We start from the raw sequence: 72,089 nt of genomic DNA on the forward strand, positions 1-72,089 counted from the left end.
AAAATATTACGACGGAGTGTTGTCCGAGTGATTTCGAAATTGTTTTTCGAGTAGGATAGGATTAAGGAAATTATGGGTTATAGCTATGGAGGTGATTGAGTATGGTTCATGGGTATGCTCGTGAGGTCAATATAGTGTTTATCATTTCCGTTGCGTCTACGTACCTTTCCTGCAATATTGAATCTCAATATTGATACGTGAGTACTCATAATTTAACTTTTACATACTAATAGTGTATCCCTGACTAGTGCTCGAGTATTTAGGATTATGCATGCTTGTACTTTTGATATTGCCCTTAGACAAGTTAGGTTGAATCTTGAATTAGTTACAATTGCGGTTGAGATAAGGTATAAGATATGCATGTCCTTGGAAAGCTAGCGAAAAATTAAGAACTTTTCCTTTAGATATCGAATGGTTTCGATGAACGGATTAGAAGTTATAATCAATTGAATTTTCGATATTTTTATTAAAAATGATTATTATTATCGTCGTTTTTATCGTCGTTCTATTTTTATCTTATTATTATCATTATTATTATCTTTATCAATAAAAGGGATTTATCATTAAAAATTGTTTTTTTTATTACTATCGTTATTACCGTTAAAGTTATAATTAGTATTATTATTATTATTATCCAATTATCATTATTATTATTATTATTATTATTATTATTATTATTAGTATTATTATTATTATTATCATTATTAATATATATATATATATATATATATATCATTATTTAAAAATGGTTATTGTTATTGTTATTATTATTATTACTATATTATCATTAAGATAATTATTAGTATTATCGTTAATAATATTATAGTAACTATCATTATTAATATTAGTGTAATTAAAACAAATAATTGTAACACCTAAATATTTTGATTACTATTATTATCATTATTATGAACACGATATAAAAGACGATTAAAAGCTATTAAACGAAACGATTAGGAAATAATGAGTAAGAGTATCATGATGAAATTAAAATATTATAAGATATTAATTTAGATAAAATTATCGTTCTTATTATTTTTATCATTACTATTATTATTAAAAGTATCGTTAGTATTAAAACTATCATTTTAACAAAAATTATCATTTTAATAGAAATGTCATTGTTACTATAAAATATCATTATTATTATTATTTTAAATAGAATTATTATTTTAAAGATAATATTAAAAATTATCGTAAATATTAAAGTTATCATAATTAGAATTATCGTTTTATCAGAATGTCATCTTAGTAATTATAAATATTGACATTTTTATAATAATAATTATTATTACAAAATAATACAACTTTTACTTACTATCATTATAGATATTATTTTATAAAATAAATATGTGATACAAACATATTTTACTACGTGTAATAACTTACTTTAATAATACCTATCATATTATCTTTATGATATTAAATGAACCCTATAAATTTTATTACTTAATATATATAAAAGTATATTTGATTATATAAATTTAATATAAAATTTTATTTATTAATAAATAAATTATATTATTTACTCTAATAAATCTTTTTAAAATATTTAAAAATATAAAACGACGATATTTAAACTATATATTAATCATGTATAGATTTTTAGAAATTATTTTGAGTCAAATTTACTTTTGTTGACTTTTGCATATTAGTCTCGAGCATTAGGATTGTGGTACACTATGACTTGACCTAATTTGTTAGACAAATATTGACCAACATATAAATATATATAATTAATTTAGGTTCGTGAATCCGAGGCCAACCTTGCACTTGTTCAATGACGTTATATGTATTTTTACTACGAAATACAGTATGGTGAGTTTCATTTGCCTTTTTACCCTTTATATTTTTGGGCTGAGAATACATGCGCAACTTTTATAAATGTTTTACGAAATAGACACAAGTACGTGAAACTACATTCTATGGTTGAATTATCGAAATCGAATATGCTCCTTTTTATTAAGTCTGGTAATCTAAGAATTAGGGAACAGACACCCTAAATGACGCGAATCCTAAAGATAGATCTATTGGGCCTAACAAACCCCATCCAAAGTACCGGATGCTTTATTACTTCGAAATTTATATCATGTCCGAAGGAGGATCCCGGAATGATAGGGGATATTCTTATATGTATCTAGTTAATGTCGGTTACCAGGTGTTCACCATATGAATGATTATTTTTGTCTCTATGCATGGGACGTATATTTATGAGAACTGAAAATGAAATTCTTGTGGTCTATTAAAATGATGGAAATAAATGATTATGATAAACTAATGAACTCACCAACCTTTTGGTTGACACTTTAAAGCATGTTTATTCTCAGGTGTTAAAGAAATCTTCCGCTGTGCATTTGCTCATTTTAAAGATATTACTTGGAGTCTTTCATAGCATATTTTGAAGAACGTTGCATTCGAGTCATTGAGTTCATCAAAGATTATTATTAAATCAATTTATAGTTGGATAGTGGATATTATGAAATGGTATGCATGCCTGTCAATTTTCGATGTAAAGAAAGTTTGTCTTTTAAAAACGAATGCAATGTTTGTAAAATGTATCATATAGAGGTCAAATACCTCGCAATGTAATCAACTATTGTGAATCGTTTATAATGTATATGAACGGGTCCTTTCACAAACTTCAACCGAAATCCAAACATTCCTTACAATCCAAATGCCCACCACAATAACCAACAAGGTCATAACAATCAACAAGCATCTAACAATACTTATAAACAGTAAAGACCTGGTTTTTATAATAAGCCACCACAAACCGATGAGAAAAAGCTAAATCTGGAAGAAATGATGTTAAAGCTAGTTGGATCTCAAACGTAGTTTGTTACATCTCAGAAATAAACTAATGAACAAAATCATTTAGAAATCAACAAGCTTCTATCCAAAATTTGGAACAAGAAGTGAGTAACCTAGCAAAGCAAGGTTGATTGGTGAAAGAAAACCGGGAAGTTTACCTAGCGACACAAATGCTACCCCTCAAAATGAAGCATCTAAAGCAATCACCACAAGAAGTGGCATGACACTTAAGCCACCTGATGTGCTCGTCAAACCTGATTACTCTATTCCTCTTTCAATGCACCACAACCTGAGCAAGATAATGAAAATAGACCGGTAGTTGAAAAAGTTAACCAACAACTCACTGAAAGTCAAGAGAGTACAGTGAAGGTAAAACATTACGTTAAACCATACCAACCACCGATTCCATACCCAAGAAAGATGATGAAAGAAAGACTCGAAGCCGAACAGACCAAATTTTGGACATGTTTAAACAAATAAACGTCAATTTTCCTTTCATTGATGTGATTTCAGGAATGTCAAGATATGCAAAAAATTTTAAAGACCTGATCACAAATAGAAGAAAAATGGAAGAACTCTCAGCCGTAACGATGAATAATAGATGTTCAGTAATTTTATTGAACAAGATACCAGAAAAATTTTCTGATCCTGGAAGTTTTACAATTCCATGTTTTATGGGTACTCTTAGTTCTATGCGAGCATTGGAAGACTTAGGTGCTAGTATTAATTTAATGCCTTATTTATTGTATTTTAAACTAGACCTTGGAGAATTAAAACCAACACGAATGAGCATACAACTAGTCGATCGATTAATAAAATATCCTAGAGGGATAATGGAGAACATGCTAGTTAAAGTTGGTACTTTAGTGTTCCCAGTAGATTTTGTTATTTTGGACAGGGAAGAAGATTCTCGAGTTCCTCTCATATTAGGAAGACCATTCTTAAACACGAATAAGGCAATAATAGATGTGTTTGCTAAGAACATTAAGCATAGAGGACGAGAGTGTGACTTTTTCTGTTGATAAAGCCATGAAACAACCACAATCTGCAGATGATACATGATATTGTGTTCAAACAATAGATACACATCTAAAGTTGTTGCAAGAAATTCCAGAATTACAAGGAATGGGAGAATGCCCTTTAGGAGAAGGGACCGATACGGTTGATGAAGTCAAAATGTTAGCTACACTCATGGCTAATGGATACTAACCAACAAGTGAAAAACTTAAGGAGCTAAAGGAAGATGACAGATACAAATCTTCGATTGAAGAACTACCAACATTGGAGTAATAGTCACTTCCAAACTATTTGGAATACGCATATTTACATGGTAAATCTCAATTACTTGTAATCAACTCGTCTTCTCTCACGAAAAATGAAAAATCTCAACTTATTTCCTTGCTAAAAGCCTATAAACCGGCTATTAAATGGAAGATCCATGATATCAAAGGTATAAGTCCTTCGTATTGCACACCCAAAATTCGCATGGAAGATAATTATAAACCATGTGTGCCACGTCAACGAAGAATAAAGATTAACATGCAAGATGTTGTTAAGAAAGAGATAATTAAACTGCTTGATGCAGGTTTAATTTATCCCATCTCTGATAGTCCATGGGTAAGCCCGGTGTAATGCGTGCCTAAAAAGGGTGGAATCAACGTGATCATAAATGAAAACGATGAGCTTATTCCTACTCGGACAGTAACGAGGAGGCGCGTTTGTATTGATTATAGAAAATTAAATGACACCACCAGAAAAGATCACTTTCCCTTACCTTTTATCGATCAAATGTTGGAAAGGTTAGCCGGAAATAGTCACTATTGTTTTCTTTACGGTTTCTCCGGATATTTTCAAATCTCAATCGTACCTGAGGACCAAGAGAAAACCACCTTCACGTGCCCCTATGGAACTTTTGCGTATAAACGCATGTTATTCGGACTTTGCAATGCCCCTGCAACCTTTCAAAGGTGCATGTTGGCGATTTTACACGACATGATAGAAGAATGTATGGAAGTATTCATGGATAACTTTTCAGTCTTCGGTGACACTTTAGATACATGTCTTATAAATCTTGAACGAATGCTTATTAGATGCGAGAAATCAAATCTAGTACTTAACTGGGAGAAATATCATTTCATGGTTAAAGAAGGCATCGTTCTAGGTCATAAAATCTCAAGTGAAGGAATTGAAGTGGATAAAGCTAAAGTTAAGTAATTGCTAAACTTCCACATCTTACTAATGTCAAAAGGTTTTAGTTGGGTTACTCAACATGTGCCGAGGTGAAATTCTTAGAATGAGATATTCTAAGTTTGATACTCTTTATGGCGGGGGATGATTAATTTGTTAAGAATTATGATTATATGTGATGACAATGATTGTCGATTTATACAATGTCCGATATGGATGCATCATTATCCCTTGGAGTTAGAGATAATGTCGACGTCATGAAGATGAGGATGTTCAAGTCATCGTCAAGGAAGCTTGAAGTCGAAGATATTGAGATTTAGGGAATATGAGTTAAGGGGGATTTGTTAGACATTAATTCTGATTTTCCAAAATGTGGAAGGTTCTAAATTTTGAACTTGGAGAGCAAGGACACCTTGGCGGTCAAGTTGTGTTTTGTGGCCATGTTGTGCTTGATGGCTGTAACAACCCGTCAAAATCCATTAACGGCGATGTTAAGTCTGCTCCCAGTGCATGGCTTGACTTCTATGTAATAGCAAAGTTGTACAGCGGAAGCAATTAATACCTGAGATAAAACATACAAAACGAGTCAACAATAATGTTGAGTGAATCTACAGGTTTAAGCAAACAATACAGTATGTTTAAGAAATGATTTTCAGAATAACGTTTATCAGCATAAGACCACCAAGGTTTAATATCAAAAGTTTGCAGACAACAAATGTCAAGTTTTAAACTGTTTGTAAACAACGATGTCAAGTTTCAACTGTGTATGACATCAAAAATGTTTTGTTTCTCCTGCTTGCAAAAAAAAATAAAAATTTAAGTAACCAAATGTAACGTATGAGACCACGAAGGTTTCATATCAAAAGTTCGTAGACAGCACCGTGTCCTGTTTCAAGTGTTTGTAGACAATACCATGTCAAGTTTCAAATGTTTGTAAACCACATGTTTAAGTAACATAAAGCAGAGTCTGGAAAATAGTATTCAGAGTAATAATTCTTTGTTTTAGACAACAAGATTTTCTGCGTACAACCCAAGTGTTGTAAAAAGTATGTACATCTTATGAGCACTTGAATACAAAGCTTAACACCACGAATAATATAACACTACGCGATATCCTTTACCCCATCTAAGTATACACTTGCCTTAGTGTACGTTATACGAAATAATAAGCACCACAGTATGTAGGGTGACGCTATCAAACCTAACGGATCCGTCCCTATAGATGTGTAGAGCTCGATGAGAGGGTCATGAATATATAAACGATCAAGCAAACGAGCAAGAAATCGAAGGTGTTCTTGATCCTTGAAGATTTTGACAATGGTGGGAGAGTTTGGGGCTGAGGGACGTCGTGGATGGGAGCGAGCATAAAGAATTTCTTTTGTGGTTTCACAAAGTGAGGGTTTAATTAGGTTTAAGTATGGATTAATTATACATATGGCCCAAATATTAAATCCATGAATTCCCACTTAGGGGTTTGGCCAATTGGATTATAGGGAGGGAGGGATTCCATGGACTCTTTTGGCTAGCTAGATTAATTCATAATCTCGTTCCTATAAATCGTTACCCGAAAACGCGAACCGAATCGCTAAACGTTAATTCTTTCGGATTCTTAAATTGAACTAATTTCTCTTAATTAATAAAAGATTTATAATTTTCATAAAATATATAGCATAATTATTTTACATAATAATTATTTAATTCTTTGCTAAGTGTCGTTAACCGAAATCAAGAACCGGAACATTAACCGAGCGTTTAACGAATTCTTCGCGCTTTTAATTTACAATGATTCTAATAAATCAAAAGTTTTTTTAAAACTTAATAATTATATGAAATAATTATTAAAAATAAATTATCATTCGTTTCGTTGTCTTAAAGACGTTTTCCCGATTTTCATTAACCGTACATTTTTCTTGCGTTTCTTAGGTACTTCCAAATCGAAGCATGTTTTTCCTTGAATATGTAACACATTAATCTATTATATTCTCAAATGTTTATAAAAAAATTTTGGCGTAGAAATTCATAGAATTTAACTAACGGTCATTAAGGTTTTAACGGAAAACATCGAGTTGTTACAGTGGCTAAGTTAAACTTGGTGACCAAGTTGAAGTTGGCTATATAAAGGAGGTTAATCCTTAATTCCGACTTGCACCAAAAAATCAATACACTCTAAGATTTTGAGTCTTGTTTTCTACTCTTGTCTAAGAGTAGTGTATAGTCAAATCTTTAGAGAGAGTGGTCGGTTTAAAGAGAGTGTTCAGTCAATGTCATTGTAACAGTTTGTGATATAGTGAAAATTATCTCTTTTGAAGCCCGTGGTTTTTTCCGGTTTTGAAGTTTCCACGTGAATTCTTGTGTTTTTAAATTCTCTACTGTTTGTCATCGGGCCCGGGTGGTAACTAAGTGAAGCCGTTTTTCCCAACATTTTTATCAACACCTAAGCTTTTATTGTCATCGCCGAAATTTTTATTGCCATCACCAAACTCACGAACCACATGCACATCCACCTCCTCGACAAAATCGTTGTCCAGACAATTAATTTGATCTGAAACCACTTCTTGTAGCGCAACTTAATAAGATTCGAATTGCTTCACATACACCTCGAAAGGAGGACAGGAAACTTCCGACAGAAGTCCCACATCAGCAACATCACCATTAGGCCCATCATCATAAAGCACTGCTCGATTCAATGACAAGATCCATTCTAATGAAAAAAGTCCTCATTGAAACCGATCAATACAAGAAAGACCGGTCACTTTGTTCACCCATACAGGGCCGGACTTTGGGCGGGGCTGAAGGTGCAACCGCACCCGGGCATCATAATCCAAAGGGCATCATATTGTTAGTCCAGTTTCATATTGACTAGGTTCATTAAGCCCAACATTTTTGCCCATATAAATAATACATTTTAGCCCAACATGTTTCATGTAGAAATAAACAATTTGATGAGATTCCAAATACCGAAAGAGAACAACAATTGGCTAAATAAAAGTTTAAAACTAATTACTTTCTTGTTTTAGTTGATATGGCTCTTTCACAATTAAAGACTAGATTTGAACAAATGAAACAATTGGAAACTATTTTTGGTTTTATGTTTGATGCATCAAAGTTATATTATTTAGATGATGACCTCTTGAAAAAAAGTTGTTTGAATCTTGAAACTGCTTTCAAATATGAAAAAGATTCGGATATTGATGGAGATGACTTGTTTAGGGAGTTACAATCTTTGCAGAAAATATTGCTGAAAGTACCATATGAGGGAGCAAGGCCGTGGACGTCACTTGAAATTATGGAGTTTACAAAGAAGATGGATATTTTTCCAAATGTTTTACTTGCATACAAGATTTTGCTAACTGTCCCGGTCACCGTAGCATATGCAGAACGGAGTTTTTCAAAGTTGAAATTGTTGAAGAATTATTTACGAAGTACAATGACTCAAGAACGGTTAAACGGGTTAGCAATTATAAGTATTGAAAATAGATTTCTATCAAATGTAGATTATAATAAATTGATTGAAGTTTTTTAAACAAAAAATGCACGTAGACATCATTTTAGGTGATTTGTAGTTCCAAACATGTGTATTTGAATTGTATTTATTAAATAAAAATCGGCGTGGGGATGAGCCGCCTATCTTGAGTAGGTTCCAAACCCCTAAATATTTGTGTTGTGTTATTAATATATTTTGAGGGGGGCGGGGGGCATATTTTTGAGATGTTCGCCCTGGGCATCCAAATTCTCAGGACCGGCCCTGCATCCATACTTGTGTCTTTAAACTGTCATCCTCGGCTACTAACAGAACGTCCAACAGTTCGTGGATGTGTTTAACCGAAGTGGACTCAACAAAAGCGAAGAGTGACCATTGTGTTAATAATGATAACTAGCGTGTGCAATATATAGTTGACTACACACCCTCGGGCCGTATATAATCCAAACATAGTGTCTTCGAGATATTTTTTAAGTGTGCAACCGGGCACAAAATTTCAGAGACTTATATAATAGCATGTATATACCGTGACAAAATATGATTAAGAAAAATATTTTATATTGTAATTAAATATTAAGTTAAATAGTATATAATACATGGACTTAAAAAGTTTAGTTTATAATGTTTTGGCCCGACTACTAGATAATCCTTTTAAACAATTTTACCACAAAACTCTATTTGCAAATCCCTAACAGAGTCTCGTTGTACCGAAATAGAGACTTGATTTAAATGACCGCGTACAACATCACATTTTACACCCGATGAAGGTAAAGCTCAACTATGAAGTACATATTACAATAATACGTAGATGACTTTACCCCCATCTTTTTGCTTGCTATGAGCGTTACTGCTACTTAGAACGGTCTTTCTTTTGCCGGTTTCCGAAGGCTCTTAAAACCGACAGAATGACCTCCATTAAAAACTTTAACGTCTCATAACAGAGACTTCAAAATTAATTAGACGAAAGAGACTTCTAAATTCATGGGACGAATCTGTTAAGTAAGTGAAGTCGAGTTAAATTCGAATTGAATTCTGATCTGGAGAATTCTCGCGATGAGTTGTGGACTTATGGTCGCGAAACGTTGATCAAAGAAACAGGTTGCTGAGAAGGAAGGCTCGCGACCGCAAGTCTTTGGGTCGCGATCGCGAAAATGATACAGTGGCCAGGAATTGTTTTTCGAATAGGATTCCTCGTTTGGTTTCAATTCATTTTTTTTTTTTTTTTTTGCACTATTAATAGACCTCATATAACATGTAACATATACCTACGAATTTTAATAAAGAAATCTCTTTGGTTGGTCGTGGATCAAACCAATAGCAATATTTTATATAACCAAGTTATATTCTCGTGCTATTTATGTTCTTGCATTCGTTCTTCGTGTTTACTTAGTTTGATTCGTTTATTGTCAGTGGATTGAAAACCTTGTTTTATCAAGCCTTGTTAGGGCTCACTCATCGTTTCTAACAAACGGTATCAGAGTGTAGGGTAACATATCCATGTCGTAGTTCTCAATCATTTCGTGGAATCGGGCTTTTGTTGGTTGTTGACCAACGGAAAGAAATGATCTTCGACACACAAGGAAGGACGCGGTGGGAAGGAAGGAGCCCCAGTTCCACAAAATGATTGAGAACTACGGCTGCTCAGTGAGAAGAAGCATCAAATGATTCGGTGTCATTGCGGTTAGCGGTTCATCCGGAACTACTAAGCTTACTTTTGAAGGAATTCGAAATTTGATTCACATTGAAGGAATTAGAGAAAAGATTCATGTGAGAATTCGGTTTTGGGTTCAGTTTTGAGTGTTAGTTGAGGGAGGCTAGATCATGATCTCAAATTGCGAAGTCGAGTTAAATTTGAATTGAATTATGATATAGAGAAGTCTCGCGACTGCGAGTTGTGGAGTTATGGTCACGAAAGGTTGATCAAAGAAATGGTTTACTGAAATGAAAGTCTCGCGACCGCAAGTCTTAGGGTCACGATCGCGAAAATGGTACAGCGTGCAGGTTTTGTTTTTCGACTAAGATTCCTCATTTTGTTCTAAATCTTTTTTCTTTTTTGCACTATAAATAGAACTCATGTAACTTGTAACATATACCAACGAAGTTTAATAAAGAATTCTCTTTGGTTGGCCGTCGATTATACCAATAGCAATATTGGATATAAATGCATTATATTCTCGTGTTATTTTACGTTCTTGCATTTGTTCTTCGTGTTTACTTAGTTTGATCCGTTTATTTTTTTATTTTTATTGTTTGATAAAGGGTTACTCCGGTAAATATTATTGAAAATAATAAAAGAATTGATATAATTAAGTTTAATCTTGCAAGTCTTGTTACCATATTGTATAATTGTTCAAGGTTTCACTCATTATACCCAATGACTATTTGTGTGATAACTCGAACAATGAAATATATTACAAGCATAATTAGCATGCATGTTATGTTTCTGCCCAACGGTGATATGTAATATGCATTAATGCAGAGTGTAGTCAAAGATGTCCAATTAATCTATTATCAACTAAACCAACGTGAGGTTGATAATTGGGCATGCCATCTTATATGCCTATTATTTTGGTATTCATAATAGGTTTAATGTTTACTAATATGCTTGACTTTACATATTTATATCCCATTAATGTTTATTACCTTTATTTAAGCATACATTTAATTGTCAATCTATTTTAGCATCTACCTCAACTTCTAATACGGGTTACTTATTCGGAATTGAACCGTTAACTGGTACTAATTTTTCAACATGGAGAGATCAAGTGAAACTTACTCTCGGAGTTATGGATCTCGATCATGCACTTCGTACTGATCCTCCCGCTGCACTTACTGATGCTAGTACACCAGATCAGAAACATGCATATGAAAGTGGGATCGATCTAATCGTATGCCTCTTATGATTATTAAGAGCTCCATATCAGTTACTATTCGAGGAGACATTCCTGACTCTAAAACTGCAAAGGAATACTTAAACTCCATTGATGAACAATTTAAAGGGACTTAAAAGCCCATGTAAGTACTTTGATCCTCAAAATGTTGACTACCAAGTATTATGGGGTTAGTGGTGTACGTGAGCATATTATGATGATGAGTGATATGGCGAACAAACTGAAAGGCATGGACATGGAAATCAGTGAAGGGTTTTTAGTTCATTTCATTATGACATCTCTCCCTATGTTGTTTGGTCCGTTCAAGATCAATTATAATACACAAAAGGAGAAATGGACAATGAGCAAATTGATTATGTGTGTGCAAGAAGAAGAACGCCTTAAAGTAGAAAAACTCGATGTTGCTCACATTGCTACTACAACTCTAAAAAGAGAAAGGGCTCATGGAAGGGCAAAGGTTCAAGTGGAGATAATCGTACTCCAAATAAAGTCCGAAAAACATGTGAAAGTACTAGCTCATTCCAAGGCGGTCTAAAATGCAAAGTTTGGCGTAAGAATGAGCGTATTCAAAGGGACTGTCCGAAATTCAAGGAATGGTTAGCAAAGAAATGTATATTTGAATCTTTTATGATTAATGAAAATTTTAATATTAATTTCCCTATTAATTCATGGTGAATTGACTCTGGATCCATGGTACACATTGCTAATTCTTTATAAGGATTTCGTACAATCCGTAGATTGGAAAGAAACCAATAAACGATTAAAGTCAGAAAAATGCAATCGATTTAAATGTTGAATCTGTGGGAACCCTTTCATTAGCTTTGGAAGGTGGATTTTCTTTAAATCTTCATGGAACTATTTATGCACCGAGCATGACTTTATATTTACGTTTGAATACAATAAAGTGTATATTAGTTTAAATTCCCGTGTTGTTGGAATTGGTTGCCTTGAGGGAAACTTCTTTAAGTTACATTTAGATAATAATTTTTGGAATCTCTATTATCATATAACGTTAATGATAATGAAATTCAAAATAGGAGAAAACGACATCTAGAAACTTCATCAATGTTATGGCATCAACGTTTAGGCCATATTTCACGAGACAGGAATTCAGCGGTTGGTGGCCTGCCTCCTTTAGGGAAGGTCAGGAGTTCGACCCCCGTTGGCTACATATTAACCCACAATTTCATTCCTGCCATGAAGTTCCACCCATGACACATTTCCCACATCGCGTTGGTGGGTAAAGGGGAGGGGGTTTTAGCTTCCATGCCCCATATAGGATTGGTGCGGGTTTTCTCCTGGGCACACAGTTGGGGGGCGGGTATAACTGTGTACGAGATGAACGCGTGGGTGGTTAAGTCCCCATGAGTGATCCTAACAACTGTCCAAAAAAAAGGATGACTAGACTCGTGAAAGATGAAGTTTTACCTCATCTTGATTTCTCTGACTTTGAAAATGTGTAGAATGCAAAAGGGAAAAATGACTAAAGGAAATAAGAAATGTGCCACAAGAAGTACTGGATTATTATAACTAGTACATACTGACATATGTGAATATTTTCCTTTGGGCATTGGTGGTCATAAATCTTTCATTACCTTCATTGACGATTACTCGCGTTACATGTACCTGTTCTTAATTAATGAAAAATCCGAATCACTTGAAATGTTCAAAACGTTTAAAGCGAAAATTGAAAATCAGCTTGAATGGAAAATTAAAGTAATGAGATCGGATAGGGGAGGTGAATATTATGGTAGACATACAGATATTAGTCAAGCTCTCGGGTCTTTCTTTCACTTTGCAAAGGTCATGGGATTATTCACCAATATACCCTGTTAGGTACCCCTCAGTAAAATGGTGTAGCTGAGAGGAAAAATTGCACTCTTATGGACATGGTTCGAAGTATGATAGAAAATTCAAACCTTCCCGATTCTTTGGACTGCGGCATTGAAAACGGTTAATCACATCCTAAATAGAGTTCCTTCAAAGTCTGTCCCAAAAACACCATATGAAATTTAAACAGGAAGGAAACCTAGCTTACGATATCTACGAGTTTGGGGATGCCCAGCCGAAGCAAAGATATACAATCCTCAATCACGAAAACTGGACTTAAAAACCATTAGTTGCTTCTTCATTGGGTACCCAGAACGATCAAAGGGTTACCAATTTATTGCCTGTCTCACAGTACCAGAATTTTCTTGACACACCATGCTGAGCTTCTTGAGAATGCTAACAACAGTGGGAGCGGTTCATTTGAAGAATTGAGCTTTAAGAGGCTCGAGATGAGACACCAATATTTTATGTGGCCATCCCGATTAATATGCCACTTGACACCTCGAATGATCACTTAACTTCTCATGATCATCCTAATAATATCAAGGAAAATGAACCTAATCTCGTGACTAATGTTAAACCACAAGAAAATCAATGGTCATTGTGTAAGTCACAATGACAGAGGCAGCCCACGAATTTTGGCGATTACTATACTTATTTGAATGAGGAAGAATTTGACTTAGGGAAAATCAATGACCCTGATTCATATGAAGAAGCCATTACTAGTGACCAATCAGGTCATTAGAGGGAAGCAATGAATGATGAGTTGAACTCAATGAGCAAAAATGACGTTTGGGAACTTGCTGAACTACCAAAGGGTGCAAAACCCATTGGATGCAAGTGGTCTTTAATACTAAACTTGACCTAAATGGAAATGTTGAGCATTACAAAGCTTGTTTGGTTGCGAAAGGATATACTCAAAAAAGGGGCATTGATTACAAGGAAACATTTTCTCCTGTATCGAGAAAAGACCCCTAAGGATAGTAATGGCCTTAGTAGCTCATTTTGATTTGGAGTTACACTAAATGGATGTCAAAACGGCATTTCTTAATGGATATTTACATGAAGATATGTTCATGGATCAATCCGATGGTTTTATATCTGAAGGTCGAGAACACTTAGTTTATAAACTCAAGAAATCTATTTATGGGCTTAAGCAAGCTTCTCGTCAGTGGTACTTAAAATTTGATGAAGTAATGAAGAAACACAACTTCATCAAAAATCATGAGTGGGAGCAACTTTATTATACTTGTGCTTTATGTTGATGATATCCTTTTGGAAATTAATAATGTTGATTTGTTGCATGAGTCAAAGTGTTTTCTTTCTAGAAACTTTGATATGAAAGATCTTGGTGAAGCCTCTTATGTTATAGGAATTGAAATACACCGAGATCGAGCCAATGGGACATTAGAATTATCTCAAAAGGCATATATTGAACGTGTATTGAATCGGTTCAATATTCAACATTGCTCCCCAACGGTCGCTCTTATGGTTTAGGGTGATGCTTTCGGATCTCATCAATGTTCAAAAACTGAGGTTGAAATTGAAGAAATGAAGCGAATTCCTTATGCTTTCGTAGCAAGAAGCTTGACATATGCTCAAGTTTGTAGTCGACCAGATAACGCATATATATGTGGCATGTTAGGCAGATTTCAATCTAATCCTAGCCTACATCATTGGAAATATGCTAAGAAAATATTACGGTATCTTCAAGGAACGAAGGAGTACAAGTTAACCTACACTAGATCCCAAAACCTTGAAGTCATTGGATACTCGGACTCCGACTTTGCGAAATGCAAAGACACTAGTAGGTCGACTATGGGATATATTTTCATGTTATCAGGTGGGCCTATTTCGTGGAACAGTCAGAAGCAAGTGCTAACGACGACCTCAACAATGATGGCTGAGTATGCCGCGGTTTATAATGCGATATGTCAAGCAATGTTATTGAAAAATTTTGGTCACTGGACTCAAAATTGTTAATTCCATCTCAAGGCCATTGAAGATTAATAGCGCAGGTGTGATCTTCTAGAACAGTAACAGTTGACTGTAGCTAGTTTATACCTCGATACAAAGTACTTATTCATACGTGAAAGAGTAGAGGAACAACGTATATGTATCAAGCACATTAGAACTCATGAAATGCTTGCAGATCCGCTAACTAAAGGTCTACCGCTCAATGTATTTTGAAGTCACGTGACTAAGATGGGTTTTCATCGAGACCTTACATGATGTTGTAGTTACTATACTATTTCATGATAACGTTTTATTGTTAATGAAAGCGCTTTAAGACAATATCCTTCACTATAATGTCTTGTTTGTCTATATTTACTTCAAATGTGTACACTTAACTCTCATTATAGACAAACTAATGTTGTGTACCACATTATGTTCTTGTCATTTGGCTTAATAAGATCATACATTTTATATTGGTACCATTAGTATAACTGATGGGGGTCACATGTCAAACGCGACACGTAAGGTTGTATCTTTTTGCTTTGGTGCTATATGAAATTATGATTAACATGGGCAATCTAATTTTAAGTTTATCTGCAAATGGTAATTCGGCCAAGTGGGAGAATGTTAGACCCGTATTATTATTATTATTATGGCCTTTATCACCATTTGTCATATTACACCCCTCAAGTTTGCCAAGATGACATAATGTACCCCTAACTAATATTACAGTTATTTGATGGAAATAACTGTAACAGTATAAAAATATTTGGGTTGTGGTTTCCTGTATTCTATCATTCACGTATCACATATTTCTCTCTGGAACACCAAGAACAAGTGAAATAAGAAATCCATCCATCAGATTATTGATAGTACTTCAGGAATTGATTAGCCTTAATGGCTTCACCTTCAAACTCTAATCCCAAATCGATTCTTCCATCAAGTATGTTTTAGTTTAATGTTCATGTTATTAATTTGTGATTAAATGATTGAACCTGTGTATGATGATAAATTAATTAACAATACACACAATAGATTTTTGGCCTAGTTTATTACATTTCAAGTCTATACAAATTGTTGGATAAAGGTTTACTAGATTATATTTTAAAATTTAAAACGCTAAAAAAATTAACCATTATTGGAAATCAATAAGAATGAGTTTTGATTATTTCCCATGTGAAAGATCGAGAACAGCATAATAAGCAACAAGCACCGGCATGGATATAATAGTGCCAAAGATAACCCTGAAACAATACAATCAAACTTAATTAAAAAAGGAAAACAAAAACATAAATTGGATCAAAAGTCATGAAGCTGATTTTAGTAGCTTTAAACATATACCGTTCTAAATCATAAAAATTGTGGTAAAAGGTGTTCTACATATAGTAGTTAATGGAAATTAAAGTACACAACTTACGCAGTGCTAAGCACATTTGCATGGAGTCCATATTCCTTTGCGTATACGAAAGACGCAATGGCTTGTGGTAGAGCAGCCTGATCCATTACCAATTCGAATAGTTGAAACAAATTGTTCAGTATCGCAAACTTTAAGCAACATCAACCATTAAATTTGATCAATGGATTTTAGTGCATCATCTATAATCTATATGAATATCAAATTACTTTTAAAGGCATAGACTGAAATGCATGAGTATAGCAGTGTTACGATCCCACATCGCCCAAGTATGGGATTGGGTGATGGCTTATAAGTCAAGGTGTTCCCTCCTCCTTCAAGATAGCTTTTGGGAGTGAGTTCTACACTTGGGCTTATAGCTAGTCCGAGCTCACCCCCGGTTCGTCCCCAGGTGAGAATTCGGGTCTTCCTCGGTTCGTCCCCGGGTCTTCCTCGGTTCGTCCCCAGAAGATCATGACAATTGGTATCAGAGCTAACCCGCCTTTCGGGACCCGACACCTCGGAGTGGTGGCCTATGGAGTGGTGGCTTGGACCCGAAGAGAGGGTGTTCCCTCCTCCTTCAAGCTAGCTTTTGGGAGTGAGTTCTACACTTGGGCTTATGACTAGTCCGAGCTCACCCCCGGTTCGTCCCCAGGTGAGAATTCGGGTCTTCCCCGGTTCGTCCCGAGAAGACCATGACAAGCAGTAGTTGAGTAGATTTAGTCTAATGTAAAATGCTAAGTGTTGTATTTATATTACTTAAAGGGATAATGACAAGATGTCTTTTGATCAGTTGTCCTCACTTTTTTGTTTAAAAAAACATAAATAAAACAATTAGGGAATACTTAATCAAATAAATCAAGCCCCAATACAACAAATTGAGGAAACCTAAAGGAACGTCGGAGCTCTACCATTGAACACTAAAAACCTGTTGAGGTATGTAGACGTTGAGAAAAGAACACAGGAAAAAGAAACGAGGATCAAGTGCTACCAGAATTCTCAAGTCTGGAATGTGAATCTCAAGTTTGAGATGGCTTACAAAACGTGAGATTGTAAGCTGAAACTCGAACATTGTCTTGACCAACAAGTTTTAAGATTTTGTTTACTTATTGCATTTACTCTTATAAATTGTAACCCTAGCCTCCTCTTTATGGTGTACACGACATTATTAGCGAAAAATCATTGAATTGTGCCCGTGGACTAAAATCTTCTCCGTGTTTGGAGTGGGAGATAACCACGTTAAATATTTGTGCCGTTTATCGTATATTGTTGTTTTATGTTTTATGTTATTCGTTTGTCGTTCGTGGGTATTGTGATTGGTGCAATCACATATTCACATGTCATGTTCTATGTTTGTTGTTTAATGTTATCTGTATCCAGAGTTGATTACACCAGGATTTGGGTGATGGTTCTGGAAGGTTATGATGTAATCGGGACCCTGATTGCATTATGATGGTGATTGTTCGTGAAGGGTTAAGGAGATAGATTCGGATCGATGGGTTTGTTGTGAAGAGATTTTTCTGGCGATCCAGGTGTCGGATATGTGTTCTCGTTCTTTGTGATCCCGTGCGAAAGAATGATCAAGCTAAATTCAAATGTTCATGCGCAGCTGGAGGGAAAAATTCATAGCGGGTTCGTTAACCGTCAGATCGATTTGAATATTGGATTGTAGATAAAAGACACATAGTTCTACATGTGGAAAAAATTTGGCAATGATCGGACCATTTTGGATTTTCATAAACAAACTTTCGAAGTTACTGCAGTTTCAGGATGAACTTTTCGGGTTTGATGACGCGAGTGCGATATGGTGTAGTCTCAAAAACTTCGGGCGATACATGCTGTATTTTTTGGGGGATATTGGTTTGTTACGGGAGCTCAAGAGGGTGGTTTCCTTCAGGTTTGGGCAAGTTGGGTAATGACAGGAATACATCCGGGTCAAAATCTACAGGGAGTTATTGGGGAAGTTTGATACTGTTATTGGGGAAGTTTGATACTTGCAGTTTGAAACGGGATGACCAAGGGTGGTTGGTCGGATATTCCAGGGTATTTGGAATATGCAGGCGGGTTTGAGCTTCTCTCACTAAGAATAGTGGTTGTCAAAGGATGTCGGATAGAACGCGTTTGACGGGTGATCGGGTTTTGGGTGATGATTGGTTCAACAAACGAGTGGTTTTCTTCGAAGGTGACTAATTAGGATCTTTAGGTGATTGATGGAGTGGATAATCTTTTAAGTCCCGAAAATTGAGCTTTCAATATATTATTGAGGGTGTCAGGAACTCAGCGTGAGTTTGGTCACTAATAGAAGCATCAGGCTAGTAGGAGTTGAACAACCAGTGGGAGTTGTGGAGTTGGTTGTACGAGTGATAATTCAATTTTTGCAGGGTTAGTGCGTCAATTCCAGTTAGTAGAGACTCGAGTACTTGTTTTACTCTTCAATGGCAAAGATATTTGCAACTGACCGGGCGATACGAGATGACTCAAGCTAGCAATGGAGATTGAATTATTACTTAGTTGTTTGAGTGTCGAAAGTCTTCTTTTTCAAGATGTGGAAGAGCGGCGTATCTCAGATGGCTATCTGGCGGTGTTCAAAAGAAGTTCTATAATCAGGTGATCTAATTGTTGTGGGTGTTCAAACATTGTTTACATTTTAGGCAGCTTTGATTTCCGAATTTGTCTAGTGTCTTGAAGAACTCTTTATTGAAAGTCTGCCAGCTCGATGTGGTTGGAGTGTGCATGTCCCTAATGCTCTTGGCAGTATACATGGTGTTCATTAATGATGTTGGAAAGGTGATCGGTGTAGGGTTTGTTCAAAGTCTCCAAATGAGAGATTGTTGATGTATGTAGACGTTGAACAAAGAACGAAGGAAAAAGAAACGAGAATCAAGTGCTGCCAGAAATCTGAAATCTGGAATGTGGATCTGAAGTTTGAGATGGCTCACGAAATGTGAGATTGTAAGCCGAAACTCGAAAATTGTTTTGGCCAGCAAGTTCTACGATTTTTTATTTCTTATTGCATTTATTCCTATAAACTATAACCCTGACCTCGTGTATATGGTGTGCACGAAATTAATAGTGAAAAATCTTTGATTTGCGTCCGTAGACTACTCTTCTATGTGTTTGGAGTTAGGATATAACCACGTTAATTCCTTGCGGCATTTATCGTCTATTTATCATTTTAAGCTTTATGTTATTCGTTTGTTGTTCGTGGGTTTTGTAATTGGTGTAATCACATGTCTTGTTTGGGTCCTACAAATCCTAATAAACCTACAACGAGAGCTCACTAAACATAACAAACAAACCAACACATCATAAGAAAGTCGATTAGCACCAAACACAAACAAAAACCACGTCAAAATAGGGTAACCAATCAAAAAGTGAATGCAAGATTGAGAACCATCTCCGAGACAAAGCATGTTAAAAATACAAGGCAACCAACCCAATGAAAACTCAATTGATATCTTTCACGAATTCCGTAAAGTTCTTCATTTTCTCACTTTGACTGGTCTTTATTAGTTGTTAAAGACTTAATGGTTTGCGATGAAATTTAATTGATGAAAATTATAACTAATGGATTATAGATTCTTTTTAAATTTGCGTGTTCAGTAAACACTTAATCAAAAAGTATAAGGACTTATAAAAGTATAAGGATATATAATGTACATGAGCAATTAATATACTTCAGTCGTAGACTAATTGTTCACATTTTCATTTTTATTTGTCATAAAATATATGATCATTTCCAAAATAAGATAATTAAGTTCACATTTTTATCCTTAATTTACATTTACATCTTTTATAAAACCTTTGACCCCTTTTCCGATTTATTAGTGTTGTCTCCCTTGTGTTCCCTCTCTTTGTGAAGACATATCCCCTTTATTCCACTGTTTATGTTCAATATAAGAAATTTCTGATGACGACCCTTGAAACTATCAGTCTCGTTAACATGCATAAATATATTGTACATGGTGATTAATATTGACTTTTTGCTGATGATTATTTAAAAACACAATATATTTATGCTGTTTAACAACAAAGACAGACCCAATGGTTGTCCTTGTCATTAAAAAATCTCCAATTAAAAATGTAAAAGTAATATTTTACTCTTTAAAAGAGCTCGTACTATACTTAAAATTGTATGTGAATTAATGTTGGAACACTCTCAGCAGTGATGTTATCACTTATTACCTCCCCATTCATTTGTGATGGTTATGACTCGTTGGTAGTGCAATGTCAGTCATTTGCCATTCATTTGTGATGGTGTTTCGTCATCTCGATCGTGCCTTTTAAGCATATGCCATCGTGAGGATCAGATTAGTAAAACTGGGTTGTACCCTCAGCTTTCCAGTAAAAAAATTGGTATAATTAATTGATATAACGTATCTCAATTTTTTGAAGATGTGTGTGATGGTTGGGAATAAATCTGTTATTCATTTGTGATGAGAGAAAATGATGACATGACACTGATGTGGGGGTGTATAGAAGGGCGTTATTCATTTGTGATGGTTGGGAGTGGCGTTAAAGCATTTATTTTAGACATAACATCAAAGATAGTCCCTCTCACTGACGGGTGTTAGTTATTTCCGTTAAATCCAATCATGTGCCAAACATTTAACGGTATTTTCGTCATTTTACCTTTCCCCTTCACCAACTTCATCTTCATCCCACAACCAATTCTTCCCTAAATTAAAAAGTATAAACCCTGATTGAAAAAAGTACAGGGATTATTGTTGGTGCATAATCCCAAGTTCTATTTTGTAATAAGTTCTATTCGTATTGTATTTTCTATTTCAGTCGTGTAAGGACTACGTCATTAATACATTGTGTTTGGATTGTTTAATATAATGACGTGAAATGGTTCGAGCAGTTTGGTTGGCTGCTCAGACCATCGACCGATGGTAGAGACCATCGGTCGAGGGACTATCACCATCGGCCGTAGGTCAGAGACCACCGGCCGATGGTCACTGTGATTATATATAAATACGGGTTTTGGGTTTCATTGTTAGGTTACACACCCAATACCCTCTAGCCGTCGTAATTCTCTGTGATTACAGTCCCAGACCAAACCTCAACCGAATACAAACATCTAGGCGTTGATTATATCAACATATTGTTGGTTAGATTGATCCCGAAAGTGAAACTCGTATTCGATTCACCCTAGTTATTGTTTTCCGCATTTAACCTAGGTTTTACGTTTGATCTAAGATCCAAAGAACGTCTACAATTATTAATGATTTTTGTGACAAATCACATGGACTGTCTTTATCTTAAAATAGAGGAAGTTATAAACGTTTTCAATTTTGGGTCAGCCCATTTTTTTCTTTTTTAGGAAGTCACTATTAAAGCATTTATTTGATATGCCTTGTGGCCCTTTCCTTGTGTAGTTTTATAATTTTCTTGTTAATATGAATATCGTCAGTAACTTCTTTTGCTACATGATGACAAACCAGTAAGCTTACTTGAATGATGGCAACATGAAGAGCATCCGATCGTAAACCGATAGCTAGAGCGCCAACAGCCAAAGTCGCTGGAGACGCCACAAACCTCAATAACATCCCATATAACGTTAACTTCACACCACACTCAATCATCTTCTCTTGCAACGCCATGAATAAACCTGTACATTGATGCCTGGTTTTTAATATCAAATTAAAATTCCATAAAATTGGTGAAAGCAAAACTAAACAGAGAAAATAAACATATCAACAATTGGACATAAATTTTTGTGTGCATCTCCTTTTCTCACACATGTGGTGATAAAAAGGTTCTTACCCATACAAAACATGGCAATACCCGCACCACCTTTTGACATGATCTGTATCGATCCTTCAATGATCTGTGGCATCCTCAAGTTCCACCTAAGTAGATAACATAACATAAAGATTAATGTACACCCAACACGGATTTTTCACGAATATATACATATATTGTCCGCTCTTGTACTAAGTCATAACCTCTTGGTTATAAAAGCACCTCGATAGCATTAGACCTATGGCGCTTTGGTTATTTATAAAATTAAAATAAGGACACATATATGCTGCTAGCAGAATCCAAGTTAGGTGCTGCTAACAAAAATTTTTTACACTGACATTCACATTTTGAGTTTTTATACTATTGAATGCATACATAATCACTTTCTCTCTTTTATGGGTCCATATGCACATATGCTAATAGCAACACCTCTCATTCTCCTACAGTCCTACTCTGCTATTATGTGCTATCATGGCAAGAAGAGTTACAGGCACATGAAACAAATAAATTATCCTTCCTCTGTCTCAATATTGTAAGATATTAGTGGACCCAAACAACAATTACCAATCTTTATATTGTGATTCTGCAAACAATAAACGAATGTAACAAACGTACGTATTTACATGGTTATATCCAATCAGGATGATTGGTTTAATCCACATTCAACCAGAGAGTATTCATTATTAATTTTCGTGCTTTTTGGTTACAGATATATTATGTGGTTACAATTTATAGAAGAACCAAAATAAGGAAACAAAATCGTTTGACTTGTACCTCAAGCCAGACCTAGCGATCTGCAAGGACCCCCTCATGATCCGCGAGCTCACTTCCATGCGTGAACCACAACATCCAAACGTCTTCAAATCCAAGACACATGCTCGACACACACTCTTGTGTTTCAAACATTGTCTTCGCGTGTGGGTCATACCCTCGCGATCCGCTAACAAAGGGTCGCAATCCACGAACAAAGGGTCACGATCCGCCGTTTCTTGATCAAATTCTTCACACTCCTTAAATTATAACTATCCATGTTACTATTTTAAAGTACATCTACTTTGTAGTTTGGTTAATAAGAAAAGATTTAATTAGGTAGAGATAAAAGTTGTATGGTAAAAATTGTTGTAGATGAATTTTCTGAAACTGCGCTCAGTTAAAGTGGACACTTTGAGTGAGACAAATAGATCAATCTATACATATTATAAAGCATGTTGATGCATATTTTGTATGGTCGTTGCTGGGCGAATAACGTTTATTCTTAAATTGTATACCTAGATGTATTACACGCGTGGACTGATCTGTTACAGGAGCATATGTGACTGTTGGGCCGACTGTTGGGCCGTTCATATTGATAGGCCCATTAGGGTAACCTAAGTCTAGTTAGTCTATATATATATATATATATATATATATATATATATATATATATATATCACATGCGTTTAGGGTTAAGAGAGTAGAACCCTAATTGGGGTCAGGCTAGAACCCTAATTTGGAAGAGCCGTTTTGGCGATTCCCGTGCATAGGGGAGGTCATGCTCGATCTCCCCTGGCCAACCGATATTTCTTCGTTTAAATCAATTGTAAGTGTAACGTTTATATGTATAATATTGATTTATGTTTGATTCATCGTGTTTATCTCTTCCGTCTTTGATTTTGCTCGAATATGGTTGTTAATGATCCTTACTCGGACTAACAAAGCACGTGCATTTATGCTGACGTGTCATCTCCTAGTTAATTCTGCCACATGTCATTCTATCGTTTCTTCCCATATGTTAATTGATTTTCTCAAATAAGGAAAGTATTCATATTCTAAATTAAATATATTTAATTGAGTACTAAATATCACAATATTATTATTGACACGTATAAACATAAAAAAAAAATAGACTTTAAGTATATCAAACGAATAAACTTTCAATAAAATTTAGATATATAACTTAAATTAAATAAATAATCAAATATCTATTTTAGATACAATATATGATATTTAAAAATATATCAAACTTTTTTATATTTGTGGACACATATTTAAACGGACGGGCTCATAAACGTATCACTATATGTTCAAGAAACTGTTCGAGAGAACTACTGATTGTTGTATTATAATTGTATTCAATATTAACGTTTACTATACTAATGTTTTAATAATAATTCTTCTATACTCATGTTCCAATAATATATGATCTTTTAATTGTAATTGTATTATTATTTTTTTTTCGAACGGCCAAAATTTTATTAAAAAACTAGCAAGGAGCTAGAGAAAAGAACAAATATAAATGAGAAAAACAAAAAACCAAAAAAAAACAAAACGAAAAAGCAAATTACAACGAATGCAAAGTATTCATATTTCTTTTCATTGTAATTGTATTATACATTTTATCGATATCAATACTAACATTATCGGAACTAATTTATACAATTACCGTGCAACACACGGGCTCATAAAACTAGTAGTATCTTATAAAGGATGAGATCTATTAATTAGACCATGTGCCTAATTATAGTCGATACTTTTACTATATGTGCCTAGTAAAATAATAATATGGTAAGATACACAATAGTTATCAGGCACGTTATTGTCGTGTAGGATTAAATTCAATCGGAATCTTTGAACATATTTTGAGCTCTCATGTCATATGCTGCAAAACAAATTTTTTTGACACTAACATTCATATTTGAAGATAGCATACCTATTTGCAATGAGTGCCCATATAAGTCCAAGAACACATGCATATGCATTCGGGTTCTTAGCAACTTTCACCCCAACAATCTTCATTAACATCAATACAGAAGGTCTTCTACGTAAATCCCCCTCATCATTGCGCTCGAGATCCAACTCTTCCTTCGCACGTCCAAACTCTAGCATAAACAATAACAACATATTCCATAGCAATGATTGTAAAATTGACGATTGGATGACGAGATTCTCTCCCAACGTCCCATACATGGATCGCATAAGTGGGACCCCTACAACGAGAGAGTTATTCAAGCTACATAAAGAGTAGCTTGTGACTGACCATGAATAATTGCCTTTAATACTACAATTTGCCCATAAGGTTATTGCTACAAGGATAATGATTTTTGAGATAATATCGGCTGCTATGAATAGACGATTCATTTTGTAAGGGTTGATGCGGGTTGTGAAGTCGAATGTGTAAAGAGGCATGATGAAGTAGCAATTAAGACGGTTTATGGCGTCACAATGATCAGGCTTGAAAATGTGCCACCATTTCACCGAGCCGTAGCCTAAAGTAAGTGCTACGTAGAGTGGACACATTGCGGATACGACATTGTAAATGTCTACCCATCCTATCATTTTATATGATGTATATAAGTGAATCGTTTGTGTTTCGTACCTTAGATAAAACTAAGTGTGCTTTTGGGGGTTTAAAACATGATCAATGGATCACGTGAAGTGCATTATCAATGAGGAGGGTTTCTTTATGGATCGCGGATTACGTGAAGTGCTGATATAACGCTAATTAGAACAATTCAAATTCCACAAATTAACCACTGGTTAAAGATTATGAAACTTGTTGTCTAAAAATGGATTGATCCTATAATTTGAGTCGATAAAAATCACATCAATTTAATCTTATTTCTAATTAAGGGAGAATAAGGCTAATTAATTTTGTTGAAAACACGTCAGATTTCGATTGGAAAAGGTAGTTGGCAATGTTAATTTGAAGATGGAAACATACCTTAAACATGGGCACATGGCTATATTGGAACCACTATAAAGGATCTTTTAAAATAGGTATGCAGGTCCGACTATTTCACGTACGTATAATATCAAATTTTAGATTTAAAATGATTTTTGTTAAAATCCATTTAGAGGGTATGGATTTTATAGTGAACTAGATTTAAGAGCCCATGCGTTGCACGGGGACTCTTCCGCAAACAATCTTGAATCTTAAAATGATATATATCAAACCATTCAGGCTTGCCTGAGTGGCCACCGAGTTGCCCAATGAAACACACCACCCGAGTTCAATCATTGGCTATGCCAAATTGTTCAAAAAGGGAGTGTGACAAGAGGGTGCGCATAATGCGTAATTCACCCGGTACCAGGGTCTCGCGCTCGGGGGCTTGATTACCCGAGGTTTTATCTTCTATGGGGGAGCCAATGTGCTCGTTCATAGGAGGGTTTCCTTGCTTACCAAAAAAAAAAAATTGATATATATCAAATAACGATATGATAATGTCGAAAACCATATTAAATGTAATTACCGCTCCCATATAGAAAATAACTTATTATTATTCTACTTAAAGTATGTTAAAGTATCAAAATAGGTGACCAAAACAGTTAATACCATATAAACTTAAAATGACACTATCTGAAAGAGATGTTGTTGACCAATTAAAAACAAGCCGGTAAGCGGAAAAAGTTTTCATGTTTGACCGTTTTACATTTTTCTCTAGTCAAGATAGGATCGAACCTAGATCTAATTTTTTTTTTTTTTTTTTTTTTTGTCAGCAGTTGGTTGGGATCACCTATGAAGGACTTAACCACTCACGCGATCATCTTCCGCAGTTGCTATACTCGTCCCCCAACTGCGTGTCCAATGAGGAAACCCACACCAATCCCATGCGGGGCATGGACGGTAAAACCCCCTCCCCTTTATCCTTCAACGCGATGTGAGAAAAGTGTCATGAATGGTACTTCATGACAGGAATGAAATTGTGAGTTAATATGTAGCCAGCGGGGTCGAACTCTTATGATGATTTGAAAACAAACATGTTTTGTTAATCAAAATCCTCTAATGTGGGATTATTATTCTTTAATATTAATGTTAACAATTAACAATATAAATAGAAATAAACAAATATGAAAATGATAATCGTAGTCCTAAGAGCTACATTTATACATACCAAATATAAATTAAACTAGCCTTTAAGAGCCCGTGCGTTGCACGACGACTCTTAATCAAAGAAATTAAAAACGTAAAATGTTAGCTAATAAACACGAATCACGGATATAACTAACTACCTGTATTGAACCACTTACCACGGATCCCCACCACCAAACTCGAAAAGTTCATTATCTTACTTTGAAACTGCGGCATAACATCGTTCAGTATTCATAGGATTAAGGGATTTTGCAAAATTCGTGATGGCGAGTAACAGCCAACTGATGATGACAACCTTGATCCTCCATCATATCCACTGATTAAAACTATCAAGTCATCAGGTAAACCATCTTCAACAATTTATCTTTCTTTTGTATCTTCCAATTCTTCAGGCCCCACCGATATTGGTACCTCATCCACGCTACGTGTGCCTTTTAAGTAGTTGATTTCGGTAACTACTTCAGCCTGAAACGTCATTAAAGTGATACCAGAAACAATGATACCATGAGACAGAAGATACTGCACTATGAAGTTACTGATATTATCAGAACATTTCCACTTTGTACATGTCAAGAATCTTGTCCATTTACAAAGCAAATACTTTAACTTCCAATTTTTGCAATAGAAAGCAGTGTTGCAGAACTCGGAATTACTCGGGGAGTTCTTGGTCAAACTTGGACAAAATCACTGAAAACATGTCAAATTCAGCCAAAACTCGAAATTACTCTGACAATTGGTCAAAATCAATCAAATTTAAACTTGGTCAACATCCGAGTACTCCCTGAGTACTCCTAAAAATTCCTGACCTAGTACTCCCCGAGTAGTGATTTATGCAACCTTGATAAAAAGGAATACCAAATTCTTCTCCAAAGAAGTGATCTTCTGTTTCAGTTGATGAATCGTGTAATTTTCCACAGTTGAAGACGCCATCAATTCTTTAACTTTTTTAATAAACCACAAGTGAAAACAAAATTTTAATACATTAATACCAGAAATAGAAGGAAAAAAAACATAAATAAAAAACTTGCATGATTTATCAGAACTGACTTCCTTCTTCTCCATGATTAAAAATGTAAGCTTTCACCCAAAAAAAAAAAAAAAAAAAAAAAAAAAACAGCTTTCAAAAGCAAATAGTTGAAGCACACCGCTAATAAAATTGCAAGAAAGTGATATACAAACTGACAATGTTATGTATAAAAGTATATGTCATGTTGCTTCACTAAAAATTAACCTTTCTACAGTTCTAAAATATGACCCATTTCTTGTAACCCATTTTGACACCACTAAACGGGTAGGGGTATCTTGGATCTTACCAATTCTGACCAAACTAATTAGCTAATCAAAACCTTAGTATTTTGACAACTCATTGAGGCCCAAACCTGGAAACTAAATTAAGGTGAACTAACTTGTAAAGTAATATGTAAAGTTGGAGTCCCTGTCACAACTTTGAGTCTTTGGCTGTATTGTGAAAGTTTCCAGCCTACAATCTAGAAGCTCACCTTCTAGATGTTCAAAGTAGCCTTCTTTGAACACCATGTAGAAGAAGCAAAGATGAACACGATGACGGCCGTCCACCATCTCCGTTCACACCCTTCCACCGCCATAGAATTTTTACTATAAATAGAGGTGCAAACCTCAATTGTAAATCATCCCAAATTATTCAGAGAAGTGTAATCACAACCTAGAGAGTGTGTGTGAGTTTAAGAGTTTTTTTTTTTGTAAGAGTTTTGTAATACTCTGAAAATCTATTCTTGTGAGTAATAGAGTTGTTTTTCTCTCAAATTTATATCTCCCAACGTCCAGGCGATCCCCTCTTCCTAACAAGTGGTATCAAGAGCTTGGTTAGAGACGTTGGTTGAGTTTTTGGGTCTTCTGAAGTTTTCTCAAAATTCAATTTTGAGTGTACCATTGGATTCGTCTCGTCGAACCGAGTCCAACGCAAAAAACGGCGACTTAAACGGAGTTATAACGAGCCCAGAAAACGCGGTCAAAGTTTGGTCAACTCGCCGGAATCTCGCCGGAGAAGACGCCGATGCCGGAATTTCCGCCGGAGAAGACGATCACTGTAGCAATTCACTGTAGCAGATGGTGGCACTGTAGCAAGTCACTGTAGCGGTACTGTAGCGGTACTGTAGCAATTCTGAAATTTTACAATTTGGTCCCTGAAATTTTCAGAATTTCATTTTTTGGTCCCTGAAGTTTATAAAAATTATAATTTTGCCCCGTAAGTGGAATTTAAGCCGCGAAGTGTCTATTCCACCATTTTCAACCGTTCCGGACGTAACGGTGATCTCTGTTTTCTACAATTCAACCCCGTTTGTGTTGAAAAATTATTTTTAAGGTGATAATGTCCACAGAAGAGTCAACATCATCTTCCGGAGCTATGATTATGCTCACAGCAACAAACTACACGCTGTAGAAACCTCGGATGAAAGATCTCCTCAGCTGTAAGGATTTGTTCGATCCTATTGAATTGAAGGGTATAAACCCTGATTCTGCCAAAGAGAAAGAGTGGAAGAAATCAAACCGAAAAACTATTGGTCAGATCCGTCAATGGATTGATCATAGTGTCTTCCACCATGTTGCACAAGAGACAGACGTATATGTCCTCTGGAAAAAGTTGGAGGACATGTACCAGGCCAAGACTGCTCGGAATAAAGCCCTGCTGATGAGGCGTTTAGTCAACATGAAGCTCAAAAGTGGAACTTCAGTTGCCGAGCATACCAGTGAGTTTCAGAACTTGGTCAACCAGTTATCGTCTGTAGAGATGCCGCTTGGCGATGAAGTTCAGGCGCTACTGCTACTTAGTTCCCTTCCCGATAGTTGGGAAACGCTGGTAGTAACACTCAGCAACTCAGCACCGAATGGCAAACTTACCATGTCAATGGTCAAGGATGCCCTATTCAGTGAAGAGGCAAGGAGAAAGGACATGGGCACAGATCAGACCCATGCCTTTGTCACAGAGAATCGGGGGAGACGGCGAATGAGTAGCAAAAATAAATGGAGAGGCAGAAGTAAGAGCTGGGGCAGGTCAGCTGATGGCAGAAAACCAACATATAAATGTCATCATTGTAGATTAGAGGGACATATGAAGAAGAACTGCTATAGATTAAAAGAGGAACAAGGTCAAAGCAGTTCACAGCCGAAGAATAAGGGTGAAAAAACATTAGTGACTATCTCTGGTGATGTAGCTTATTGTTCAACCCATGATGAGACATGCCTTCACGTCTCACGAGAAGAAACAGAATGGGTGGTAGATACTGCAGCTTCCTACCACGTGACTCCATACAAGGAATACTTCACAACATACAAAGCTGGTGACTTTGGAATTGTGAAGATGGGAAATTCCAGTTCCGCTGAGATTGTCGGAATTGGAGATGTCAGGATAAAGACAAGTTTCGGGAGCACAATCACTCTGAAGGATGTCCGCCATGTGCCAGATCTTCGGCTGAATTTATTTTCTGGGATAGCTCTCGACAAACAGGGCTATGATAGTCATTTCAGTAAAGGCACATGGAAATTGTCAAGAGGCGCTATGATAGTCGCTCGAGGACACATTTGTGGCACACTGTACAAGACTCGTGTGAAGATCTGCACAGACAGTATTAATGTTGCAGAAAAGGAGGCTTCACAAAATTTATGGCACCAGAGACTCGGTCACATGAGTGAGAAAGGGTTGTCTACCCTAATAAAGAAGGAGCTTATCAATGTAGAAAAGGATGCTGCACTAGATCCTTGCAATCATTGTCTGTTTGGTAAGCAGCATAGAGTCTCGTTTAATTCCTCTTCAACGAAAAAATCAGAGTTACTCAGTCTGGTACACTCTGATGTTTGCGGTCCCTTGGAGGTTGAATCAATTGGCGGCAATCGATACTTTCTGACGTTTATCGATGATACTTCTCGAAAGGTGTGGGTATATTTCTTACGGACGAAGGACCAGGTGTTCGATTACTTCAAACAGTTCCATGTCATGGTAGAACGTGAGACAGGAAAGAAGTTAAAGTGTCTTCGATCCGACAACGGCGGTGAATACTCTTCCAGGCAGTTCGATGCCTATTGCAGATCAAATGGCATCCGACATGAGAAGACGGTCCCACATACCCCTCAACATAATGGTATAGCAGAAAGAATGAACCGAACAATCATGGAACGTGTTCGGAGCATGCTCAGTATGGCTAAGCTGCCAAAGCCATTCTGGGGAGAAGCAGTCAGAGCCGCTTGTTATTTGATCAACCGATCTCCATCAGTACCACTGAATTTTGAAGTTCCGGAGAAACTTTGGTCTGGAAAGGATCCATCATACTCTCACTTAAGAGTATTTGGATGTTTGGCGTACGCACATGTATCCAAGGAGCTCAGGCAGAAGCTGGATGCAAGGACCACTCTATGCATATTCATAGGCTATGGAGATGAAGAATTTGGATACAGATTATGGGATCCAAAGGAGAAAAAGGTGATCAGAAGTAGGGACGTGGTGTTCCATGAAAGCCAGACAATAGAAGATATTGAAAAGCCCACAATATCTCAGAAGTCAAATGTTGCTGCTCAGGTGCCAGAGGCAACAACGGAATCATTCATGAGAAATGAATTTTCAGTGCAAGAAGAAATGCCAGAAGTAGAAGATAATGAGGAAAATGATGGTGCTGAGTAGGGGGAGCCACAACCCCGTCTGCCAGACGTTCCAGCACCATCACAAGGTCAAGATGATGGTGGATCTCCTCAGAATGTTCCAGAAGTTCGTAGATCTGAACGAGGTCGGATTCCATCGAGTAGATATCCAGAATCCGAGTACCTTCTACTTACTGAAGATGGAGAACCGGAGAGTTTTCATGAAGCAGTAACGCATAAGGATAAAGAAAAATGGTTGCTCGCAATGCAGGATGAGATGGATTCTCTGCAGAAAAATCAAACTTATGAGATTGTAGAACTTCCACGCGGGAAGAAGGCACTGAAAAATAAATGGGTGTTCAAGCTGAAAAAGGATGGTAGTGAAAAAGTGGTGAAATACAAAGCACGACTTGTAGTCAAAGGATTCCAATAGAAGAAAGGGATTGATTTTGATGAGATATTTTCACCAGTAGTCAAGATGACTTCAATTAGAGTCATACTTGGATTGGTCGCAAGTATGAACTTGGAGCTTGAACAGATGGATGTAAAGACAGCTTTTCTTCATGGAGATTTACATGAAGAAATTTACATGGAGCAGCCAGAAGGTTTTGAGGTTTCAGGAGATAACCTCGTATGCAAGCTGAAGAAAAGTTTGTACGGTTTAAAGCAGGCACCTAGGCAGTGGTACAAGAAGTTTGACTCGTGCATGGTGAGTCACGGGTATAATAAAACTGCAGCAGATGAGTGTGTCTATATTCAGAAGTTTTCTGAAGGAGATTTCGTTGCTCTTCTACTTTATGTAGACGATATTTTGATCGTAGGGAAAGACGTAACGAAGATCAACCAGCTGAAGAAGGAACTCTCTAAGTCTTTTGACATGAAAGACTTAGGACAGGCTCAACAGATTTTGGGAATGCAGATAACCCGAGACAGAAAGAATAAAAGGTTATGGCTATCTCAGGAGAAGTATATTGAACGAGTGCTTTTACGTTTCAATATGAACAATGCCAAACCTGTTAGCATTCCATTAGCTAACCATTTCAAGTTAAGCAAGAGTTCTTGTCCCTCATCCAAGGAAGAGATCGGGGAGATGTCGTCAGTACCATATTCTTCAGCAGTTGGAAGTTTGATGTATGCGATGGTGTGTACAAGGCCCGATATTGCTCATGCAGTGGGAACGGTGAGTCGTTTTCTCTCGAACCCCGGGAAAGAGCATTGGGATGCAGTAAAATGGATTCTCAGATATCTTAAAGGTACAAAGAATCTATGTCTTTGTTACGGGGGAGCTGATCCAATCTTGGAAGGCTATACAGATGCGGATATGGCCGGAGATCCTGATAGTAGGAAATCTACTTCAGGATTCATTTATACTTTTGCAGGGGGAGCTGTTTCATGGCAGTCAAGACTACAGAAGTGTGTTGCATTATCCACAACTGAAGCAGAGTATATTGCTGTCGCAGAAGCTGGAAAAGAAATGTTGTGGTTAAAGCGTTATCTCCAAGAATTTGGAATCAAGCAAAAGGAGTACAAGGTACATTGTGACAGTCAGAGTGCTCTAGATTTGAGCAAGAACTCCATGTACCATTCCCGTACAAAACATATTGATATTCGCTATCATTGGATACGCGAGGTAATTGATCGACAACTGTTGAGACTAGTGAAGATCCATACAAAGGAGAATCCTGCGGATATGTTAACAAAGGTGGTGACTCGAGAGAAGTTGGAGTTATGCAGAGACATAACTGGAATGTTCGTGGATTCGGCTGGAGGGGGAGAATTGAAAGTTTCCAGCCTACAATCTAGAAGCTCACCTTCTAGATGTTCAAAGTAGCCTTCTTTGAACACCATGTAGAAGAAGCAAAGATGAACACGATGACGGCCGCCCACCATCTCCGTTCACACCCTTCCACCGCCATAGAATTTTTACTATAAATAGAGGTGCAAACCTCAATTGTAAATCATCCCAAATCATTCAGAGAAGTGTAATCACAATCTAGAGAGTGTGTGTGAGCTTGAGAGTTTTTTTTTTTGTAAGAGTTTTGTAATACTCTGAAAATCTATTCTTGTGAGTAATAGAGTTGTTTTTCTCTCAAATTTATATCTCCTAACGTCCAGGCGATCCCCTCTTCCTAACATATTGTTGCCAATGAACTTTTCTTTGTTGTCATTTCCCTATAACTAAATAAAAAACGTTTTAACTTTTCAAATGGTAAAACAAATACAAATCCTAATAAGAGTATTTGAATCAACTTTACACTAAGTTTCCTTTTAATAACATTACATAAAAAATAAATTTCTGTAATTAAGGTGCAGAACCGTTTCATTTATTGACCACTTTATAATCAGTGCACAAAACCATTTTACATATCAATCAAGTATTTAATAAAAAAATAGTACATCAGTAAATAAAGTAAAAGGTAGATGAGAGCTCAAGGATAAACAATCAAAATGTTTTTGAATATTAACACCAAACCAACAACACAAAATAATGCACTAACCATCATTGTTACTTAAGTTGTGAAAAGCTCAATCCCATCTTCATATGCAAAATTACATTACAAACTACCTGCAACGAATTATCAACAAACAAAATATATAATCAGTGTAGCTTGCAGAGCAAATTTGTATATGTATTTTTTACCCAAATTCATGTGGCAGATACCATGTTTAGCAAAAAAAATCATCATAATAAAATGTACAAAACACATAAATATCAAGAAGTTTGATATCATATTTAAAACCATCACTTCCGATTCAATGAAATTTGACATACCTGTGTCATGTTAAATTTTTTGTCTAAGTCAAAGCACTCTTCTACAGGGGCATTAATCTAAGTTTGAAAAACGTACCAGATGCTATGCTATGCAGTATGCATACCTCACCATACATCGCGCGATGGGTCATGAGTAAAACACTTAAAATAAATTAAAAAAGTGATGACCAGAACAACAAATTTACATTCATGAAACTTATAAGACAAATCTTAAGCAACAGTTAGGCTCAGACATGTGTACAAAATCAGGAAAGAATACATGTTTCGCATTGGTTACAAACTGCAAGTTGTCATACCAAGATACGCCTTCATATTTCCTCTTTCATCGACTTAGATCCCAAATATTAATCATCATAGCCTATTTTTTAAACATTCTTCACTTAGTAAGAAAAAAGGGGCTCAAAAATGTGTATACAATTAAGCAAGAAAGTTTGGGATGCCATGGCTGCAACTTAAGTTGCCCCGCCAAGATACGAACTCATTTCCTCTCATCGCTCAACCCAACTCCCACATTTTCATCATCATAGCCCATATTTTTAAACGTTCTTTTTATGAATGTAAATCATTTTTATTAGGAGCTGTAAGTATGAAACACGTTCATTTACACAACTACCAACTCAGCAGCAGTACAGACAGAATGCAGCCCTCATTTAGCAACAATTATTTATCAGCAGAGATGGCTAAGATGTTTAACAAAAGAAGATAAACTCAGCAGTACCCCTGCAAAGTCGAAAGGTAACAACAAAGCTCCGATTGTCAACGATTAAATTGTTGAAAAAATGTAAGCATGCACAACTAATTCGAGTTGCAGATATAAAAAAGAAAAGGTATTTCCGAGTAAAACATTGGAAGCAGTTAACTGTAACGAAGGAACAAATATTAAACAGTAACCTCTTACCACCGTCGAACACTTCAGTGGACAAAAAACGATCACCCACTACCTCTCAAGCAGGACTGAAACAATCAAATCCATGAATCATACAAAAAAAAATGAAACACAAACCTTTCACTGTCATCAGTCGATTCAAAAGGAAAATAATCTTTCGCCGATAACATCACATTTAGCGACGATACCGTCGAAAGAAATGAAACCCTAAACCGTCAGCATCATCAATCGCTTCAAAATAAAAAGACCATTTGTGGTTAACGTCCCATATGGCAACGATAAAAGGAGGACGATTACATAATCAAAATTATGTTTGAATGAATTTGAAAACCCTAACCTGAAAGTCGTCAGCGGAAATTGTAGCAGATTCATGAAAGAGTGTGGTTCTGAAATTGCAATTGGCGAACCCTAATTTCAGGCTTATCTAGATTCTCGATCATATTATAAAAAATTTATATCGTTATGTGTATAATAACCTAACAGATTAATTAGTAGTATCTGCATTGGTATTAAGGGCGGATTGAGGCCATAATCGCAGGTTTTAAGGTTGTGGGATTTCAATTTTGAAGAGAGAGATAGGGTCGGTTTGGAAGAATACGGAAGAGAGCATTTTCTGTATTTATGGTGTTAGACTAATCGAAAATGGACACTTGTCATGCTCTCAGAGTTGAACAGTTTAATTACGAATTAATTAGCAAATTACACGTGGATAATATACCTGAAATTGAACCACAATGTGACATGTGGCAATAAGCCACTTGCTTTGTAAAATGTAGAGAAGAGAAGATTCATTTTTATGATTCGAACATGTCATGAATAAATTGAGGTCCAAGTTATACAAGGAAAGTCGATATTAAAAAACAATATTTATACTTTGTAATTAGATAAAATTATTCTCATCGTCCTTGAACATATACCCAAATCATAGGCGTCGTCCTCAAAGTTTTTTTTTTTTTTTTTTTTTTGCGTTCGTCGTCACTGATCTTGCATATTGTAACTTGTGTCATCCTTCTGTTAACTGTCCGTCTCTTTCCTCCGTTAACCTTCAGCATGTGCCAAACATGTGAGGGTAATTTTGTCATTTTGTCTCTTTGAAAGTTTAGGGACGACATACGTAATTTTTGTAGTGACCCGAACTTTTCCATGTTTATATATATATTAAATGAAATTGTTATTTACATGATTAAGTGTTTCCAACATGTTAAGCAATCAAACTTGTTAAGACTTGATTAATTGAAATAGGTTTCATATAGACAATTGACCACCCAAGTTGACCGGTGATTCACGAACGTTAAAACTTGTAAAAACTATACGATGACATATATATGGTTATATATATAGTTAACATGATTTTATTATAAGTATGTATCTCATTAGGTATTTTAACAATGAGTTATATACATAAAAATGAGACTATTAATTTAAGAAACTCGAAAACGATATATATAACGATTATCGTTATAACAACGTCTTACTAGGTACATATGAATCATATTAAGATATTGATACACTTGGTTAATTATGTTAAATGATAAGTAAATATATTATTAAGTGTATTAACAATGAAATACATATGTAAAAATAAGACTACTAACTTAATGATTTCGAAACGAGACATATATGTAACGATTATCGTTGTAACGACATTTAACTGTATATATATCATACTAAGATATATTATATATCATAATATCATGATAATATAACAATTTAACATCTCATTTGTTATAATAAATAATGGGTTAACAACATTCAACAAGATCGTTAACCTAAAGGTTTCAAAACAACATTTACATGTAACGACTAACGATGACTTAACGACTCAGTTAAAATATATATACATGTAGTGTTTTAATATGTATTCATACACTTTTGAAAGACTTCAAGACACTTATCAAAATACTTCTACTTAACAAAAATACTTACAATTACATCCTCGTTCAGTTTCATCAACAATTCTACTCGTATGCACCCGTATTCGTACTCGTACAATACACAGCTTTTAGATGTATGTACTATTGGTATATACACTCAAATGATCAGCTCTTAGCAGCCCATGTGAGTCACCTAACACATGTAGGAACCATCATTTGGCAACTAGTATAAAATATCTCATAAAATTACAAAAATATGAGTAATCATTCATGACTTATTTACATGAAAACAAAATTACATATCCTTTATATCTAATCCATACACCAACGACCAAAAACACCTACAAACACTTTCATTCTTCAATTTTTTTCATCTAATTGATCTCTCTCAAGTTCTATCTTCAAGTTTTAAGTGTTCTTCATAAATTCCAAAAGTTCTAGTTTCGTAAAATCAAGAATACTCCCAAGATTGCAAGTTTACTTCCAAGTTTTCTAAATCCATTCCAAGTAATCATCCAAGATCAAGAAACCTTTGACACTTACAGTAGGTTATCTTTCTAATACAAGGTAATAATCATATTCAAACTTTAATTCAATTTCTATAACTATAACAATCTTATTTCGAGTGGAAATCTTACTTGAAATTGTTTTCGTGTCATGATTCTGCTTCAAGAACTTTCAAGCCATCCAAGGATCCTTTGAAGCTAGATCCATTTTTCTATTTTCCAGTAGGTTTATCCAAGGAACTTGAGGTAGTAATGATGTTCATAACATCATTCGATTCATACATATAAAGCTATCTTATTCGAAGGTTTAAACTTGTAATCACTAGAACATAGTTTAGTTAATTCTAAACTTGTTCGCAAACAAAAGTTAATCCTTCTAACTTGACTTTTAAAATCAACTAAACACATGTTCTATATCTATATGATATGCTAACTTAATGATTTAAAACCTGGAAACACGAAAAACACCGTAAAACCGGATTTACGCCGTCGTAGTAACATCGCGGGCTGTTTTGGGTTAGTTAATTAAAAACTATGATAAACTTTGATTTAAAAGTTGTTATTCTGGGAAAATGATTTTTATTATGAACATGAAACTATATCCAAAAATTATGGTTAAACTCAAAGTGGAAGTATGTTTTCTAAAATGGTCATCTAGACGTCGTTCTTTCGACTGAAATGACTACCTTTACAAAAACGACTTGTAACTTATTTTTCTGACTACAAACCTATACTTTTTCTGTTTACATTCATAAAATAGAGTTCAATATGAAACCATAGCAATTTGATTCACTCAAAACGGATTTAAAATGAAGAAGTTATGGGTAAAACAAGATTGGATAATTTTTCTCATTTTAGCTACGTGAAAATTGGTAACAAATCTATTCCAACCATAACTTAATCAACTTGTATTGTATATTATGTAATCTTGAGATACCATAGACACGTATACAATGTTTCAACCTATCATGTCGACACATCTATATATATTCCGGAACAACCATAGACACTCTATATGTGAATGTTGGAGTTAGCTATACAGGGTTGAGGTTGATTCCAAAATATATATAGTTTGAGTTGTGATCAATACTGAGATACGTATACACTGGATCGTGGATTGATTCAAGATAATATTTATCGATTTATTTCTGTACATCTAACTGTGGACAACTAGTTGTAGGTTACTAACGAGGACATCTGACTTAATAAACTTAAAACATCAAAATATATTAAAAGTGTTGTAAATATATTTTGAACATACTTTGATATATATCTATATATTGTTATAGGTTCGTGAATCAACCAGTGGCCAAGTCTTACTTCCCGACGAAGTAAAAATCTGTGAAAGTGAGTTATAGTCCCACTTTTAAAATCTAATATTTTTGGGATGAGAATACATGCAGGTTTTATAAATGATTTACAAAATAGACACAAGTACGTGAAACTACATTCTATGGTTGAATTATCGAAATCGAATATGCCCCTTTTTATTAAGTCTGGTAATCTAAGAATTAGGGAACAGACACCCTAATTGACGCGAATCCTAAAGATAGATCTATTGGGCCTAACAAACCCCATCCAAAGTACCGGATGCTTTAGTACTTCGAAATTTATATCATATCCGAAGGGTGTCCCGGAATGATGGGGATATTCTTATATATGCATCTTGTTAATGTCGGTTACCAGGTGTTCACCATATGAATGATTTTTATCTCTATGTATGGGATGTGTATTGAAATATGAAATCTTGTGGTCTATTGTTACGATTTGATATATATAGATTAAACCTATAACTCACCAACATTTTTTGTTGACGTTTAAAGCATGTTTATTCTCAGGTGAATACTAAGAGCTTCCGCTGTTGCATACTAAAATAAGGACAAGATTTGGAGTCCATGTTTGTATGATATTGTGTAAAAACTGCATTCAAGAAACTGATTTCGATGTAACATATTTGTATTGTAAACCATTATGTAATGGTCGTGTGTAAACAGGATATTTTAGATTATCATTATTTGATAATCTACGTAAAGCTTTTTAAACCTTTATTTATGAAATAAAGGTTATGGTTTGTTTTAAAAATGAATGCAGTCTTTGAAAAATGTCTCATATAGAGATCAAAACCTCGCAACGAAATCAATTAATATGGAACGTTTTTAATCAATAAGAACGGGACATTTCAATTTTGTCTTTTTCCCTTAAATAATTTAATTTATTTTTTCTTTTCATTTTTCATTTTTATTTTCTCTTTTTTCTTTCATTTATCTTTTTTCTTTTCTTATCATTTTAGTTTACCGAGAATGAATAATTAATTATTTGTTATGTATTTTTTATTTAAATTATGTAATTTTATGTTTTAGTAATATAAATTAATGTACTTTATGTTTAATAATGTGACTAGTACGTGTGAGTTTTTTATTTGGAGTAATGGTGGTGTTGGTTTTTGGTGTGGATTGTTAGTGGAATGCTGATGTGGCATTTTATTTTTATTTTTGTTGTGTTTTATCAATTTATTTTATATTATTGATAGTTTTTAACAAATAAAAATAATAAGAATAATAATAACGTATTTAAAAATTGACCAACGGCTATATTTATCAAGGTGTATGTTGAAGATAGCCGTTAGGAATTAATGTAATCGTTTTAGGAACTAAGTTGTTGTTCTGTTTAGAAAATAATGTAATCGTTTAGGGTTTAATGCAATAAACGGCTATATTGTAAGGAATTACATTATCAAACATAAAGTACATTAATTTATATTACTAAAACATAAAATTACATAATTTAAATAAAAAAGACATAACCAATAAGTAATTATTCATTAGCGGTAAAGTTAGGTGCTAAGAAAAGAAAAAAGAAAATTAAAGAAAAATAGAAAAGAAACGAAATGAAAAATGAAAAGAAAAAATAACTTAAATTATTTAAGGGAAAAAGACAAAATTACGTCGGTCGTCCCTGAACTTTCAAAGAGACAAAATGACAGAATTTCCCTCACATGTCTGGCACATGTTGAAGGTTAAGGGAGTAAAGAGACGGGCAGTTAACAGAAGGACGACACAAGTTATAAAATGCAAGTTCGGTGACGACGAACGCAAAAAAAAAAAAAAAAACATTGAGGACGACGCTTATGATTTCGGTATATGTTCAAGGACGACGGGAGTAATTTTTTCTTGTAATTAATTACTCAGAGTTTATAAACTTAAATATGGCATGCTTAAACGTAGTACTAAGGGCTACGTTTAGCATTGTTTTATTATAAAAAGAAATGACAGATGATTTACTAAATGAGTAAACGGATAAGATTTTTCCTCTTCTGAGTAAATTATGGCTCTAACCACCGAGTTATCTCGAAATTGTTCTAACTTTACAAGATTACTAGTTGTATACTTGAAAAATGGGTCGGGTTGGGTCAAGATGGGTCAAGGATCAAATGGTGAAACTTAAAACTGAAACGTGAAACTTAAACACAAAAACATAAACATGAAATTGAAAAACGAAATACGAAATCCGAAACTGAAAACTAAAGTGTGTAACTGAATGCGAAACTGAAATTTAAAGATTTGGCAGACGATGTTTTGCGGAGTCGTCAATGTTGTACGGGTTTAAAGGAGTTTAAACGGGACTTGTTGGACCCTTAATTTTTTATTCGGCTTAACATGGGTCAAGATTGGACTCTTGTTCTATTTTATTTATCATCCATAAGGCCCGATGGAATTAGATATTTGAACCAACACATCGAATTTTCAGTGTGTGGATCCAATTGTAATGTACAACTACTTGCGGATGACATATAGTTAAAACAACTAGTAACTTGCTAGTAGTGTGAAGTGTGTAGTAAACAAGTATGAACAACAATATGAAAAATTCAATGTGTAATAGATTGTATTACCATATTTCAAATGGTTACATGCTACATGCTTAAATACTAAATAAAGCAAAAACATAGTCACAAAACACACAACTAACACACTCATGAAAACACACAACACACACTTGAAAACACACATCATGAAAACACACAACTAACACACTCTTAAAAACACACATGACAACTAGCTCAAAAGACTTTTGATCTAGCTTTTGACAACTTGCACTTAATCATTTTGCATTATTTATTTTAACACTCCCCCTTAATGCAAAATCCCAATCAACAATCCCTAATGCCTCTCGAAACTCCATGAACTTAGTCTTCATCAAAGCTTTAGTAAAGATGTCGGCTACTTGAGCATTCGTCCTTACATTTGCTAGCTTGATTTCCCCGCTAAGAACCTTTTCACGAATAAAATGATATCACATTTCTATATGCTTCTTACGAGCATGAAAAATAGGATTCGAAGCAAGCTTGATTGAACTTTCGTTGTCACATTTTAGTTTGACAACATAATCTACTTCTTGAAGTATATCACTAATCAACCTTCTTAACCAAATACATTCTTGAGCTGCCATAGTTGCAGCTATATATTCCGCTTCCATGCTAGACAAAGCAACCACACCTTGCTTTTTACTATACCATGAAATGACAGCGGAACCGATGTTGAAACAGTAGCCCGAAGTTGAATGGCGATCATTGGCATCACCTATCCAATCTGCATCCACGAAACCGTTCAACAAATAATCATCACACTTCTTGTACCACAAACCGTGATCCATTGATCCTTTCACATAGCGAAGGATCCTTTTAGCTGCATCAAGATGAACATTAGTTGGACATTGCATAAATTGTGAAACAATGCCAACCGAGTAAGCAATTTCTGGCCTTGTGATGATTAGATAAATCAAACTTCCAACCATTTGTCGGAACAACTTTACATTCTTGAGCTCTTTTCCTTGATCTTTCTTCATTTTGAGGTTTGGTTCCATTGGAGTAGTCATAGGCTTTGACTCCCCCATGTTGAAACGTTCCAAGAGACTTCTTGCATAACCCCTTTGAGAGATTAAGTACCCGTTTTCTAGTTTATCAACTTCCAAGCCAAGAAAACATCCAATCTCCCCCAGATTCTTCATTTCAAAATGAACCGAAAGATCATCACTTAAACGAGAGATTTCTGACTCGTTTTCTCCGGTGATAATCTTGTCATCAACATATAATAAGACCATTTAACGACCCGTCCTAATCCATCTGGACGAATACATTACATTTGGTTACATCGCGAGGTTCTTGACCTTTATATGATACATTTTACAAACATTACATTCATTTTTTTTAAAAGACAAATTTTCATCACATCGAAAGTTGACGGCATGCATACCATTTCATAATATATCCAACTATAATTGACTTAATAATAATCTTTATGAACTCAACGACTCGAATGCAACGTCTTTTGAAATATATCATGAATGACTCCAAGTAATATCTCTAATATGAGCAAATGCACAGTGGAAGATTTCTTTCGTACCTGAGAATAAACATGCTTTAAAGTGTCAACCAAAAGGTTGGTGAGTTCATTAGTTTATCATAAACAATCATTTTCAATAATATAATAGACCACAAGATTTCTATTTTCATTTTTCATAAACATCATCTCATATCAGGCATTTCGCACAAACTGCATAGAGATAAAAATCATTCATATGGTGAACACCTGGTAATCGACATTAACAAAACGTGTCTAGAATATCCCCATCATTCCGGGACTCTCATCGGACATGATAAAATCGAAGTGCTAAAGCATCCGTAACCCGAATGGGGTTTGTTAGGCCCAATAGATCTATCTTTAGGATTCGCGTCAATTAGGGTTTCTGTTCCCTAATTCTTAGATTACCAGACTAAAAAGGGTGATATTCGATTTGATAATCCAACCATAGAATGTAGTTTCGATTACTTGTGTCTATTTCGTAAAACTTTTATAAAAGCAGCGCATGTATTCTCAGTCCCAAAAATATATATTGCAAAAGCATTTAAAAAGGGAGCAAATGAAACTCACGATACTGTATTTTGTAGTAAAATACATATGACGAAACTGAACAATGCAGGGTTGGCCTCGAATTCACGAACCTATATCATTCGTATATATATATATTAAAATATATACTCGTAATCGAATAATTTCATATCTTATAACTTTATATATATATATATATATATATATATATATATATATATATATATATATATATATATATATATGAAAATGATTATTATTTATATAGTTATATTAATATGTCTATATCTGAAAAATATCTAATTTGTTGTATATAAGTTTTTATATAAATAATGTTAATATGTTTTATATATAGTTATATGGATTATTAATATAATTGTAATATATGTAATAAATATGTTTTATATACAAAATATTTATTTGTTTAAAATTGATGGTTTTGATATTAATGATTTACTAAGAATAATAATAATACTAATAATAACTTTATTAAAAATGATAATTTTAATAATAATAATGATATTGTTAATAATGATACTTTTATCTAATTATAAGATTAGTAATACTAATTGTTACAAAAGTGATATTAATATTAATATTAATCATAATCATATTAATAATAATAATAATACTTAAAATGACAAAATTTATAATAATCTTACTTATAAAAATATTAATGATAATTAATGTTTCTAATACTTATAAATATAATTATAATATTTGTAATAATAATAATAACAATAATCCTAATTGTAATTATGATACTTATACTAATGTTAACGAAATTGATAATAATCTTAATTTGGTTAAAATAATGATATTTCTAAATATTAGGAGTAATAACAATTATCATTATCATAAATATAATAATGATGATAATATTAACAATATTAGTTTTGTTAATGATAATAATGATCATAACATTAATATTAATGATAATAACACCATAATATTAACATAATTAATAATAATAATAATAAAAGTAATAATAACAATAATAATCAAAAATAAAGAAAATAAAAACTACCTCAAATAAGCTTTCCTAAAAAAATGCCCTGAGCCGGGCTCAAATCCAAGACCTCTCGTTCCACGCACACACTCCTAACTATTCCTCTACCCCTTTCATTTCTGTTTTAATTCTCGGATTGAATTTATTTAACCAAATTATTCGTCTGTCTACTTCTTCTAAAAACAAATCGACATCATCATCAATGCTTAACATCATAACATCATAACATCATACATCATCTTAATCATCATCATACTATTCCATATCATATATCCTTATCATAATCTATACGTACATCATGAATTATCATCATGTAACATTACCATCTATCATTTCGGTCCAATGAAAAATTAACACGTGACCCAACAAAACAATAAAATACGGCCCAAAATAAATTAGCCCAACTAAATATGTGGATGTTACGAATTCAGTTTAGTGGCCCAAACGTAATTTCACCCCTAAATAGTTTAAATGGATCCAAGTTGTATTAAGATTTCAATGTACGGAAACATTCACGAGCAGCACAAGTCGACAAATGTTCACCATCATCATTCAATCATTGTGACATCATTGATTAACATTATCATCATTCCGTCTTCATTACCAACTTAACTAAATTATATCATTTATCATAATCATTATCGATCACGAAACAGAAAACAGATCCTAAAACAGAAACGTAAGCAATACTATCACGATGGTGATGGTGTTCGGTTATGGGTCCGTTCATAAATAAAATTGAGAAGCATGCAGGTGGAGTTTCGATGAAGATGATGATGATGAGGTGACTCTTAGTAGGGGTAGGGTGGTTTATGAGGATTTTCTTCGAAAATGAATAATGAAATAGAGTACAAGTAGTAGTTCTCGATTGATTCTAATGGTGATCGAAAGTCAGTCTGTGTGGTGATGGTTCTATGATGAACCGAAAACAGAAACAGTAAGGTTGATGGCTTTCGATCTAGCTTGCACAGAAAAACGGATTAGTTCAAGTAGTAGCCTAGCAGCTAACTAAAAAAACGAGCAGCAGACAAATGTGGCAGCATTAATAGTTCGGTATTGTAGCTGTGGTTTAGCAGCGAGTAATTGTAGGGTGTAGGTGGTGGAGGTGGTTTGAGGAGGATGTGGTTCGATGGTTGTTCTAACGAAGGTGGTGGTGTTTGATCATCGAGAAAGAAACATGGTGTTTGTAATAGCGTTTGAACTGAGGAATGAGACATTAGCAAGGTGATGGACATAAAAAAAATCAAATATGTGGAGTTGGAGCACATAGTGCTCATGGTTTTCTGTTGGAAAAGATGGTGGGTGATAATATATCTACTTTGCATATGTATATAATATATAGGGATTAGATAAAAGAAATAGATGGCCGATGATGATTAAACATGTTGGAGGAAAAGTTTAATATAATAATAATAATAAACTTAAACATGTGAATTGAAAAAGTAGGCAGCCTTGAATTTAAATTTTATCTGCCGACGGTTTCACAGAGTATTATATCGTGGTCCGTTACTAATCGGTGGCGGATAAAACTCTTCGGAAAAATCCCTAATTTTGAGATTAAATATATTTATTTATTTTGGTCCTTATGGTATAAAATTCGATCATAAATTATTAAATAAAAATTTCATTAATTATTCACTCCCAACCCCAAGTAAAATATAAAAAGTTTTAAAATTCAACAATTAGTTCCTAAATACATTTTTAATAAGCCTAAAATTTATATTACTCATTTTCGGACCAACGTTTATTTTAAAATTATATAAGTTTGAATTTAACTTGCTTAATATCAATCGGAACATCAAACAAGTATTGTCACTTAACATTTATTTTTTTTAATATACTTTACTTATATATAAATATATTTTAAATAACAATTATTATAATATCCTATTTTTATTTTATTTTACCCTATTAAATTTTAATAGCAACAACCTATAATACTTCAAATTATATTTTAAATTATTATTTATATATATATATATACACACATATCTACTTACAATTAATTGTTCGTGAATCGTCGGGAATGGTCGAAGATCAATTGAATATATGAAACGGTTCAAAGTTTTTGAGACTTAACATTACAAACTTTGCTTATCGTGTCGTAATCATATAAAGATTAAGTTTAAATTTGATCGGAAATTTCCGGGTTGTCACAGTACCTACCAGTTAAAGAAATTTCGTCCCAAAATTTGATTGGGGTGGTCATGGCTGACAATAAATATGTTTTCATGACGCATACAACTTGAAAATTAGAGTCTTATCATCATTGAGTAATATGGATAAAACAATTTGATTTTTGTGAAGAGTACGAGTGAAGCTATCACAAAAGAGTGAAATGAAGAAATAGAGATTCGTCTTAGCTTTTGACAAAGTCATGTTTGAATTTAGAAAATAAGGTGCGTCTTAACTTTTGACGTTGTCTTGGTTGAATTCCGGAATTCAAGGGATTTAAAGAAAATCTTTGAAATCTATATAAGATTCGATTCTTCGGGATTTAAGGGAATTAGGATCTCTTTAATTAAATGCGGTCATCTGTCTCTATCGTTACGTCTGATTTTTCCTTTATAAATTAAACTCTTCGGTTCCATTATTCTCACCATTCCTATACATTCTTTCTTAGTTATTACCTCCAAAAGATTGTGAAAATGCTTAATCCAATTCTAGTCCTTGATATTTTTCTAATTATCATTTCTGTCATCCTTCTTTTTAATCTTCCACCAGAAAAAATCTGTTTACTTCTACTATTACCTTAGGGTGATACTATTCTTAATTATACCGTGTCTTTATATTGCTTTTCGTATTAATATCCACGGTTTGTAATTTCTACGTTGTTGTTGGGTTTTATATCTTCCCTTATATTTCGATGTCCCTGCTTCTGTCTCCTATAATCATTGTCATCTACAGTTAATGCTCTCTCCTATTTGCTGCGATTTATACCCTCTTTCTATTTCGGAGCTTCATGCTTTTGTTTTCTTTTCGCAAGTAATGATCCAGAATTTTAGGTATGATGTTTCGAATGAACATGACTAACGTTCTAAGAGAGAAATTGTAATAGCACGATCTTGATTTGTTAAATTACTAGAATCTAAGAGAAAAGATGGAACTATCAAGAAAATATGTTCTTGATATGTTTAGAGATTAGATAGAATGTAAGAGTCGTGTAACATGGCACATGATGACGTTATGGTCTGTGAATCATCACGTTCCATTAGAAACTCAGCATGACTTACTGTAATATAATCACGTTGATCAAGTGTCATTATATTATACTAACTCTTGCATCAATTTCCAACACTACTTCAAAATCATTCATAATTTAAACTCGAAGGTTTACAGAATATAGAAACTAAACAGTTTCCTTTATAATGTAACACTGATATTGCGAAGAGATAAATGATTTCGGATAAAAATAGTTATGAAAATATCTTCAGAAATATCGAGGATATTTATAATGAAAGATATGATGATATCTTAGAATTTCTAATATCAAAGGATGACGAAGAAGATCTGTCCGTAAAGGTTTAGAGTTAGGAACAAGATATTCGTTAATGACTTCAGCTGATATTGAATCATTTGGATTCTTTGAAGACATGTTTAGTCTTTGTGATTTGTCCACAGCCTCCTTCATGGTTTGCTCAATCCGTTTACCAGTTCCAACATTTCTGAGCTTTGCCAACATACAATTCTTTATCATCAAACTTTTGACTGTTAAGGTCGTTTATAGTTTTCGCTGCTTCATCAGCATTTTCAACCTTCCGAGTATTGATTCGTAGACTGGGTGCTTTTCAGAATTTTAGAATGAAAGATCATAATTCTAAGAGATAAATGTTATATGTAAACTTATAACTGTTGATGTAGACATGCTGCGAGATTCGAAATACTGATTGCTAATTCTCGGAGATTGGTATGGCAATTCTCGTTATCAGATGCAGATTAGTAGATGATAGGGTTTTAATGAATATAATAATTTTTCAGAAAGTCAAAGATCAATGAAGTTGCTGGTAAGTTTACTGCTAATGTGGTGGAATATAAATGGTTCTCCGGTAACAATAAAAGAGCACATGTATATATTAAGGTTTTAATAAGGTTGTTTCGAACAAAAAGTCAAAGTTGACTTGCTTGAGCTGTGACAAAATTTGCTACTTTGAAAGGAATCACCAAGTTATATTGGGTAATAATAACACTAAAGGAATTAGCACAGATACGTGTTAAACGTTTACTAAGGTTCCGAGTGTTTTCAGGTGCATAACTATATGCATCAATCTTTTCTTCCGTAGATGAAGTACGGTTGGTTCATCCTCTCGATTAAGGTGTTTTCAAGAATTATGAAAGGTGTGAACGCAGATTGTAATCGTCTAGATACAAATGAGGTTTAAGATGAGATCAAGTGGCAAACTTGAAGAAATGTTTAGTTTCATATGTTATAATCAATATTTTAATTCATTTTAATTGTCCAATGTTATTAGTCCACGGTCGATAGTCCACAGTTAACAGTCCAATAATTCATAGATAGTATAGTATATAATATTCGAATTAATTAATACGTATCGTGACCCGTGTACATGTCTCCGACTCGATCACAACTCAAAGTATATATATTATTGTAGAATCAACCTCAACCCTGTATAGCTAACTCAAGCATTACTGCATATAGAGTGCCTATGGTTATTCCAAATAATATATATAGATGCGTCGATATGATATGTCAAAACCTTGTATACGTGTCCCGATATTTAAAGTGCATAAAATAAATAACAGAAATTAAATGACGATAAATAAAATTGCAAGAATATAAATTGTGATAAATAAAATGTAATCAGTTAGCTAGGAACAGTTAGCTAGGAACAGTTAGCGTGGATTCTTAACAAAATTTCTCATAGTTAATTTGTTTGTTTCTAACAAATTTTATTTTGTCCAATGTTTTCTTCATTATGCCACTTGTTGGATTCTGGTAAATCAAAATCCAAATATGAAATTGGATGAAAATGGTTATTCTGCGGTGAACGGATACGTATATCTGTGGATGTAAGTAGGATAGTAAATGACTGTTGAATAAGATTCGAAGAATGTACAGTGTAACTTATTAATGTGAAATCTAAATATGCCTCGGGTATTACCTACCCGTTAAAATATTTTCACCATTAACAGTTTGTACAAAAGACTTTTTAATTACAATCTTTATGAAAACATATATACATATATATTTTCTTCAGATGTAATCGTGGATTTAATGAGTCAATATGATATTAAACTCATTTGATTTACCGTTAGAACATGAATATATAATCTCTAAAACATTAGAGATTACATAATCGCCATGTCGAACGAAGATAAAATAGATAGAACGATACGTAGAACGATGATTATCCTCGTGGTACAGAATGTGATATTGAGGCATATGATGTTGAAACTTGGGTTATTGGTGGTACTGTTGGTGCTGGTGATGTTGCTGAAGCTGGTAAGTTTTACACCATATTTTCCAAATTGATTACTCGAGCGTGAAGCTCGTTGACTTCTTCCATTATTCCGGGATGATTGTCGGTCGGATAGGTTCGCCGGTAAGTGCTTCAGGTTCTTCACCAAGAGGTGAATTTGGTTGGTGGAAGGGATCGCCTTCTTCGCGTCTCCATTGATTAAGTAGGCTACGAACCCATCAGATGAATTGGGGATGGCTGATTGGTTGGTTCATTCTGGTGACATTCTTTTGGAGCTCGAGTGAAACTCCATATCGGAATATCTGTCGAAATCTAAGGAATTTGAACTAGTTGCGATTTCCATCTTGTACAGTTAGATAAAGGGTTTTTGATATGAAATGATTTTCCCGCCATCGGATGGTATTCTAATTACATAGAATATCTATATATAGAACAAAAGATTTCGTGGATTACGGAGGAATTTAATGAATATGTCAGGCAAAGTTTACAGTAACAGATACGCTAAGATATGAATTTTGTCTATACACTATTCATGCAATCAATGCAGTAACATGTGTCTAGACTAAGAATGATAAGCAAATGATTCCCCAAGAATGATAAGCAGGTAATTTTCGACACGAAATGATAAGCAAAACTTTTGACATGCAGACACGGTCGAAGTCCAGACTCACTAATGCATCTAAACAACTATCAGTTAGACACACTAATGCAAGACCTGGTTCGCTAAGACCACCGCTCTGATACCAACTTTAACGACCCGTCCTAATCCATCTGGACGAATACATTACATTTGGTTACATCGCGAGTTTCTTGACCTCTATATGATACATTTTACAAACATTGCATTCATTTTTTTTAAAGACAAATTTTCATCACATCGAAAGGTGACGACATGCATACCATTTCATAATATATCCAACTATAATTGACTTAATAATAATCTTGATGAACTCATTTGAAATATGTCATGAATGACTCCAAGTAATATCTCTAATATAAGCAAATGCATAGCGGAAGATTTCTTTCATACCTGAGAATAAACATGCTTTAAAGTGTCAACCAAAAGGTTGGTGAGTTCATTAGTTTATTATAAACAATCATTTTCAATAATATAATAGACCACAAGATTTCTATTTTCATTTTTCATAAACATCATCTCATATCAGGCATTTCGCACAAACTGCATAGAGATAAAAATCATTCATATGGTGAACACCTGGTAATTGACATTAAAAAAATGCATCTAGAATATCCCCATCATTCTGGAACTCTCATCGGACATGATAAAATCGAAGTACTAAAGCATCCGTAACACGGATGGGGTTTGTTAGGCCCAACAGATCTATCTTTAGGATTCGCGTCAATTAGGGTTTTTGTTCCCTAATTCTTAGATTACCAGACTAAAAAGGGTGATATTCGATTCGATAATCCAACCATAGAATGTAGTTTCGATTACTTGTGTTGATTTCGTAAAACTTTTATAAAAGCAGCGCATGTATTCTTAGTTCCAAAAATATATATTGCAAAAGCATTTAAAAAGGAAGCAAATGAAACTCACAATACTGTATTTTGTAGTAAAATACATATGACGAAACTGAACAATTGATATGCCACTAACGGACGGTTTTGTTTTGTGCGATGTCGTTAGGTCGCACAATGTCCGATTAGGTAGCACACAGCGTCTTCGTTTATTTATATTTTGCGGGGCCTAAATTTACTTTTACTTTCTAAGGTGTAGAAGGTGTAAGTTAACCTAGTGTCAATTTTTATACTGATTAACGAATTTAAGATCAAGTGGATAATTGTCTTTTAGTTAAATTACCTAGATAAAAGATAGTAGTTGATTTTAGCTAAAGGTCCTAAATGCAGAAAAGTAAATAAAGTGGAAGGATATTCGGAGTATGCAGATCAGGGAAATGTTAACCAAGACATCAGTATTGGGTTAGGGGAAGGTAATTATGCTTATGTTAAGACTATGCTTGGATTGCTATTGATCTGGTTGGATGAGCCAATTACACAGACCTACTTATCTTTGAACTCTCAGAGTTCTCTTTGAGCAGTGAGAAGTATGTCACTTGGTCGTATAACTGAAGTGTAACAATACCTCGGAGGTTATCCTTAGTAAAGTACTAGGTTCATTAGTGAGTTAAGCTCTAATCCTAACTCTCGTTATCAGTTTAGGTAACTGAATAACAACGTGCCGTGTTGATTGAACACTGATCACAAACGGAAGGAGTATGTCGGTTTAAGTTGGCAAAACCTTGAATGAAAACTAACAACCATTTCATCATACTAATGAGATTACAACAAATCAAACATTATACAGCATTACAGTTAACATACTGATAGTAAAGCAGATAGAAACCTAATGAATACCTAAACAGTTGATATGACTAAGACCTAGGGCAACAATCAGACAAGAACATGCAATAGGCTTGGGTCATACAGTAAAGGCACTAACTAGATCTTAACAGCTCCTAAGAGGTCTCTTCGGAACAGTCAATAGGCATACTAGGTCATTATTGTCTCAATTCCTAGGTTCCGTGTCCTAAAAGTGCATTAGATGCCTCTCGGGAACTCCGGCCATACCGAGTTCATAGAATCTTCAGATACAGTATAACCAGGGGTCTTAATCCTATGAAGTAGATAATTTCATATAGGTGGACAAGTCCTGATCACAACCTAAGTTGGTCAATCCTTAAGATGCTAGCATACAAATCTATCAGACTTCCTAGTTCAGCATTATAACAGTAATCGTACTAAATTAACATAATTACGCTAACCCAATCTTCTATCATGGCAACATACAGACTAGTTAAGCTATCATGGCAATATCGGAACATATTATTAAACATAAAAAGTAAGAATACATGTTTAATACAAAAGACAAGCTTTTCGGATAAAAACCTGAAAAGGCCGAACTAATCTGCCCGGGATCGCAGGGATTCGCCGGGATATCTTCCGGAAAATAAAAGCTAAGCTAACTACTACTAAAAACTAACTAAAAGATTGAAAATATAAATTGAATTTCAAGTTGAGTGTGTGTTGGAATGAATGGAGAAGGCCCTTTAAATAGACCAGAATTTTGCCCAAATACGTCTGGCAGGCCGTATGGCAGGCCGTATGGTGGGGCGTATTTGGCAGGCCGTATGGCTGGCAGGCCATTTCTTGGGGGCATTTGCTGGGCCGTGTGGCAGGCCGTATCCCATACAGGCAGCCCGTATGGCAGGCCGTACGTGGTGCTGGTCAGCCTTGATTCACTGGATCGTAACTTGATTTTTTATCTTTCACCGTTTTCGCTCTAGAATTTTCGTTTTAGCTCCGTTTTACTTGATTCTTTTTGCATCACCTTTGTAATTACTTAATCTACAAAACCAATCAAAAAAGCGATAATTTTGCCGATAAAGTTGTAATCTTTATTGTTTTAGGGCTTAATTTAGGGGGTAAAAACGTGACTTTTTGCCCGATATCAAATACCCCACACTTAGCTTTGCTTGTCCTCAAGCAAGAAAGCGGGAATATCAGGATCTTTCTACTAGATTATCCCTTGCCTCACCCGTGGATCTTTTTATTATGCCTTCATCAGAAGTCGGCACATCTTTCGAAAGTATTAGAAAAAGTTTCGAGCTTCGATGATTTGGTCGCTAGATTTCAATTGCGTCCATAGTGAAAAAGGCGTACTTTCCCACTCTCGAATGTATAGTATACATGATCAGGCTCCTTACTGACGGATCACTCATATCACTCAAGTGTTTAGGGTGTCCTATTCTAATTGTATTGTCGCTCAGAAGCCAGTCGTGTAACAGTTCTCATCATAGGCTTGGTAAAGCATCGATATCTCCACCGGTTAAGTAAGGACGGCACTGATCTTCTTCCTAAGCATTCTTTCAAGAGGAAGACGGGTTTTAGGGTTTGGTTGAAAATTTATGAGTTTGGTGAAAGAGATCCAGATATCTTGATTTTTGAGAGAATTGATAGACTTTGATTCTTCAGAGTATCCATTTTGAATAGATAATGGCTGAGAATTCCATAAAGATTTTCTTCGGAAGAGGCGGATTTTGCTAAGACTTTGTCTAGAATTTTATTTTACTCTTCCAGCGTTCTTCTTCAGGGCATCTCCTCGGGTTTCTTTTTGCCTTATTAGAGACTTTGCTCTTTCATAAACAATTTTTTTTTCGGCTTACCCTTTCTTCATAACTTTTGTCTTTCGTTCTTGGTGCCCAAAGAGGAAGTGATAATCCACTGAAAATAGGTCTTTGACCTATCAAAAACAATCAGGGGTTCGGAATCTTTCGACCAGTGCTTTTGAAGCGAATTTGATCGATCTATCTTTTCATTTATCTCTGGATCTTTTGGTGAATGGAAAGGGGAATGAATGTGAATGGTGTATTTTGGGAGTGAATTTGGGGTGAATATTTCTGATTCATCAACTCTTTATGCGAGTTGGTCGGTTTAAATTGCGTGGAGTGGAAACAGAAACGGATGGCTTTTTGTCTTCTCTATTCAGAATGATTTCGGAAGGAGTATCGCACCTGCACCACGTATGGCGATCACTAACCATTGGTCTCAAAACGTATGACTGAACCAAGTTCTAACTTGAACCGTACACCGGCACGCTCATCAATTGAAATAACAAAGTACTGTAGATTTGATGGGTCATACAAATACTTTGGGTCCAATATTCCTCACTTTTTAGAGTAGGGGTCGTGCTTGATCATGCGTAGCCTTTAACATATTTTCTTAAAAGAAATCTTTTGACACAAAACATTAGTTTCAGCTTAATCGTTCCGTTCTAATAAATGTTCCGAAAACTAATTTCTAGCAATTTTATTAGATCTTTTGGGCGAAAACAAAGTAAGAATTTTTAAAAATCACCCAATATCCATTGCTTAATTACTTTTGGACAAAAGAATTTTTCAAAACTTGGCGAATTTTATGGTTACTTGACTATAAAAACTTTGACCTTTAAAAATCTTACCCATTACCCCACACTTAGAAGAACATTGTCCCTAATGTTCTCTGGAAAGAATATTTTGATACTTTATAAATTAAGGACATTGACTTCTAAAATTCTAAGTTAGTTGCGAGGGTTACCCCACACTTAGAGATTTTAGTGCGTTATAATTGAAATAGGTTTGAGGAAGGATTACTTCCCTATGGTCGTGTTACTTTCCTAGTGTTGGGCCTTCCTACGGTCAATCTCCTACATACCAGTCTCTTTTAATAATATTTCTGCATGAAGAACAAAAAGAGAAAGACAGCATTTCCACTATATATGATTTTTTAGTACAATGCTTCAAAAAGATAAAAACTAAAAATAAAATAAAGATAAAGTAGTCTATGGGATACTATCCTGGTCAATGCTGTGTTGGCGTTGCGAAATATCTGCAGATCTCATCATCCTCATCCTCTAGGCTCGGCAAGTACTCGAGAGGTTGCCCTATATCCAACTCAGGGCCAAGTAGTGAATCTAGACATAAGTCTGTTGGCATCTCCAGGTGGGATAAGTCTGGAAAAGGCTCCTCGTCAGGTATGCTCCCAGTGATCTCAAATTCCTGGGCCGTTGGTGGCTCCACTGAAATGGGAATAGTGACTAGATGACAACCCTTTGGTAACTCAGTGACTGGAACTGTCTCGGTGACTGGAGCAGGCGGCGTGATGGGGATAGGAGTAGCATGTGCAGGCATAGCAACTGAGGCAATGGAGTGAACTGAGGCTGGTGTGGAGCGCCTGGGCATAGCTCGTCGCGTCGAATGAACACGGCATGCTAGCCTAAATGAATATGGGCCCAGAGTACTGCGTGGCATCCCCTCGCGCTGGAGGTATGCTCTCAGAGCCTTGTAAAGTCTCTGCTGATCTCTGAGTAGTGCCCATGCAACATCAGGGTCACTCAACATAGCTCCGTAATGTATCACTATCTTTGGCTCATGCGTATCTGGCAACTGTGTGTGCTCGGCTGGTCTCCTGGCTAAACATCTAGATCGTCGGACGGGAGGAGCTGGCGGTGCTGTGCCGATGTCCTCCTCAACGCTCTCTAATATCAAACGCCTTGGGCCCAATTGCCCTGTTGATGGCCTATTTTGATCAGCACTGCTTTCGGATGAGTAAACTATAGGAGTCCTCCTCCTGCGAACGGGAATGTAAACTGAAGCTCCTAAACTTGGCATTTCGCCTAAACATATTCAACAAAACTTGTAAGTACTAAGCGCAAGTATGGCGCTTAGTTGTTAGTACACAGAGGTAATATCTTAAGACTGAAAATAAAGAAATAATAAGTAATAAAAAGGATAAGCAAGGGGTGCCTCCCAAGAGCGCTTTGTTTATCAAGTCGTTACAGCTCGACTTTTTCTTGTCAGATCTTCCGAATGGATCAAAGGAGAAGAGGTGCTCCTCCTTATCGTGATCCTCTAGATAAGCTTTCAACCAGTAACCAATGACTTTGAAATTACCAGTAGGTCCTTCCAATTCCACGGCTACGTGTGGAAAAGCGTGTACAACTTTGTATGGGCCACTCCATCTGGATCTAAATTTTCCCGCGAACTTCTTGAACCGAGAATTGAAGAGAAGAACTTTATCTCCAGGGGCGAACTTTGTAGGGATCAATTTTTCATCATGCGTAAGCTTTGTTCGTTCCTTGTAGATGTATGATGTTTCATATGCTTGGTCTCTTAATTCGGCGAGTTCGTTCAATTGCATTTTCCTATGTCTTCCGGTACCTGAGGGATCGAGGTTGCAGGTCTTCAGCGCCCAGAGTGTAGTGACCCGAACTTTTCCATGTTTATATATATTAATTGAGATTGATATTTACATGATTAAATGTTTCCAACATGTTAAGCAATCAAACTTGTTAAGGCTTGATTAATTGAAATATGTTTCATATAGACAATTGACCACCCAAGTTGACCGGCGATTCACGAACGTTAAAACTTGTAAAAATGACATGACGATATATATATGGATATACATATGGTTAACATGAGATTATGATAAGTAAGTATCTCCATAAGTATATTAACAATGAGTTATATACATATAAACAAGACTACTAACTTAAGGATTTCGAAACGAGACATATATGTAACGATTATCGTTGTAACGACATTTAAATGTATATATATCATATTAAGATATATTAATATATCATAATATCATGATAATATAATAATTTAACATCTCATTAGATATAATAAACAATGGGTTAACAACATTAATTGAGATCGTTAACTTAAAGGTTTCAAAACAACACTTACATGTAACGACTAACGATGACTTAATGACTCAGTTAAAATGTATATACATGTAGTGTATTTAGATGTATTAAAATACTTTTGGAAGACTTCAAGACATATATCAAAACACTCATACTTAACGAAAATGGTTACAGCTACTTTCCCATTCTTTTCTTTCATCAAGAATTCTAGTCGTATTCTTACCCGTATTATACACAGCTTCAAAACGTACTTACTATGGGTATATACCAATAGGAACTAGCATGGGATTCCACTCTTGATTATGTCATGTATGACTAATCAATTTTAACTTCTACCATGAGCTAGTCAACTAACTAGAACTCCTTTTAACCCCACTCACCACTCACCAATTACCACTCATCATTCACTCCATTTCACTTTCAATTCTCTTTCTAATTCTCTCTCAACACACACACACTATTATGAACATATTTTTCCAGTAGTTAATCATCATCTTCATCAAAAAATCACTTCAAGAATCAAGCTATAATCATCATAGGAAGAACACTTCAAGAACACTTCAAAAATCCCTTCAAGTTTACTAATTTACTTCCAAGCTTTCTAATCCATTCCAAGTAATCATCTAAGATCAAGAAACCTTTGTTATATACAGTAGGTTATCTTTCTTATTCAAGGTAATATTCATATTCAAACTTTGATTCAATTTCTATAACTATAAACTATCTTAATTCGAGTAAAAATCTTACTTGAACTTGTTTTTGTGTCATGATCCTACTTCAAGAACTTTCAAGCCATCCAAGATCCTTTGAAGCTAGATCATTTCTTGTCACTTCCAGTAGTTTTACCTACTAAACTTGAGGTAGTAATGATGTTCATAACATCATTCGATTCATATATATAAAACTATCTTATTCGAAGGTTTAAACTCGTAATCACTAGAACATAGTTTAGTTAATTCTAAACTTGTTCGCAAACAAAAGTTAATCCTTATAACTTGACTTTTAAAATTAACTAAACACATGTTCTATATCTATATGATATGCTAACTTAATGATTTAAAACCTGGAAACACGAAAAACACCGTAAAACCGGATTTACGCCGTCGTAGTAACACCGCGGGCTGTTTTGGGATAGTTAATTAAAAACTATGATAAACTTTGATTTAAAAGTTGTTAATCTGAGAAAATGATTTTTATTATGAACATGAAACTATATCCAAAAATTATGGTTAAACTCAAAGTGAAAGTATGTTTTCTAAAATGGTCATCTAGACGTCGTTCTTTCGACTGAAATGACTACCTTTACAAAAACGACTTGTAACTTATTTTTCGGACTATAAACTTATACTTTTTCTGTTTAGATTCATAAAATAGAGTTCAATATGAAACCATAGCAATTTGATTCACTCAAAACGGATTTAAAATGAAGAAGTTATGGGTAAAACAAGATTGGATAATTTTTCTCATTTTAGCTACGTGAAAATTGGTAACAAATCTATTCCAACTATAACTTAATCAACTTGTATTGTATATTATGTAATCTTGAGATACCATAGACACGTATACAATGTTTCGACCTATCATGTCGACACATCTATATATATTTCGGAACAACCATAGACACTCTATATGTGAATGTTGGAGTTAGCTATACAGGGTTGAGGTTGATTCCAAAATATATATAGTTTGAGTTGTGATCAATACTGAGATACGTATACACTGGGTCGTGGATTGATTCAAGATAATATTTATCGATTTATTTCTGTACATCTAACTGTGGACAACTAGTTGTAGGTTACTAACGAGGACAGCTGACTTAATAAACTTAAAACATCAAAATATATTAAAAGTGTTGTAAATATATTTTGAACATACTTTAATATATATGTATATATTGTTATAGGTTCGTGAATCAACAGTGGCCAAGTCTTACTTCTCAACGAAGTAAAAATCTGTGAAAGTGAGTTATAGTCCCACTTTTAAAATCTAATATTTTTGGGATGAGAATACATGCAGGTTTTATAAATGATTTACAAAATAGACACAAGTACGTGAAACTACATTCTATGGTTGAATTATCGAAATCGAATATGCCCCTTCTTATTAAGTCTGGTAATCTAAGAATTAGGGAACAGACACCCTAATTGACGCGAATCCTAAAGATAGATCTATTGGGCCTAACAAACCCCATCCAAAGTACCGGATGCTTTAGTACTTCGAAATTTATATCATATCCGAAGGGTGTCCCGGAATGATGGAGATATTCTTATATATGCATCTTGTTAATGTCGGTTACCAGGTGTTCACCATAGGAATGATTTTTATCTCTATGTATGGGATGTGTATTGAAATATGAAATCTTGTGGTCTATTGTTACGATTTGATATATATAGGTTAAACCTATAACTCACCAACATTTTTGTTGACGTTTAAAGCATGTTTATTCTCAGGTTAATATTAAGAGCTTCCGCTGTTGCATACTAAAATAAGGACAAGATTTGGAGTCCATGTTTGTATGATATTGTGTAAAAACTGCATTCAAGAAACTGATTTCGATGTAACATATTTGTATTGTAAACCATTATGTAATGGTCGTGTGTAAACAGGATATTTTAGATTATCATTATTTGATAATCTACAAGCTTTTTAAACCTTTATTTATGAAATAAAGGTTATGGTTTGTTTTAAAAATGAATGCAGTCTTTAAAAAAACGTCTCCTATAGAGGTCAAAACCTCGCAACGAAATCAATTAATATGGAACGTTTTTAATCAATAAGAATGGGACATTTCAGTTGGTATCCGAGCGTTGGTCTTAGAGAACCAGAATTTTGCATTAGTGTGTCTTATCGAGTTTGTTAGGATGCATTAGTGAGTCTGGACTTCGACCGTGTTTACTTGAAAAATGATTGCTTAACAAATTTTGTTGGAAACTATATATTTTTAACTTGTGAATATTATGTGATATATTAATCTCTTAACGCGTTTGATATTATGTGATAGATGTCTACCTCTAGAACAAGTCCCATTGACTCACCTAATAATAATGAAGAGTCAAATGTAAATTAGAATGATTCGTGGACTGATTCACAAGTTCTCGAAGAGGAACCGGAAGAAGAGTCGGAACCAGAAGAAGAATCGGAACCGGAAGAAGAATCGGAACCGGATGAAGAAATAGAACCGGTGGGGGAAATAATAAAACGGTTAAGTAAAAGAAAATCCTCAACCAACCGACCAAAGTTAATTATGGTCAATGGTGTTTCCGCTAAGGAAGCAAAATATTGGGAGGATTACCAATTCTCCGATGAATCGGATTCAGACGAGAATTCCGATGATGTTATAGAAATTACCCCAACTGAATTTAAAAAGGCAAAAGAAAATAATAAGGGAAAGGGCATAAAAATAGAGAAATCTAATTCCAACCCCGATGAACTTTATATGTATCGTCAACCCCCGAAGTCCTTAAGTTGTAACAATGACCCGGGAACCTCTAAACCACCAGGTTTTTCTAAACCAATGTGGAAAACGACGGCTCGTATTAGGGGAACATCATATATCCCTAGAAACTTGGCAAAACGAACCAAAACCGAAGAAGAAGAAACAAGCGAGTCGGAATAAGATAGTTGTATTCGTGTGGTGTAATATATGTAATATAGTGTGCTTATGCTTTATGATATATGTAAAAATTGCTTGTATTAATAAGTATTTTTTTTATGAATCTAACTCTTGTCTATTTTACAGTATAAAAACACAAAATGGATAGACAACCCAATATTTTAAGAGACCTACCCGGAGACATGATTGATGAAATCTTGTCTAGAGTCGGTCAGAATTCTTCGGCACAACTATTTAAGGCGAGATCAGTTTGTAAGACATTCGAAGAACGTTTCAAGAATGCCTTGGTTTATAAAAGGCTTTTGTTCGAAAGATGGGAGATATCACATTGGGAAATCCATAAGTTACGATGTGTTTACTTTGAAGCATATATTGCGGGGAACCCAAATGCTATTTTACGCAATGGGTTAAGAAATTATTTTTACTCAATATATCCGAATATTGGACTTCGTGATTTAGAAAAAGCGGCTAACATGCAACATAAAGAAGCATGTTATGCTTACGGATTAGTAATGTTCGCTTCTCACCAAAGTGAGAACAAGAACATCGGCCTACAACTATTAAACAAAACGTTCCCACAAGTGACGAAGTCGGTAATTGGGGTAAGAAATGAGGTTTTTAGATTGTTACGGGACTGTTGGACATTACGTAACCCTCGTCCCTTTGACGACGTTACAACACGCTGTCTTATCAACGGCCATAACGGTTATGTTCCACAAGACCAAGGATGGGAAGTAGTCCTAGTAAAACCAGAATGCATGACTTGTTTCTGGACGTATGAATTAAGTGTCTTTATTGCCTTTGCTGAACGACTTGTGTACTAGCTAGAACTATCTTCACAACTATCTTGTATCAAAGTTATTGTGTGCTATATTTCATGTTTTATGTAAAATAAGCGGTATTGTATGTTTGTAAAATATTGTATAAAAGTTTGAACGCGAAATATTATTATAATCAGATTTTCATATAGAATTGTAGTAGTTGAATTGTATATTAGCTACTAAGTATGAACTTAACGGGTAGGTACTACCCGAATTTAAACTTATAAAACGCTAATATGAAGAAAAAGCTTTTATAAATGAGTTCATATTATGCTACGAAATACTATTAACTACTCTTAATATTCTGTATGATTAACTTGTTCCATTTGACTATTTTGAAGGAAATGGCACCGACTACTCGACACACCGTGAATATGAATGAAGAGGAATTCCGTACTTTTCTAGCTTCAAACATAGCCGCAGTACAGGCTGCGCTACATACCAACAATAATCTTAGATCTAGCAGTACAGGAAATCGTGTAGGATGCACCTACAAAGAATTCACTGCCTGCAAACCTTTGGAATTTGATGGAACCGAAGGACCGATCGGATTGAAACGGTGGACCGAGAAGGTCGAATCGGTGTTTGCCATAAGTAAGTGTACTGAAGAGGACAAAGTAAAGTACGCTACGCATACCTTCACAGGTTCTGCGTTAACATGGTGGAATACCTATCTAGAGCAAGTGGGACAAGACGATGCGTACGCACTACCGTGGTCAGCATTCAAGCACTTGATGAACGAGAAGTACCGTCCCAGAACCGAGGTCAATAAGCTCAAGACAGAACTTAGAGGGTTACGAACCCAAGGATTTGATATTACCACGTACGAAAGACGATTCACAGAATTGTGCCTATTGTGTCCGGGAGCATTCGAAGATGAGGAAGAGAAGATCGACGCATTTGTGAAAGGATTACCGGAAAGAATCCAAGAAGATATAAGTTCACACTAGCCCGCCTCCATACAACAGGCATGTAGAATGGCTCACAAACTAGTGAACCAGATTGAAGAAAGAATTAAAGAACAAACTGCTGAAGAGGCCAATGTGAAGCAAGTCAAAAGAAAGTGGGAGGAAAATGGTGATAAGAATCACCAATACAACAACAACAGCAATTACAACAATAATCGCAACAATTATCCCAACAATCGCAACATCAATCGCAACTACAACAAACGGCCCAACAACAACAACAACAACAACAACAGCAGCAGCAACTACAACAATCATCCCAACAACAATAATAACCGCAACAACAACAACAATCAGAAGCAGCTATGCCAAAGGTGTGAAAAGTATCACTTGGGGTTCTGCACCAAATTTTGCAACAAGTGTAAAAGAAATGGTCATAGCGCGGCGAAGTTTGAGGTCTACGGACCAGGGGTTAATAGAACGAAAGGAACAAATGGTGTCGGAACGAGTAATGGCAGAGCAAGTAGTGTCGAAGCAAGTTATGCCAATGTAGTTTGTTATAAATGTGGAAAACCGGGCCACATTATTAGAAATTGCCCGAACCAGGAGAACACGAATGGACAAGGCCGCGGAAGAGTTTTCAATATTAATGCGGCAGGGGCACAGGAAGACCCGGAGCTTGTTACGGGTACGTTTCTTATTGACAATAAATCTGCTTACGTTTTATTTGATTCGGGTGCAGATAGAAGCTATATGAGTAGAGATTTTTGTGCTAAATTAAGTTGTCCATTGACGCCTTTGGATAGTAAATTTTTACTAGAATTAGCAAATGGTAAATTAATTTCAGCAGATAATATATGTCGGAATCGAGAAATTAAACTGGTTAGCGAAACATTTAAGATTGACTTGATACCAGTAGAGTTAGGGAGTTTTGATGTGATAATCGGTATGGACTGGTTGAAAGAAGTGAAAGCAGAGATCGTTTGTTACAAAAATGCAATTCGCATTATACGAGAAAAAGAAAAACCCTTAATGGTGTACGGAGAAAAGGGCAACACGAAGCTACATCTTATTAGTAATTTGAAGCACAAAAACTAATAAGAAAAGGTTGCTATGCTGTTCTAGCACACGTCGAGAAAGTACAAACTGAAGAAAAGAGCATCAATGATGTTCCCGTCGCAAAAGAATTTCCCGATGTATTTCCGAAAGAATTACCGGGATTACCCCCACATCGATCCGTTGAATTTCAAATAGATCTTGTACCAGGAGCTGCACCAATAGCTCGTGCTCCTTACAGACTCGCACCCAGTGAGATGAAAGAACTGCAAAGCCAATTACAAGAACTTTTAGAGCATGGTTTCATTCGACCAAGCACATCACCGTGGGGAGCTCCTGGTTTGTTTGTCAAGAAGAAAGATGGTACATTCAGGTTGTGTATCGACTACCGAGAGTTGAACAAACTTACCATCAAGAACCGCTACCCACTACCGAGAATCGACGACTTATTTGATCAACTACAAGGCTCGTCTGTTTATTCAAAGATTGACTTACGTTCCGGGTATCATCAAATGCAGGTGAAAGAAGATGATATTCCAAAGACTGCTTTCAGAACACGTTACGGTCATTACGAATTTATGGTCATGCCATTTGGTTTAACTAATGCACCAGCTGTGTTCATGGACCTTATGAACCGAGTGTGTGGACCATACCTTGACAAGTTTGTCATTGTTTTCATTGATGACATACTTATTTACTCAAAGAATGACCAAGAACACGGTGAACATTTGAGAAAGGTGTTAGAAGTATTGAGGAAGGAAGAATTGTACGCTAAATTTTTAAAGTGTGCATTTTGGTTGGAAGAAGTTCAATTCCTCGGTCACATAGTGAACAAAAAAGGTATTAAGGTGGATCCGGCAAAGATAGAAACTGTTGAAAAGTGGGAAACCCCGAAAACTCCGAAACACATACGCCATTTTTTAGGACTAGCTGGTTACTACAGAAGGTTCATCCAAGACTTTTCCAGAATAGCAAAACCCTTGACTGCATTAACGCATAAAGGGAAGAAATTTGAATGGAAGGATGAACAAGAGAAAGCGTTTCAGTTATTGAAGAAAAAGCTAACTACGGCACCTATATTGTCATTGCCTGAAGGGAATGATGATTTTGTGATTTATTGTGACGCATCAAAGCAAGGTCTCGGTTGTGTATTAATGCAACGAACGAAGGTGATTGCTTATGCGTCTAGACAATTGAAGATTCACGAGCAAAATTATACGACGCATGATTTGGAATTAGGCGCGGTTGTTTTTGCATTAAAGACTTGGAGGCACTACTTATATGGGGTCAAAAGTATTATATATACCGACCACAAAAGTCTTCAACACATATTTAATCAGAAACAACTGAATATGAGGCAGCGTAGGTGGATTGAATTGTTGAATGATTACGACTTTGAGATTCGTTACCACCCGGGGAAGGCAAATGTGGTAGCCGATGCCTTGAGCAGGAAGGACAGAGAACCCATTCGAGTAAAATCTATGAATATAATGATTCATAATAACCTTACTACTCAAATAAAGGAGGCGCAACAAGGAGTTTTAAAAGAAGGAAATTTAAAGGATGAAATACCCAAAGAATCGGAGCAGCATCTTAATATTCGGGAAGACGGAACCCGGTATAGGGCTGAAAGGATTTGGGTACCAAAATTTGGAGATATGAGAGAAATGGTACTTAGAGAAGCTCATAAAACCAGATACTCAATACATCCTGGAACGGGGAAGATGTACAAGGATCTCAAGAAACATTTTTGGTGGCCGGGTATGAAAGCCGATGTTGCTAAATACGTAGGAGAATGTTTGACGTGTTCTAAGGTCAAAGCTGAGCATCAGAAACCATCAGGTCTACTTCAACAACCCGAAATCCCAGAATGGAAATGGGAAAATATTACCATGGATTTCATCACTAAATTGCCAAGGACTGCAAGTGGTTTTGATACTATTTGGGTAATAGTTGATCGTCTCACCAAATCAGCACACTTCCTGCCAATAAGAGAAGATGACAAGATGGAGAAGTTAGCACGACTGTATTTGAAGGAAGTCGTCTCCAGACATGGAATACCAATCTCTATTATCTCTGATAGGGATGGCAGATTTATTTCAAGATTCTGGCAGACATTACAGCAAGCATTAGGAACTCGTCTAGACATGAGTACTGCCTATCATCCACAAACTGATGGGCAGAGCGAAAGGACGATACAAACGCTTGAAGACATGCTACGAGCATGTGTTATTGATTTCGGAAACAGTTGGGATCGACATCTACCGTTAGCAGAATTTTCCTACAACAACAGCTACCATTCAAGCATTGAGATGGCGCCGTTTGAAGCACTTTATGGTAGAAAGTGCAGGTCTCCGATTTGTTGAAGTGAAGTGGGGGATAGACAGATTACAGGTCCGGAGATTATACAAGAAACTACCGAGAAGATCATCCAAATTCAACAACGGTTGAAAACCGCCCAAAGTCGACAAAAGAGCTACGCTGACATTAAAAGAAAAGATATAGAATGTGAAATTGGAGAGATGGTCATGCTTAAAGTTGCACCTTGGAAAGGCGTTGTTCGATTTGGTAAACGAGGGAAATTAAATCCAAGGTATATTGGACCATTCAAGATTATTGATCGTGTCGGACCAGTAGCTTACCGACTTGAGTTACCTCAACAACTCGCGGCTGTACATAACACTTTCCACGTCTCGAATTTGAAGAAATGTTTTGCTAAAGAAGATCTCACTATTCCGTTAGATGAAATCCAAATCAACGAAAAACTCCAATTCATCGAAGAACCCGTCGAAATAATGGATCGTGAGGTTAAAAGACTTAAGCAAAACAAGATACCAATTGTTAAGGTTCGATGGAATGCTCGTAGAGGACCCGATTTCACCTGGGAGCGTGAAGATCAGATGAATAAGAAATACCCGCATCTATTTCCAGAAGATTCGTAGTGACCCGAACTTTTCCATGTTTATATATATTAATTGAGATTGATATTTATATGATTAAATGTTTCCAACATGTTAAGCAATCAAACTTGTTAAGGCTTGATTAATTGAAATATGTTTCATATAGACAATTGACCACCCAAGTTGACCGGCGATTCACGAACGTTAAAACTTGTAAAAATGACATGACGATATATATATGGATATACATATGGTTAACATGAGATTATGATAAGTAAGTATCTCCATAAGTATATTAACAATGAGTTATATACATATAAACAAGACTACTAACTTAAGGATTTCGAAACGAGATATATATGTAACGATTATCGTTGTAACGACATTTAAATGTATATATATCATATTAAGATATATTAATATATCATAATATCATGATAATATAATAATTTAACATCTCATTAGATATAATAAACAATGGGTTAACAACATTAATTGAGATCGTTAACTTAAAGGTTTCAAAACAACACTTACATGTAACGACTAACGATGACTTAACGACTCAGTTAAAATGTATATACATGTAGTGTATTTAGATGTATTAAAATACTTTTGAAAGACTTCAAGACATATATCAAAACACTCATACTTAACGAAAATGGTTACAGCTACTTTCCCATTCTTTTCTTTCATCAAGAATTCTAGTCGTATTCTTACCCGTATTATACACAGCTTCAAAACGTACTTACTATGGGTATATACCAATAGGAACTAGCATGGGATTCCACTCTTGATTATGTAATGTATGACTAATCAATTTTAACTTCTACCATGAGCTAGTCAACTAACTAGAACTCCTTTTAACCCCACTCACCACTCACCAATTACCACTCATCATTCACTCCATTTCACTTTCAATTCTCTTTCTAATTCTCTCTCAACACACACACACACACTATTATGAATGTATTTTTCCAGTAGTTAATCATCATCTTCATCAAAAATCACTTCAAGAATCAAGCTATAATCATCATAGGAAGAACACTTCAAGAACACTTCAAAAATCCCTTCAAGTTTACTAATTTACTTCCAAGCTTTCTAATCCATTCCAAGTAATCATCTAAGATCAAGAAACCTTTGTTATATACAGTAGGTTATCTTTCTTATTCAAGGTAATATTCATATTCAAACTTTGATTCAATTTCTATAACTATAAACTATCTTAATTCGAGTAAAAATCTTACTTGAACTTGTTTTTGTGTCATGATCCTACTTCAAGAACTTTCAAGCCATCCAAGATCCTTTGAAGCTAGATCATTTCTTGTCACTTCCAGTAGTTTTACCTACTAAACTTGAGGTATTATTGATGTTCATAACATCATTCGATTCATATATATAAAACTATCTTATTCGAAGGTTTAAACTCGTAATCACTAGAACATAGTTTAGTTAATTCTAAACTTGTTCTCAAACAAAAGTTAATCCTTATAACTTGACTTTTAAAATTAACTAAACACATGTTCTATATCTATATGATATGCTAACTTAATGATTTAAAACCTGGAAACACGAAAAACACCGTAAAACCGGATTTACGCCGTCGTAGTAACACCGCGGGCTGTTTTGGGATAGTTAATTAAAAACTATGATAAACTTTGATTTAAAAGTTGTTATTCTGAGAAAATGATTTTTATTATGAACATGAAACTATATCCAAAAATTATGGTTAAACTCAAAGTGGAAGTATGTTTTCTAAAATGGTCATCTAGACGTCGTTCTTTCGACTGAAATGACTACCTTTACAAAAACGACTTGTAACTTATTTTTCCGACTATAAACCTATACTTTTTCTGTTTAGATTCATAAAATAGAGTTCAATATGAAATCATAGCAATTTGATTCACTCAAAACGGATTTAAAATGAAGAAGTTATGGGTAAAACAAGATTGGATAATTTTTCTCATTTTAGCTACGTGAAAATTGGTAACAAATCTATTCCAACCATAACTTAATCAACTTGTATTGTATATTATGTAATCTTGAGATACCATAGACACGTATACAATGTTTCGACCTATCATGTCGACACATCTATATATATTTCGGAACAACCATAGACACTCTATATGTGAATGTTGGAGTTAGCTATACAGGGTTGAGGTTGATTCCAAAATATATATAGTTTGAGTTGTGATCAATACTGAGATACGTATACACTGGGTCGTGGATTGATTCAAGATAATATTTATCGATTTATTTCTGTACATCTAACTGTGGACAACTAGTTGTAGGTTACTAACGAGGACAGCTGACTTAATAAACTTAAAACATCAAAATATATTAAAAGTGTTGTAAATATATTTTGAACATACTTTAATATATATGTATATATTGTTATAGGTTCGTGAATCAACAGTGGCCAAGTCTTACTTCTCAACGAAGTAAAAATCTGTGAAAGTGAGTTATAGTCCCACTTTTAAAATCTAATATTTTTGGGATGAGAATACATGCATGTTTTATAAATGATTTACAAAATAGACACAAGTACGTGAAACTACATTCTATGGTTGAATTATCGAAATCGAATATGCCCCTTCTTATTAAGTCTGGTAATCTAAGAATTAGGGAACAGACACCCTAATTGACGCGAATCCTAAAGATAGATCTATTGGGCCTAAAAAACCCCATCCAAAGTACCGGATGCTTTAGTACTTCGAAATTTATATCATATCCGAAGGGTGTCCCGTAATGATGGAGATATTCTTATATATGCATCTTGTTAATGTCAGTTACCAGGTGTTCACCATAGGAATGATTTTTATCTCTATGTATGGGATGTGTATTGAAATATGAAATCTTGTGGTCTATTGTTACGATTTGATATATATAGGTTAAACCTATAACTCACCAACATTTTTGTTGACGTTTAAAGCATGTTTATTCTCAGGTGAATATTAAGAGCTTCCGCTGTTGCATACTAAAATAAGGACAAGATTTGGAGTCCATGTTTGTATGATATTGTGTAAAAACTGCATTCAAGAAACTGATTTCGATGTAACATATTTGTATTGTAAACCATTATGTAATGGTCGTGTGTAAACAGGATATTTTAGATTATCATTATTTGATAATCTACGTAAAGCTTTTTAAACCTTTATTTATGAAATAAAGGTTATGGTTTGTTTTAAAAATGAATGCAGTCTTTAAAAAAAATGTCTCCTATAGAGGTCAAAACCTCGCAATGAAATCAATTAATATGGAACGTTTTTAATCAATAAGAACGGGACATTTCACAGAGTGCTTTGTATTCGAATTCTAGCGGAAGGTGACAAGCTTTTCCATAGATCGTTCGGTAGGGTGTAGTTCCTAGAGGATTCTTGTAAGCAGTCCGGAATGCCCACAGAGCATCATCTAACTTCTCGGCCCATTTATTTCCATGATGGCTGACAGTTTGTTCTAAGATTCTTTTGAGTGCTCTGTTCGTGACCTCTGCTTGTCCGTTGGTCTGCGGATGATAGGCAGTGGACATTTTGTGGGTAACTCCGTATTGTTGCATCACCTTCATAAACTGAGTATTACAGAAGTGTGTGCCTCTATCACTTAATATCGCACGGGGAGCTCCAAATCTGCAAAATAGTCTCTTCAAGAAGTTGGTGACAACTTTGGCATCATTAGTTGGAAATGCTTGAGCTTCGACCCATCTGGAGACGTAATCTACTGCTTATATTCTTTCCCGTTAGACTTTGAAAATGGGCCCATGAAGTCTAATCCTCATATATCGAAGATCACGCAAGCTTGGATATTAGTCCGAGGCATCTCATTCTTCATAGAGATATTGCCTTGCCTTTGGCATGCGTCGCAACGCTTTACAAGCTCTTGCGCATCTCGAAATATAGACGGCCGATAAAATCCTGATTCGTAGACTTTCCTTGCGATTAAGTTTGCTCCATGATGACCTCCAGTTGGCCCATGGTGACATTGGTGAAGAATCCCTGCTGCTTGCTTCTCATCTACGCACCTCCTGATTATCTGATCAGGGAAAATCCTAAACAAGTAGGGATCTTCCCAGTAGTAGTACTTGGCATCCCTGAAGAACTTCCTCCTTCGAGAGGTACTCATCCCCTTTTGTACTACTCCGGCAACTAGGTAGTTGGCTATGTCGGCATATCAAGGAGTGTCAGTAAATTGTGATCCTATGTGAGTTTGTCCTAAACTCATAAGCTGTTCTTCCGAAAATTTATCTCTGATATCTTGTTCAACAAGTTTTTCCATCGTTGGGTTCTCCAAACGACTAAGATGATCTGCTGCGACGTTCTCTGCTCCTTTCTTATCATTAATCTCAATGTCGAATTCCTGAAGGAGTAAGATCCATCGTAGGAGTCTTGGCTTCGCGTCTTGCTTTGTGAATAGATATTTAAGGGCTGAATGATCTGTATAAACTGTAGTCTTGGACAGGATAAGATAGGAATGGAATTTGTCGAAGGCGAATACTATGGCTAGCAGCTCCTTTTCTGTGGTAGTGTAATTCTCTTGAGCTCCGGTTAAGGTTTTGCTTGCGTAATAGATTGGATGAAAGTGTTTATCTACCCGTTGTCTAAGCACTGATCTAACTACAAAATCACTCGCATCACACATAAATCTCAAAAGGTAGACTCCAATCAGGAGCTATCATGATGGGCGCATGTGTTAGCTGCTCTTTTAGATAGTTGAATGCTTTTTGACATTCTTCATTGAAGACAAACGGGACTTCCTTTCCTAAGAGATGAGTGAGAGGTCGTGTGACCTTTGAAAAATCCTTAATGAATCGTCGGTAGAAATCGGCGTGTCCTAGGAAACTCCTTACCGCTCTTACTGTGGTAGGTTCCGAAAGTTTAGTAATGGTCTCAATCTTAGCCTTATCAACTTCTATTCCTGCTTTAGAGATCTTATGTCCTAAAACTATCCCTTCTTTTACCATGAAGTGACATTTTTCCCAATTCAGAACTAAATTTGACTCTTCACACCTGGTGAGCATCTTGTCAAGGTTTGAAAGGCATGAATCAAAGGTACTACCAAAAACTGAGAAGTCGTCCATGAAGACTTCCATACAACATTCAATCATGTCGTGGAATATTGCTACCATGCATCGCTGAAATGTAGCCGGTGCATTGCATAACCCGAAGGGCATGCGTCGATAGGCAAATGTTCCATAAGGATAGGTGAAGGTTGTTTTCTCTTGGTTCTTTGGATCGAGGGGAATTTGAAAGTAGCCAGAAAAACCGTCTAGGAAACAGTAGAATTCATTTCCTGATAGACGTTTCAACATTTGATCAATAAAAGGTAATGAAAAATGATCTTTCCGGGTTGCATCGTTTAGTTTACGATAGTCTATGCAAACCCTCCAACCGGTGACTTCCCGAGTTGGAATTGTGACAACCTGGAAATTTCCAACAAAATTTAAACTTTATCTTTATATT

The 72,089-nt window shown here is 35.1% G+C and overlaps 2 protein-coding genes across 2 annotated transcripts; both read right to left on the bottom strand.

The window, feature by feature from the left end:
• Nucleotides 1-16,569: 16,569 nt before the first annotated feature.
• Nucleotides 16,570-25,612, bottom strand: LOC139892040 (auxin efflux carrier component 5-like). The gene is made up of 4 exons (XM_071875073.1): nucleotides 24,987-25,612; nucleotides 22,319-22,404; nucleotides 22,006-22,163; nucleotides 16,570-16,650 (listed from the first exon to the last, which is right to left on the bottom strand). Exons 1-4 carry the CDS (start codon nucleotides 25,610-25,612, stop codon nucleotides 16,570-16,572), a joined length of 951 nt encoding a protein of 316 aa, XP_071731174.1.
• Nucleotides 25,613-42,083: 16,471 nt separating this feature from the next.
• LOC139888978 (uncharacterized mitochondrial protein AtMg00810-like) lies at nucleotides 42,084-42,890 on the bottom strand. The gene has a single exon (XM_071871955.1). The coding sequence runs from the start codon at nucleotides 42,888-42,890 to the stop codon at nucleotides 42,084-42,086; it is 807 nt and encodes a 268-aa protein (XP_071728056.1).
• Nucleotides 42,891-72,089: the final 29,199 nt, after the last annotated feature.

This window comes from Rutidosis leptorrhynchoides, chromosome 2 (genome assembly GCF_046630445.1).
Source record: "Rutidosis leptorrhynchoides isolate AG116_Rl617_1_P2 chromosome 2, CSIRO_AGI_Rlap_v1, whole genome shotgun sequence".
Classification (NCBI taxonomy): domain Eukaryota; kingdom Viridiplantae; phylum Streptophyta; class Magnoliopsida; order Asterales; family Asteraceae; genus Rutidosis; species Rutidosis leptorrhynchoides.

Excerpts from the sequence above, each read along its gene's own strand:
- LOC139892040 (XM_071875073.1), bottom strand. The coding sequence starts at position 25,612 with ATGATAGGATGGGTAGACATTTACAATGTCGTATCCGCAATGTGTCCA. Across the intron at positions 22,405-24,986 it reads TGGGCACTCATTGCAAATAG|GTGGAACTTGAGGATGCCAC; the intron begins GTATGCTATCTT and ends TTATCTACTTAG. Across the intron at positions 16,651-22,005 it reads TTCATGTTGCCATCATTCAA|GCTGCTCTACCACAAGCCAT; the intron begins GTAAGCTTACTG and ends GTAATGGATCAG.
- LOC139888978 (XM_071871955.1), bottom strand. The coding sequence starts at position 42,890 with ATGGTCTTATTATATGTTGATGACAAGATTATCACCGGAGAAAACGAG.